General features: G+C 44.4%; 3 protein-coding genes across 8 annotated transcripts in view; 1 reads left to right on the forward strand and 2 right to left on the reverse strand.

Moving 5' to 3' along the window:
* Window positions 1-18,677, reverse strand: part of CLN5 (CLN5 intracellular trafficking protein) — a 27,654-nt gene extending 8,977 nt beyond the window's left edge. Inside the window, exons 1-3 of one of the 2 annotated variants that reach the window (XM_050950713.1) lie at window positions 18,287-18,677; window positions 14,275-14,440; window positions 12,608-12,833 (exon numbers count right to left, since the gene is read on the reverse strand). In XM_050950713.1, coding sequence (XP_050806670.1) covers window positions 12,608-12,833; window positions 14,275-14,440; window positions 18,287-18,402 — 508 coding nt within the window. In that variant the 5' untranslated portion in view covers window positions 18,403-18,677. The remainder of the gene's footprint in view (window positions 1-12,607; window positions 12,834-14,274; window positions 14,441-18,286) is intronic. The other variant, XM_050950704.1, reaches the window with a different exon arrangement.
* Window positions 18,678-26,552: 7,875 nt separating this feature from the next.
* On the forward strand, window positions 26,553-33,818 carry LOC127049773 (glutamine amidotransferase-like class 1 domain-containing protein 3, mitochondrial). 4 transcript variants are annotated; one of them, XM_050951058.1, is made up of 4 exons: window positions 26,553-26,933; window positions 28,487-28,658; window positions 31,498-31,702; window positions 33,523-33,818. In XM_050951058.1, exons 1-4 carry the CDS (start codon window positions 26,568-26,570, stop codon window positions 33,713-33,715), a joined length of 936 nt encoding a protein of 311 aa, XP_050807015.1. In that variant the 5' UTR covers window positions 26,553-26,567; the 3' UTR covers window positions 33,716-33,818. The 4 variants fall into 4 exon arrangements, with proteins under 4 accessions (XP_050807015.1, XP_050807034.1, XP_050807022.1 ...); XM_050951077.1 differs by lacking the exon at window positions 26,553-26,933 and adding an exon at window positions 27,054-27,137; XM_050951065.1 differs by lacking the exon at window positions 26,553-26,933 and adding an exon at window positions 27,135-27,233.
* A 4,759-nt stretch (window positions 33,819-38,577) lies between these two features.
* ACOD1 (aconitate decarboxylase 1) lies at window positions 38,578-57,814 on the reverse strand. 2 transcript variants are annotated; one of them, XM_050949533.1, is made up of 5 exons: window positions 49,707-49,792; window positions 46,717-46,878; window positions 45,254-45,343; window positions 42,510-42,715; window positions 38,578-40,957 (listed from the first exon to the last, which is right to left on the reverse strand). In XM_050949533.1, exons 1-5 carry the CDS (start codon window positions 49,716-49,718, stop codon window positions 40,006-40,008), a joined length of 1,422 nt encoding a protein of 473 aa, XP_050805490.1. In that variant the 5' UTR covers window positions 49,719-49,792; the 3' UTR covers window positions 38,578-40,005. The 2 variants fall into 2 exon arrangements, with proteins under 2 accessions (XP_050805490.1, XP_050805500.1); XM_050949543.1 differs by lacking the exons at window positions 45,254-45,343; window positions 49,707-49,792 and adding an exon at window positions 57,544-57,814.
* Between the last annotated feature and the right edge of the window lie 13,353 nt (window positions 57,815-71,167).

The raw sequence follows: 71,167 nt of genomic DNA on the forward strand, positions 1-71,167 counted from the left end.
GTCTGAATCCACCTGTTTTCTCCTGTTTGTACTTAGATTGGAAGCTCTTTGGGGCAGGAACTGTCTTTTTGTTCTGTGTTTGTACAGCACCGGGGTCCTCCTGAGCCATAACTGGGGCTCCATAGCTGCAATACAAACAACAAAACAACAACCACCACCACTCAATTCTTTTATCACTGTTGGTTGAAATTTTGGAACTGCCGAGGATTCAGGTTCATAATACAGTCATAAATCCTGTATTAACAGCGACCCTGCCATTGTATGCTGCACAGAGAGGAATTTTAATTACACTTCATATTCTTGGGGTGTACTGCAGTGTATATCGTGGGATGGTGTTTCCCTCTCTTCACAAGGCTGGGATTTTTATCGTTAAATAAAAAGGGCTGCCGCAACAAACTTATTAAAAGATTATGCATGAACTGGGCATGCAATTGAAATTATAAAATTATCATCTTTACTTTTTTAATGTTTTAAAACACATGCCCTTACTAGCAACTCTGTGCCCCTTTAAAGTGATGTTCAAATATTACAAAATGTAAATCCCAAAACTGGCAGAAGTTACCCAAAAAATGTTCAAACCTACCCGCTGAAGAAATTCAGCCCACACACATTTCTTACTAAGTTAAAGTGTGAGGGAGTAAAAATGCCATGCAGTATTTTCTGAAGGTCAACACACTCCGTCATCCGAGCAATGAAAAAAGTGATTTCCAGAGCATTGTCCTATCACAGTGAAAATACCAGAAAGCCACAATTGCACAAGAAATTCTGTGGTGTTAGGAGCCCAAAACTGCAGACTCTTGGTAGTGCTGATTTGCTTAGTTTTTGCAAGATTGGGCCCCAAAGTCATCAGGACCAAAACCTACAAGAAGGTCCTACAGAGGTCTGTCCTGGATCTGACACTGTTCAATATTTTCATTAATGATTTGAATGATGGAGCGGAGATTATGCTTATAAAATTTGTGGCTGGCACCAAGGGGGAGGGGTTGTAAACACTTTGGAGGACTGGACTAGAATTCAAAAATGATATTGACAAATTGGTTTGAAATCAATAAGATGGAATTATCTAAAAGACAAGTGCAAAGTACTAAAATTCACAACTCAAAATCACAAATACAAAAATGGGGAATAACTGGTTAGGCAACAATAAGGCAGACAAGGATCTGGAGATTATACTATATCACAATTGACTATAAATCATCAATGGGGCAATTGCAAAAAAAGGTTACGTCATTTGGGGACATATTAACAAGGGTGTCATATACAAGACCCGAAAGGTAATTGTTCCAATCTACTCAGCTCTGGTGGAGCCTCAGCTGGAATACTGCTTCCAGTTTTACGCCGCACACTTTAGATAGATATGTACGAATTAGAGAAAGTCCAAAGAGAGCAACAAAAACGATAAAAGGTTTAGAAAACCTGATCTGTGAGGGAAGGTTGAAAGAACTGGTACTCCTGGGGGAGTTCTGCACAACTGCAGGCAGAAAAATCTGCCCCCCCCCCCCCCGATTCCATTTGCTTCCTTGCAGAAAATGGTTTCTATGGCGAAGCAAAGAGAAGTGGCACCAGTACTCACTCATCCCTCCCTGGCAGCTAGGCAGCTCAGATGCGTCTGTTCTGTCACAGGGGGAAGGGGTGGACTGGGGATGTCCTGGCCACCCAGGGCCATTAGTCTCAACTGGGGGAGGAGGGGGGAGGATCTAGGTCAGATCAAACCCCAAAAACTTTCCCTGGCTGCAGGAAGCTCTGCACTGTGGATGGGTGTGTCTGGGGGTCGGGGTGGGGTGGGGGAGTCTCAGCAGTTGGGGATCCAGATGCACAGGGGCTGGGTGGACAGGGGGCACAGCTCCCTCTACAGTGAGCCCTCCTCCTACCCGTGCACCAAGAAGCCTCCCCCCACCGAGCCCTCTCCGCATCAGGAGCCCCCTGCACCCAGAAACCCTCACTCAGCTCCCCAAACCCCTATCCCGCCAAGCCTCACCCCTGCATCAGGATCCCCTCACACTCGGACTGCCATCCCACTGAACAGCTGCACCCTGACCCCTCCACACCAAGCCCCACTCTCTCTCCCCACACACACTGAGCCCTGACCACCTTCACCTGAATTCCCCTACAGAGTCCCATTCCCCCTGCATTCAGAACCCCGCATTGCTGCCTCCACCCAGATTGCGCCACCCGGAATCCTGGTGCTCTTGAGGGAATTCTGCACCAAATATTTTAAATTCTGCAATGTTCTGCATATGGTGCGGGAAGGAGACTCAGGGTGGGGAGTGAGGGTACAGGAGGGGTGCGTCAGGGGACTCAGGGCAGGGGGCTGAAGTGCAGGAGGGGTGGAGGTGAAGCAGGGGGCTCAGAGCAGGGGGTTGGGGTGCAGCACAAGGCTCAAGGCAGGGGGTTGGGGTGCGTGGTGCACGAGGGGTTTGGGGTGCGGCTCCGGCCTGGAACTGCTTACCTTGAGCGACTCTGGATTGGCAGCAGTGTACAGCAGGGCTAAGGCAGGCTCCCTGCCTGCCCTGGCCCCACGTTGCTCCTGGAAGTGGCCAGCATGTCTGGCAGTGGCTCCTGGGGGTGGGGCTTCACCACACATTGCCCTTGCTTGCAGGTACCACCCCCAAAGCTCCCATTGGCCACAGTTCCCCGTTCCCAGCCAATGGGAGCTGCGGGGGGCAGTGCCTGCGCACAGACTCCTCTGCCCCCACTCTTCCAGAGGCCGCAGGGACGTGGTGTCATCCGCTTCCGGGACCGGCGCAGGGCCAGGGCAGACAGGGAGCGTGGCTTAGCCTCGCTGTGCCACAGGGCTGGCAATCCCACAGGCTGGATTGAAAGCCCTGACAGGCTGGATCCGGACTGCGGGCCGTAGTTTGCCCTCCCCTGCACTAAGTAGTAATGACCATAATACAATTAGATTCAACATCCTAGAAAGGAATTGTCAGGGTTCCTTCCCCACTCTGAACTCTGGGGTACAGATGTGGGGACCCACATGAAAGATCCCCTAAGCTTATTTTTACCAGCTTAGTTTAAAAACTTTCCCAAGGCCCAAACTCCTTCCTAGCCTTAGTATTGCTGCCACCACCAAGTGATTTAAACAAACATTTAGTGAGGCCACTTGGAGCCCTACCTTGCCCAAATATCCCCACAAGCCCGTAAACCCCCTTTTCTAGGGAGGCTTGAGAATATTATCCTCACCAATTGGTACCCTTGCATCTTAAGAACAATGAAAAATCAATCAAGTTTTTAAAAGAAGAATTTTAATTACAGAAAGGGTAAAAGAATCACCTCCATAAAGTCAGGATGGTAAGAACTTTACAGAATAACAAAAGACTCAAGAACACAGAGGATTTCCCCTCTAGGAAAAACCTGTAAGTTATAAAAGAAAGGAAAGATAGAAAATGTGGCAAAAGAACACCTTGGCTTAACCACGAGATCTTGCGTGATCTAAAAAATAAAAAAGAGTCATATAAAAAATAAAATGTGGCAAAAGAACACCTTGGCTTAACCACGAGATCTTGCGTGATCTAAAAAATAAAAAAGAGTCATATAAAAAATAGAAAATAGGACAGATTACAAAGGATTAATATAGGCAAAGAACACAGGAATGCAGAGGCAAGATTAGAAAGGCGAGGGCACAAATGAGCTCAAACTAGCTGTGGGAATAAAGGGAAACAAGAAGACTTTTTATCAATACATTAGAAGCAAGAGGATGACCAGGGACAGGGTAGGCCTACTGCTCAGTGAAGAGGGAGAAACAGTAACAGGAAACTTAGAAATGGCAGAAATGCTTAATGACTTGTTTCGGTCTTCACGGAGAAGTCTGAAGGAATGCCTAACATAGTGAATGCTAATGGGAAGGCGGTAGGTTTAGAAGATAAAATAAAAAAAGAACAAGTTAAAAATCACTTAGAAAAGTTAGATGCCTGCAAGTCACCAGGGCCTGATGAAATGCATCCTAGAATACTCAAGGAGCTAATAGAGGAGGTATCTGAGCCTCTAGCTATTATCTTTGGAAAATCATGGAAGACGGGAGAGATTCCAGAAGACTGGAAAAGGGCAAATATAGCACCCATCTATAAAAAGGGAAATAAAAACAACCCAGGAAACTACAGACCAATTAGTTTAACTTCTGGAAAGATAATGGAGCAAGTAATTAAGGAAATCATCTGCAAACGCTTGGAAGGTGTTAAGGTGATAGGGAATAGCCAAGCATGGATTCGTAAAAAACAAATCGTGTCAAGCCAATCTGATAGCTTTCTTTGATAGGATAGTATCAGAGGGGTAGCCGTGCTAGTCTGGATCTGTAAAAGCAGCAAAGAATCCTGTGGCACCTTATAGGCTAACAGATGTTTTGGAGCATGAGCTTTCGTGGGTGAATACCCACTTCATCAGATGCATGTAGTTGAAATTTCCAGGGGCAGATATATATATGCAAGCAAGCTAGAGATAACAAGGTTAGTTCAATCAGGGAGGATGAGGCCCTGTTCTAGCAGTTGAGGTGAGAAAACCAAGGGAGGAGAAACTGGTTTTGTAGTTGGCAAGCCATTCACAATCTTTGTTTAATCCTGAGCTGACGGTGTCAAATTTGCAGATGAACTGAAACTCAGCAGTTTCTCTTTGAAGTCTGGTCTCGAAGTTTTTTTGCTGCAGGATGGCCACCTTAAGGTCTGCTATAATGTGGCAAGGGAGGCTGAAGTGTTCTCCTACAGGTTTTTGTATATTGCCATTCCTAATATCTGATTTGTGTCCATTTATCCTTTTCCGTAGAGACTGCCCAGTTTGACCATAGACTTTAAGGTCAGAAGGGACCAATGTGATCATCTAGTCTGACCTCCTGCACAAAGCAGGCCACAGAACCCTACCCGTCCACTTCTGTAACAAACCCCTAACCTGTGTCCGAGTTATTGAAGTCTTCAAATTGTGGTTTGAAGACCTCAAACTGCAGAGAATCCACCAGCAAGTGACCCGTGCCCCATGCTGCAGAGGAAGGCGAAAAACCTCCAGGGCCTCTGCCAATCTGCCCCGGAGGAAAATTCCTTCCCGACCCCAAATATGGCGATCAGCTAAACCCTGAGCATGTGGGCAAGACTCACCAGCCAGCACTCAGGAAAGAATTCTCTGCAGTAACTCAGATCCCATCCCATCCAACATCCCATCACAGAACACTGGGCATACTTATCTGCTGATATCAAAAATCAATTGCCAAAATTAAGCTATCCCATCGTACCATCCCTTCCATAAACTTATCAAGCTTAGTCTTAAAGCCAGATATGTCTTTTGCCCCCACTACTCCCCTTGGAAGGCTGTTTCAGAACTTCACTCCTCTAATGGTTAGAAACCTTCGTCTAATTTCAAGTCTAAACTTCCTAGTATCCAGTTTATACCCATTTGTTCTTGTGTCTACATTGGTACTAAGCTTAAATAATTCCTCTCCCTCCCTAATATTAATCCCTCTGATATATTCATAAAGAGCAAGCATATCCCCCCTCAGCCTTCTTTTGGCTAAACTAAACAAGCCAAGCTCTTTGAGTCTCCTTTCATATGACAGGTTCTCCATTCCTCGGAACATCCTAGTAGCCCGTCTCTGAACCTGTTCCAGTTTGAATTCATCCTTCTTAAACATGGGAGACCAGAACTGCACACAGTATTCCAGGTGAGGTCTCACCAGTGCCTTATATAACGGTACTAACACCTCCTTATCTTTGCTGGAAATACCTCGCCTGATACATCCTAAAACCACATAAGCTTTTTTAACGGCCATATCACATTGGCGGCTCATAGTCATCCTGCGATCAACCAATACTCCAAGGTCCTTCTCCTCTGTTGCTTCCAACTGATGCATCCCCAATGTATATCTAAACTTCTTATTATTAATCCCTAAGTGCATGACCTTGCACTTTTCACTATTAAATTTCATCCTATTACTATTACTCCAGTTTACAAGGTCATCCAGATCTTCCTGTATGATATCCCGGTCCTTCTCCGTGCTAGCAATACCCCCCAGCTTTGTGTCATCCGCAAACTTTATTAGCACATTCCCGCTTTTGGTGCCAAGGTCAGTAATTAAAAGGTTAAATAAGATTGGTCCCAAAACCGATCCTTAGGGAATTCCACTAGTAACCTCCTTCCAGCCTGACAGTTCACCCTTCAGTACGACCCGTTGTAGTCTCCCCTTTAACCAGTTCCTTATCCACCTTTCAATTTTCATATTGATCCCCATCTTTTCCAATTTAACTAATAATTCCCCATGTGGAACCGTGTCAAATGCCTTACTGAAATCGAGGTAAATTAGGTCTACCGCATTTCCTTTGTCTAAATAATCTGTCACCTTCTCAAAGAAGGAGATCAGGTTGGTTTGGCACAATCTACCCTTAGTAAAACCATGTTGTAATTTGTCCCAATTACCATTGACCTCAATGTCCTTAACTACTTTCTCCTTCAAAATTTTTTCCAAGACCTTACATACTACTGATGTCAAACTAACAGGCCTATAGTTACTTGGATCACATTTTTTCCCTTTCTTAAAGATAGGAACTATGTTAGCAATTCTCCAGTCGTACGGTACAATCCCTGAGTTTACCGATTCATTAAAAATTCTCGCTAACAGGCTTGCAATTTCATGTGCCAATTCTTTTAATATTCTTGGATGAAGATTGTACATAGCAGAGGGGCATTGCTGGCATATGATGGCATATATTACATTGGTGGACGTGCAGGTGAATGAACCGGTGATGATGTGGTGATGATGTGGCCGATCTGTTTAGGTCCTGTGATGGTGTCGCTGGTGTAGATATGTGGTCAGAGTTGGCATCGAGGTTTGTTGCATGAATTGGTTCCTGAGCTAGAGTTACTATGGTGCGGTGTGCAGTCACTGGTGAGAATATGTTTCAGGTTGGCAGGTTGTCTGTGGGCGAGGACTGGCCTGCCACCCAAGGCCTGTGAAAGTGTGGGATCATTGTCCAGGATGGGTTGTAGATCACTGATGATGCGTTGGAGGGGTTTTAGCTGGGGACTGTATGTGATGGCCAGTGGAGTCCTGTTGGTTTCTTTCTTGGGTTTGTCTTCCAGTAGGAGGCTTCTGGGTACAAGTCTGGCTCTGTTGATCTGTTTCCTTATTTCCTCGTGCGGGTATTGTAGTTTTGAGAATGCTTGGTGGAGATTATGTAGGTGTTGGTCTCTGTCTGAGGGGTTAGAGCAGATGCGGATGTACCTCAGTGCTTGGCTGTAGACAATGGCTCGTGTGATGTGCCCGGAATAGGGTGGTGTTATACCGAAAACCTACCAACCGCTATGCCTACCTTCATGCCTCCAGCTTCCATCCCGGGCATTTCTTTTTTGCTATTACTTACTATTTCTGCAAGACTAGATGCTTAGTTCAGATATACTTAAGAATATGTAATTTCCTTTCCTGGTTTCTTGGCTGGCTCCGAGAGACACAGACCAAAACCTTCCCCCACAGATTTGAAAGTATCTTCTCCCCTTATTGGTCCTTTTGGTCAGGACCCAGGTTATCTGAGCTTCTTAACCCTTTACAGGTAAAAGAGGAATTAACCCTTTATAGGGTAAAGGGGGATTTTATGCTACCCTTAGCTGTATGTTTATGACAGGAATATTTCAATAAAAAGGAGGAGACTGGTCAAAAATGCCCTAAAGTCAAAAGTAAAGGCAGTTAAATCCTTAGATATGGCATAAGGAAACAATAGCAGAGTCTCAGAAAGAATGTATACCTCTGAACAAAAAGGAACAAGGAAAGTAAAAAGGCAACCAGTCTGGCTAAATGGCCAAGTTAGAGAGGTTATTTGAGCCAAATAGATCTTTCCAGATTTGAAATCTAATCCCAATGAAACCAATAAACACACACAAATTACAGCAAGCAGTATGTAAAATGGAAATTAGAGAGGCTCACATGGATTCTGAAAAGCAAACAGCTAAAAAGGTATAAAAGCAAACTGAAATTTTGTAAGTCTATTAGAAGTCAGAAGCCTGCAAAAGAACTGGTGGTCTACTGAGTCAGAGGAGTGAAAGGGAGCAATTAAGGAGGGACACTGCTGAGAGAACAAATGATTCCTTTGTCTCAGTCATCACCATAGAGGATGCCAGGGAGACAGTTACCTCAGACCTGTTCTTTTCTGGTAATACACAGGAGGTACTACCAGACATTGAGGTATCAGAAGACAAGGTGATGGAGCAAACTGATAATTTATAAAGCACCTAGTCACCAGGCCCAGTGTACGTCCAAGAGTGCTGAGGAAACTTAAGTATGAGGTGGCACAGTGGCTACCAAAAATGCACAATCATTAAAAAACAGCTAGTATACTTTGGACAGAAAGTTGATATCTATGTCAGGGGTTGGCAACCTCTGGCACGCGGCTTGCCAGGTAAGTACCCTGGTGGGCTGGGCCAGTTTGTTTACCAGCCGTGTCGGCAGCTTCGACAGACCATGGTTCCCATTGGCCGCGGTTCGCCGTCCCAGGCCAATGGGGGCAGCAGGAAGCCGCGGCCAGCACGTCCCTCGCCCACACTGCTTCCCGCTGCCCCCATTGGCCTGGGACAGCGAACTGTGGCGCATAGGAGTCGCAATCCACCAAACCTGCCGACGCGGCAGGTAAACAAACCGGCCGGACCTGCCAGGGTGCTTACCAGGGTGCAGCCCCCAGCCCTGCTTACCCTGGCGAGCCACGTGCCAGAGATGGCCGAGCCTTGATCTATGTTTTAAGAAGGCTCCAAGGCTGACCCAGGGAATTACACACCAGTAAACCTAACAGCTGTATTTGATTGAAACAATAATTAAAAACCAAATAATAAAACACTTGGAAGATCATGATACAATGAGGCCTAATCACAAGGTTTCTGCAGAGGGAAGTTGTCTCAATAATCTCTTAAAATTCTTTATAGGTCAATAAAGTAGTGGGCAAAGGAGAAAAAACTGACATAAATTGTTGACTTCAACAGCCTTTCAAGAAGGTCCCTAACCAGAACCTACTAAAGAAGCTAATTAGTCCTGGGGTGAGAAGCAAATTAGTGTCATGGATCAAAACTAGTTAGCATACAGAAACAAGTAGACATAAATGGTCAATTTTCATCATGGCACAAGGTTAACAGTGGTGTACCTCAAGGTTCTGTGCTAGGTCCAGTGATGTTTACTACATTAACCATTAGGAAAGGATGCAAGTAGTGAGGTAGAAAATTTGGAGACGTTAGAGAGTTATTTAGGTTAGTCACATCCAGAGATGGCAGTGATACACCAAGATAAATAAATGGAAAGTACAACTGCAGACGAAGGTCAGTATTGGTACATCCAAAGTAATGCACATTGAAAGTGGGGAAACTGAACTACCTCAGGGGTTTCAAACGCAAATGACCACGAGGGCCACATGAGGGCTAGTTCATTGGTCCGAGGGCCGCATCACTGACAGCCCCACTTGCTGCCCCCGGCCCTGACCCCACTCTACCCCTTCCATGAGGCCCCGCCTATTCGCACCCCTTCTCTGCCCCTATTCCAACCCCTTTCCTGAAGTCTCCACCCCAACTCTGCCCCCTCCCTGCCCCCAGATGGTGCATGAGGGGTGTCGTGGGGACTCAAGGCAGGGAGTTGAGGTGCAGCAGGGGGTTGGGGTGCAGGCAGGGGGCTCAGGGTGCAGAAGGGGTGTGGGATGCAGCAGGGGGCTCAGGGCAGGGGGCTGGGGTGTGGAGTGCAGCAGGGGGCTCAGGGCAGGGGGCTGGGGTGCAGCAGGGGGTTGAGGTGCAGGCAGGGGGCTCAAGGCAGGGGAATGGGGTGTGGGATGCAGCAGGGGGTTGGGGTGCAGGCAGGGGGCTCAGGCGAGGGAGTTAGGGTGTGGGATGCAGCAGGGGGCTCAGGGCAGGGGACTGGGGTGCGAGATGCAGCAGGGGGCTCAGGGCAGGGAACTGGGGTGCAGAAGGGGTGTGGGATGCAGCAGCGGGCTCAAGGCATGGGGTTGAGGTGTAGGGTGCAGCAGGGGGCTCAGGGCAGGGAGCTGGCGGGTGGGGTGCAGGAGGGCTTCGGGCTCCATGGTGGCAGCGGTGCACACCGGGGCCAAGGCAGGCTGTCAGCCCCAGCCCCGCTCTGCTCCAGAAAGTAGCTGGAACCATGTCCTTGTAGCCCCTGGGGAAGGAGGGACTCAGGGCTCCGCATGCTGCTTGCCGCACCTCCAGGTACCTCCCCCGAAGCTCCCATTGGCCACAGTTCCCTGTTCCCGGCCAATGGGAGCTGCGGGGGGAGGGGGCGGTGCCTGGAAGCAAGGGCAACACACGGATGAAGCCCTCTGCTCCCCTTCCCCCCCGTCCCCGGCCACAGGGACATGATGCCAGCCACTTCAGGGAGTGGCGTGGGGCTCGAGGGGGGCAATCCTGCGGCTGTAGTTTGCCCACCCCTGGCCTGGAGGTAGGCTGCAGGAAATAGCATCAACGTAGACAGATTCATGAAAACCACTGCTCAATATGCAGCTGTGTTCCAAAAAGCAAATAAGGTTTTAGGATGTGTAAGAAATACTATACCACTATTAAACACTGGTGTATCCTCATTTGGAATATCATATGCAATACTGGTTACCCCACCTAAAACGGGGCATTGCAAAATTGGAGTGGGTTCAGAGGATGCTGACAAGAATGATTATGGGTGAGGAAAAATTATCGTGAAGAGAGATTGAAAAGATTGGGACTGTTTACCTCAGGAAGGAAGGTAGGAGGGGATCTGATACATATGTATAAGATAATAAAAAGTCTAGAGAAGGTTGATCAGGAATTTCATTCTCCATGTCTCACAATACAAGAACAAGGGGACAGTCAATGAAACTGAGAAGTACCAAATTCACAGCTGATGAAATACTTTTGCATACAATGAATAATTAAACTGTGGAACTCATTGCCACAGGATGTCACCAAGATGAAGAATTTAACAAGAATTAAAAGAGGGATTAGGCATTTACAAGGATAACAAGAACATCCAGTGTTATAACAATCAATGCTAAACATTTTTGGAAGGGATATAAAACGGCATGCTTCGGGGCTTAAGCCAATCTCTAATTAAGAAGTAGGAGGCAATCATGGGGGTTAGATTATCCCACATCTCCCTGCTGTAGTTTTTTTTCACCTGCTTCTGAAGCACTTGTTGCTGACCATTGTCAGAGATAGGAAATTGGAGTAGATGGACCATGGACCTGATCCTGTCTGGCAAGTCCTATGCACACCCAATTTGCACATGTACATACGATTATACAAGATACATGGTAACAGAGATTCAAGTCAAAGATGTATGAGTGTCATCAACATGCTGCAGCACTACAACCCAAACCATCTGACTTTCTCCCCAAGCAGATTCACATATGTGCCAGAGAATAGGGAAAATGGAACGGAGTCAAGGATTACCCTTCACAAAAGTCCCTTGGGAAAATGAGCAACCTGCCAAAACGACACTACAGCATCTCCCCAAGAGGAAAGTGCCTCACAAGCGATACTCTAACCACTCCTGCTAGGACCCACAGGAAAGGTCAAAAATACATTATGATCAACAGTACCAGAGGCTACCAACAGATATGAAAGAACTGGTGTGGACGTCTAATCAATATGGAGGAGGCCCATGTATTTAATAAATTAAGGCTCTGTTACATTATATGGGATGCTTTTTATTGAGCAGCATCAGTCAGATGGAATCTGCAGACTCCAAGGTTGAGGTGCCAAACTGATGAAAATGGAAGGGAACTTAGGTAGAATAACACATCACGTTAGCGTTTGAAACACACAGGTCTGTAGTTTTAATCTGATTTTCGCTGCTTAGAAAGAAAAGCAGCCTGTGCCAGAGACTTAGCAAGCCAGGTGTATAGAAGTATTCAGTATATTCATTTTATTTAAAAGGCAGCAGATTCTTGTACGACCTTTGCATGCAATCTGTTTAGTATTTGTTAAGGAGAGTGTTATTTTTATCCTAGCATTTCAGTTTCACATTGAGGAGCTGTGATGAGCCCATAACGTAGACTGAACCAAGAAGCTATTTTGGTGAGCTATACAAAAAGACTAATTATAATAAAAACACCACTTGTCCTGCAATATGTGCTAGATAGGCCTGTTACTGCTACTGGGATTATTTGCAGTTTTATGATACAACAGTTGGGGGAAAAAAAAAAAGAGAGATGAGTGACTGTAGCTGTTCTTGAGAGCATTTCCTTTTATGTCCTACTTATTGGTTCAAGAGCACAACACAATTATCTCAATTTTTCCATTTAAAAATTCATCTGCCACTTCACAGCAGGAGGCTGTGTTCCAGCACAAGTGTATGAAAAGAGGCCAGAATGGTTCAGCTGTTTTGCTATTTTTACACTCAAAAGACTCCACTATTTTTGCAGAAGTGCTCACGTGACATACCAAGCAATTCTCACTTAACAGCATCTTTTTAGCATAGCTTGTTCAAAGGACAGTATTACCATATCACTTCCTATATTAAGAAAATTAGAAGAGTAATATTTCAATTTCAAATTAACAGCTTTAGTCACCCTGCACTGCAAATGACTCACAAAAAGTGAGTGGAAAGATACTGTCTGACATGAATGTGAGCCTGTCTTAATATATTATGGTATTAGTGTCACCACAGGATTCTGAAATCTACCTGATATAGCAGTCACCAGAACCAAGGTCCCATTTTCCTTCCAGTGTACATCATCTATTCCTTCATAAAAGCAGGCAGCTCCCTGATTACACCAGAACGGTGCATCCATGTCAGGCCGGAGATGCGGAAATGTGCAGTTCCCAAGCTGGAAGAGTTCATACCATTCCATTGTGTAATTTTTGCCAGTTAGAGAACTCTTGAAGCCAACAGCATCATGCATAATATTCTGAGGAAAGATCATGAACACAAAGAAAAACAGTTTTATAGTGCCAACTTCACTTTCCATTACTTATCTACTGTACAGTAGTTTAGAAAATAGGGTTCTGTAAAATGGGATGTACCACACTAAATTACACAAATACTGATTCACATCATACTTGTCTGTATCCTGCACTGACTTCCATTTGCAGCTTGTAGTAGTGGTAATTACGAGTTAGCTATTCAATCAGAGTTAGGCATCAAACTTCCTTTTATCTCTGCATATCCCACCTCCAATACCCCAAATTGTGGACCAAACATCAACAAACAAAGATCCTTTTGTGGACCCAATCCTGTACAAAGTAATGTAAACCATTTGAAAACTTCAGTGTTGCCATCTACAAGCATTCGAAAGTCATGAGTCAGGCCCCAAAATCATGGAATTACCTTAAAATTCATGCTGTTAACAATAAGTGTTGGATTCAGTCTATTTGCCTTCTCATTTTTTACTCTCTAGAGCAGTGGCTCTCAAACTGGGGCCACCGCTTGTTCAGGAAAAGCCCCTGGCGGGCCGGGTCGGGTTGTTTACCTGCCATGTCCGCAGGTTCAGCCGATCGCAACTCCCACTGGCCATGGTTCGTCGCTCTAGGCCAATGGGGGCTGCGGAAAGGGCGGTTAACACGTACCTCAGCCTGCACTGCTTCCTGCAGCGGCGAACTGCGGCCAGTGGGAGCCGCAGTCGGCCAAACCTGTGGACGCAAGCAGCGGCCCCAGTTTCAGAACCACTGCTCTAGAGTACACATATTTAAGCTTCCCTCTGCAATCATAACAGCTAGAAATTTACTTTAAAAAAAAGCAGCTGAGATTCTGTTGCATTCACATGATTCCAGGAGCTGAGGCTTTAAGAGAAACACCATATATTGTGAGACTTGTAATAGAAGTCGAAAGAGTTGGCAACACTCTTAGCGAGTGATCCACAGGGCAGACTGCAGATGGTTATTCAGATCAGACAGGTATCCATGTTCATACAAAATTTAATTCAAATCAGACTTTGTTTCTGTGAGATCTTATTTCTTCATTTAAAAAAACAAAGCTGTAGATGTATAAGATTAACAAGATCTTTCCTACAAACTAGCCAGATATTTTGTTATAAAGGACCAATTCAAAGTGTTCTTTGTAAGTGATGTTAAAGTCAATGCAAATAAATATAAGTTAACGCACACACAATACATTTCCAATCCTTGGTATTTAAGGGCAAAAATACCACATTGTGTTCTTTTCCTACTCTGTCCTGAATTACTTCCATAACTCTTGTTTCAAGGTTAGCAGTTTTCTAGCCCACAGCCTCCAATACTCCACACAACTATGCTAAAATATTATAATGAATTAAGTCTTACTGTTGACATTTGCTGCTGAATTTAACTGATTTGAAACTAATACATTTTTGTTAAATGAAAACATCACCCTACCAAATGTCCAAGCAGATCCCCATATTTGAATTCCCACACTGGAGCTTGTAATCGATAGACTTCAATGACATCCTCATTCTTCATTACTGGAATGGGACAGCCAGTAGGACAGAAAGTGTAACGAGCTTGACAATAGGGATCTGTTTTCGGACGGTAATCAAAACGCCTATGTTTAAAAACAAAAGCATGGAAAACTTTCAGTGTAGCTTCAGAAGAAAGGTAACATGCCACAAAAGACACTTATAAGAGCCACTTTTCAGAACAGCCTCTAATGGCCAGATTTTTAGAAGTTCTGAATACCTGGAGCTCCCCTTAAAACCAATGGGAGCTATGAGTGTGCAGCACCTTTAAAAGTCGTAAGACCCCAACCCCAAAAAACACATATACAAATGAGTTCATAGGATTACTCAAGTGCACGTTTGTAGGACTAAGGCGAAAAATTGTATCTTCAATATGTGAGTGCAAATAATAAAATTTAGATGTCTAATATGGGAAACAATGTTAATTGCACTGTAATGTACTTGCACACACTACACTGTGGCCACAAGATTAGAGGTTGGTTTAAGATCTGTTTCAAAATTTGGTCCCAAGGGCTTTTCTACACAGGAAATAGCTATTCTGGAATAACCATTCAGCAATAAATATTCCAGAATAGCACCCCTGCAGACACTATTCTGGAATAAAAGTGACTTTACTCCAAAATAATTACTCTCCTCACAAAGTGGAGTAATTATTCAGAAATGAGATCACTTTTATTCTGAAACAGAGTGTCAATAAAAGGGAGTTATTTTGGAATAGCTATATTATACCTCAATAGCTATTCTGGAATAATGATGCCAGTCAATTTCCCCCATATAAAGACGGCCTAAGAATCTGAAATCCACACATTTCTTCCAGAGATTTTCAGCTCTTCCATTAAACCTCATTCTAGGTAATCACACCTTGTTTTCATAATAACTGACAAACAGACTCTACATCGGGGTCGGCAACCTCTGGCACACGGCTCGCCAGAGTAAGCACCCTGGCGGGCGAGGCTGGTTTGTTTACCTGCTGCGTCAGCAGGTTCGGCCGATCGCGGCTCCCACTGGCTGCGGTTCGCCGCTCCAAGCCAATGGGGGTGGTGGGAAGCGGGCGCAGCACATCCCTCGGCCCATGCCACTTCCCACCACCCCCATTGGCCTGGAGTGGCGATCAGCCCTGCAGACGCGGGAGGTAAACAAACTGGCGCGGCCTGTCAGGGTCCTTACCCTGGCAAGCCACATGCCAGGGGTTGCCGACGTCTGCTCTACATGTATAGTACTATCAATATAGAACATAAAACCATGATTTCTCCACTGCAAAAGTTCTCCAACGACCTTCAAATACTACTCTAACTCATTCACTATATTTCACTTAGGTCCTGTTCCTCCTCACATTAAATTATAAACAACATCCAAATCACACAATTTAAATATCCCTCCCCAGATATTAAATATGCTTATTTCAGTAAAGGTATGAGATGATCAGGCCCCTATATGCTTTATGAGGGTTGGTTTTGCTTCAACTAGTTTGAAATTATAGGGCCTAATTCTGCACCCACTGAAGTCAACGGCAACCCCCACACTGACTTCAGTGGAGGGAGGAACAATCCCACAGTTACTATGTGTTTTGTTTCCGTTCTAGCATTCAGTAATCAGTCTTTGATACTATTTCTGTGTGATGTGCTTTGATACTATTTCTCCAATCCCCCATACACTCACTAGATGTGGGAGGGGGTAGAGTGGGGTGTTAACTATTTTAAGTCCTTCCCCACATAAGTCAGACAAAATTTCTACACATATTACTATCCCTTCTCCCAAAATCCTCCGACAATCACATACACAATTCCATTTGTTTATTAAATGTACAGGCTATGGAGCAGGATTTAAACTTCCTACCAGACATAGAATTTCATCTGTGTTCAGTAGTAAGCTCCAGCTATAGAGGAGAGGAAAGAAATACAGAACTGAATCCTAAATATTCTTCCACTGTAATTTTGATTGCTGAGTTTCTTTGGGGCTTTTGTATTTGTTAACTTAAAATAAAAAAATAATCAACCAGATTAAAATTTGTTCTGTGGACTGCATATAGCTTAATATAATTAAACCAGTGAAACAACTCCTGGCATTAAAGTTAAGCATGTGTGCTTGCAGGACTGGAATCTTATCTACCTTTAATAAAATTAACTAGCTGACATGCATTAGAGAGAGAGAGAGCATGTGTGTGAAAATATTAAACACATTTGGTTCACCAAAAACAGCTGCAGATCTGAAAGGACAACCTAGGAAAAACAAAAAGTGGCTATGCAAAAATATCACCTTCAGCAGATCAGCTCCCTGTGTATATTCAGAATCTTATCTTCTCACTTTATAACACTGAATATTTAATTTAAAGAAAAAAATTCTATGGTACAATTAACTTCTGTTAGCACTGAAGATTCCATACAACCATAGAACAGTGAGCAGGACTCTATATCAGTTCATGCATCAATACCGATTGTTAACTAAGTTACAATTACAAAATATTTTGACCTGATTTTCTGAGGCCTCAGTCACCTGCAGCTCCTGCTTACAACAATAAGAATTAAATTATAAGTATCACTAAAAGTTAGGGCCCTTATTACTGTTTGTGGCCAAGATCCACCAGTTAGAAAGAACACAGTTTGATTTTCAGATTCCAGGTCAAGTCTACAGGACCTATTCTCTTACTTGTAAATTGAGAATTTGATAGGATGCCATGACAAACAAGGAATTACTCTGAATGACTTAAAAAAGAAGTCTCAAACTTTTAAATTTTTTATTTAATTTTTTAAAAAGGTTAAGTTGCAGCCAGTAGGGAATCATTAGTACAGATTTATAGTTTCTCTGGAAATCTGAGTTTTAAATGGAAAGCATGTCAGGTGCTTTAACTATATCACTATTAACACTTCATTATGTACAACAATGAAATGCGAGGATGGGACTCTACCAAACTAAAATAGGTATCAGAAAAAAGGTGTCTCACTTAAACAGTCCGTTGGCAAACTAGATTTATTAATGTACTAGAACTAGTAAAAAATTACTAAAATGGTTCAAGGAGTCCTGACACAGACGCTCCAATTTTTAGGGCACTTAAACAACACCCTTAGAAGATGGAAAATCACTGTAGAAAAGAAATCAATGGTGACCTCAACATCTTTCAGCACTCTGCAGTTTTCAGGCTTGCTCTTGACTCATTACAAAATTCCTCAATCTAGACTGCAATTTTGAAAGCAAAAACCAAAAAAGCATCTTAATTAGTTACACAATATTTCACAAAACTTTTTGCCAACTCAAAGCAGTGAAGCCCAATGACTTCCTGGAGTTATGAAACCTGTTTTCAGAGACTGCCTCTGGTTTTTTGTATTTGTTTAAGAATCTACCTTTTACAGGCAGAAAAAAGGAAGCAATTGCAGTTTCTATGCTTAAATAGTTCAGAGATGGCTTGATTTATAATGTGCTGTACATAAGAATGGCCACACCGGATCAGACCAATGGTCCATCTAGCCAACTAGCTCATTCCCTCTGAAGCATTTGACACCAGCCACTGTCAGAGGACAGGATGCTGGGCTAGATGGACCATTGGTCTGACTCAGTATGGCCATTCTTAAGTTTTTTAAGGCTTTGACCAAAACTGCAACTTGCAAAATATTACTCACTTGTATAGTCCCAACTGATACAAGTCAGCCCTTTGATTTCAAAAAGAGCGACTTGGCCAAACAGAGACTTCTCCTGGGATTAGCCATTTCTGCAATCAAATCCAGGGGGTCACTGTAGTGCTGCAGGCTGACACTCAACCTACGCCTTTTTAACCATGTGATCCCCCTGAACAAGGAAGCTTTAAATTGTCTGGTTTACACACACTCACCCAAAGAGGAGAGGGAAAGAGGCTCTGACTTAAGTGTCTAAAACCCCAAAGTGGGAGTGATACACACACAGTGAGCCAGCCTTGCTTCCTGGGCAGACCACCAACTCACCTGTAGGGCACAGGCCACGTGCGCTGCTGCTGGGGCTGGGATCCTGCAAGGGAGGCAGGCATCCCAACCACTAGCAGCAGCAACAGCAGCAGCTCCCGGTGGCAACCGACCCTCATCCCTCGGCGCAGCCCCCGCCGGGAAGCCCTGGCCGCGGCTCCAGACGCCCGACCGCAGCGAGCGGTCCCGGGTGGGGATGAAGCAGCTGACTGGAGTCTGCCGGTCACATGGGCGCCGGGACTCAGCCCTGGCAAGGGCGGGGGAACGCTACTGCCTCGATTTTCCTTTCGCTTTCGGGCTCCTTTCCTTCCTCCGGCCTCAGGCTGCGCCTCCCCGCCGCCCTCTACTCGTCTGCACCACGTGGCCGGCTCAGGGAGTCGCGGGGAGGGGCTGTGGTTTGGGGACTGGAGAGAGCAGACTGAGCAGAGCGGGGGGTGGCGGTGGCACCGTGCCCTTGCCAGCTTGGTCAGTCTTTGGGCCTCCAGGCTGGTGGTGCGGTGCACCAGCCGGGGGGAGGGGGGTCCGGTTGTGGTATGGCTGTACCTGGCGTCGGCCGGGCGCCAATTAATTATTATTATTTATTTTGTATTTTAGTAAAAGCTCAGCTGTGTGTGGCTCCCTCCTTCTTGGTGTTGGGGTGCATCTCTGGTGGTGGTGCACGTGCACCAGTGGGGGCTGCGGGGGGGGGACAGTTGGCGGGGTGTGGGGGAGGGGGCAATGAAAGGTGTCGCCTGAGGGGGACCTCAGAGTGTGGGGGGGGGCCGGGGAGGGGATATGGAGGCAGAATGAGGAGGAGGCGTCCTGCCCCCCCCCCAGGCAATGTAATGAGGAAAATCCCAGGGAAGGGGCTAAAGGATCCTGTTTCGGGGGGTGGAGTCTGAAATGGGGGGGGCAGAATCTTGGTCTAATGAAGGCTGTAGGTGGGGTATCTACATTTTGAGGCAATGTGGGGGGGCTGGGGGATGGACAGTGCAGAGCACTGAGGGGATTACCTGTGGGGGTCTGGCTGGGCATTGGGGGGGTTATGGTGGCCCTGGCCGGGGTGGTGGGCTGTTAAGAGTCCAGTCAGCGGTGCTGCAGTGCGGAGGCAAGCTAGTCCCTACCGGTCCTGGCTCCACGCTGCGCCCTGGAAGCTGCCAGCAGCAGGTCCAGCTCCTATGCAGGAGGCCACAGGGCTCTGCATGCTGCCCCCGCCCTGAGCACTGGCTCCACACTCCCATTGGCCAGGAACCGTGGTGGTGCCTAGGGGGAGAGCAGCGCACAGAGTGGCCTGTGCCCCTCCGCCTAGGAGCTGGACCGGCCGGCTGCTTCCAGGCACAGCATGGAGTCAGGACAAGCAGGAAGCCTGCCTTAGCCCCCCTGCTGCGCCACTGACTGGGAGCCACCGGAGGTAAGCCTGCACTCCTGCCCCAGTCCTGAGCCCCTTCAAACCCAGAGCACCCGCCCACACCCTGAAACCTTCCCCACCCCCCAGCCTGGAGCCCCCTCTTAAACCCCAAACCCTTTGTCCCTGGCTCTACCCCAGAGCCTGTACCCCCAGACAGAGCCCTCACCACCCCTACAACAGCCTGGATCTCCTTCCCACACCCTGAAGCCCTCATTTCTGGCCCCACCCTGGAGCCTGCACCCTCAGATAGAGCCCTCAGTTGGGGGGACATGGGGGTCTGGCTAGGAAAGTGGGGTGGAGGAGGCACATGGGGCCCTGGCTGGAGCAGTTGGGGGATGTGGGGGACGTTGGTTGGAGGAGGCCCTGGCTGGGGCAGTTGGGGTGAAGGCGCATGGGGCTCAATAGCAAATGAAGTGTCTGGCGCGTCTCACCCCTTCTCATATGAGGGGGGGGGTGTTAATTGGGGGTTAATCCAAAATAGCAAGCAGCGCAGAATAACAGGGAGCAGGGTTGGCCGGTACTAGATTTTGCCCTCCATTAAATAGCTAAAAATTCACTTTGAAATGTGCATATCAGCGAAGCAGCAGCAGCACAGAGCCAATGTAGGGCTGCAGAGCAATAGTGATTCCCTCTCTCATGCAAAAGGCTGAGGATAGTTTCCTGGTTGGAAGATGCCAGGAGCTCAAATGCACCTGCAGGCTTGCTCCGCCCCAGTACTTCCAGCTCCAGCTGCTTGGCTCAGGCTCCTAACTTGCCTGGGGCTGCTCACAGGAGGCAGGCTCTGAACCGGCATCAGGAAGAGGCACCCGCAGAGACAAGGCGATGCTGCACCTGGCACAGATCACATGCAAACAGCTTGTTGACCCTCATCGGCGACGCCCCTGGCCTACCGCCCCAGTCCGAGCCAGGCAGACAAGTGTCTACACTGGCAATTTACAGTGCTGCAACTTTCTTGCTCAGGGGTGTGGAAAAAAATACACCCCTAAGCGCAGCAAGTTTCAGTGCTGTAAAGTGCCAGTGTGGGCCATGCTCCCAGCGCTGGTAGCTACGCCTCTCATGGAGGTGGGTTTTTTTGAGCACAATGCCGCGACTACACAAGCCACATTAAAGCGCTGCCATGGCAGCACTTTAACGTTGCTAGTGTAGACACGCCCTCATCAGGATTAAGTGCTCATCGGTGGTGGGGCACTATATGAACTGGCATTGATGGTGAAAAAATAAAAACAGACATGCATTCCCTGTACCCCCAGCTGCCTCAGCCAGGGCTCCTGTGCACACCTCCCCCATGCCAACTGCCCCAGCCAGAGCCCCCATATGCTTCATCCCCAGCTGCCCACCATATGCTTCCCCCATCCCCAACTGCTCAAACCAGGGCCCCTGTATGTGCCTTCCCCTCAACTGTCCCAGCCAGGGCCCCTGTGAGTACCTCCCCTACGCCAACTGCCCCAGCCAGGGCCCCCGTGCGCCTCCCCTCCCAATTGCCCTAGCCAGGGCCCCTGTTGCCACCCCCCATCCACTGCTCCAGCCAGGGCCTCCATGCACTTCCCCCAACCCCAACTGCCCCAGCCTGGGATCCCATGTGTTTCCCCCATCCCCACTGTCCCAGGCAAGGCCCCTGTGCACCCCACCCCCAACTGCCCCAGCCAGGGCCCCATGTGCTTCCTCCATCCCACTTCACCAGCCAGACTTCCATGCCCCAAAAACTGCCCCAGTCAGGGCCCCCAACTGCCCCTGCAACATAACCTTGTCGCTAAAAGCTGCGTAGTGTAGACAAGTCCACAGTGACTCTAGCTTTGCCCATTCTAGAGTCTGCAGAAATGGCTGGGTGAACTGCAGGCCTCATGAGCCTGAGTCCAGTGGCCAGGCCATTTCAGTCCTTGGCTTCTTTAGTAGAACTGTCAATTGGTGCTGCTTGCAGTGGTGTTGTAAAATGGACCCTATGAGGTCTATGAGGACCCACAAGGCCACCACCAAATCTCTTCACATAGACCACCAAAGAGCCATCAGATGGTGACAATTTAGAGTGGCTACTAATTTGGGCTAAATTTAAATCAGCAAATTATAGGTGAAAGGGTCTGTATCCTATAACTGGTACCCAGATTGATCTTCTGCCTCTATAAAATGTTCAGATTTCAGAAGGCTGTCATCATGGCACATTGATTTTATTTATAGTTTTATACAGACATATTTAGGTTGATACCAGTTTAACTGTTAGTGTTTTAATATTATGTTTTTAATCTTTATATCTGTATGTGTTTTATTGTGGAGCTCCTGTTTTCCTATAAATAAACTATTCTTTTATTCAGATTTGTTTCCTACCTTGCATTTAGTACTGTAATATTGAATGTTAACTCCTTTGTCCAGAAAGGCATGTATTTTTACTGAATGTACTAATTCCTAGCTTTTGTATAGCACTTTTCATCTGTAGATCTCAATGTGCTTTACAAAGGAAGGTGTAAGCATCATCACCCCATTTTGCAGATGGGTAAACTGAGACACAGAGGTGAAGTGACATGCCCAAGCTCATACAATGGGTCATTGGCAGAGCTAGAAATAAGAAAACCAAAAAAAACTAGGCTCCTGATTGAGTCCATTGCTTTATCTACTAGGCCATACTGCCCTACAGTAAGTGAGCATGGATTGTCTACAAATCAAAATAATAACCAAGTGTAACATTAAAATTAAGTAAAGACATGGCTCCTGAAGGTGTTCTTAAAAAACAACTGTAAGATGGCAAGACTACTGCACATCTTACCCAGCAGCAGGACTGTTGCACAGAATGCATTGAAGTCAGGTCCAACACAACATTGACAATTACGTGCTCTCCCTTTTCATGTATGTACTTTACACAATATTTTAATCCAAGAACTACAACGTTAATGAATTCTGGAATAAATGTCCATGGCTATTCCTGAGTCTGCAGTGAACTCTAGTTAATTAGTCTGAACCTAACTGAGTGCCCCATGCAACTCCCCTTGACTTAAATGGAGTGGAATCAGGTCCTCTGTCAGCAGACAAGCAATGCAGAAGACCTGGAAGCAGCTGTGGAGATCAGCTTCTGGAAGCTAGTTAGACTGCTCTTTTGATCTCAGACTCTGGAAGTGTCTATACAATTTAAAAAATTTTGTTGAAGAAATTCTAATTGATGCTCTGTGACTTATCAATACAGACCAGCACCTTTCCCATTTCTGCATGACAGAGGGCCAGAGGCTATAAGGAATAAAAAGAAAAAAAGAGGAAAGATAGAACTTCTGCAGCAACTGATCTTTAGGTGAGGTGTGACTGTATAAAGCTGGAGGGGGAAAAATGCATTACTAATCACAGAGAAGAGACTCTTGATAAGGAAGCAACAGCTGCTATGTTATTAAAACCGCCTTTGCAAAAACATCTCTGCATGGTACTTATGTTCAAGCACACATCTGTCAGCATATAAACAGACAATATGCCATCCAATCAGAAAGTTATGAGTGTAGCTGGATCGCAGCTGATGAATCTGCTATCCAGTAGTTTGACTGCTCCCATCATCTTATACTGAAACAGTGACCTATTTAGAGATAGTTCCGTGGGAGTTGATTCAAAGCTCAGTTGGATTCATTTTGGAAAATACCACAACAGCTTCTACAGCTATATAAAAGCAGATCTAAGATTCCATGAACCATGCAGATTACAAAACATTGTCACTTATAATACTGAAGTAATATAGCAGAGGAAATAAGATGTGCTTGTTTGCATTTGGTGCTTGTTATTACTGTTCCCCAAGTGAGTAATTTAATGAAGGATGAGACTTCAAGTAGCCAGATAAAAGAAATTAGAGCACTTGTGACAGGCTCTCACTGGAAATAAATAGTCCAAAACTAGAAGAATGGTTCCAAAACATATGTGAGGTGGTTGTTATAGAAAAACTATTGCAGTGGTTACATACCCAGCAAAATAGAGGACAAATAGATGCTTAGATATGTGTTTACCATTTATTCAGTACTAAAAGTACATTTTCCTTCAAAAAAAGAGAGCACAATTGTCCAACTTTTGTTAATATTAACCTTTGATAGACATGCCTGATTTGATACATACTGATATTGAGTGGAGTCAATAGTTTCACTTGGTTTAATAGAATCAGCAGAAACAACACATCATGCATGGGGTAAAGAGGCTCACTTTGTAATATGGTTACACCCCATTAAATAGATTAGATGATTATATTACCAAATCATGTTTCTTGAAACAAAAAGATAAGAGTCGCTCTTGTGATTATTATTGTTTCGTTTCTGATAGTTACATGGCAATGATTTATAAAACCTGTTATTACTTCCTAAATAAATAAATAGTTTGTAAAGAAATGAAAGAACATGGAAAGCATAGAAAGCACGTTGTCAAAAGAAGGCTCCATGTTTGCATGCTCAGGGCTCACAATTTTAGGTTAAAACAAAATTTCACTGTTCTTCACTATAATACACATTCTGCATTTTCCCAGTCTCTCACCTTTTCTATGGTGTCTGCACTTCATGCCAGAGTCTTGACAGCTTCTTGCTGCTGATCCAAAATCCTAGCACTTTGCTGTGGGCTAAGGTTTCAGTACCTAGCCTCTAAATGTGCATACAGTTCGGGGTGACCCTATTTTACTGAACTATGGAATTCAGTATTTGCATATGCATATCCAGCTGGTGTTTGCAAAGCCCACTCTACAGACAACTTTTGCCTTAGTGAGGGCACAGTCTGACAGCTTCTCCTCCTGTACCTATGTGTTATGTCTGCACAGTGCTTCATATCTAGAAGGATGTCTGACAGGGGCAGGTTGGGGCATTGCTCTAGCAGGGCAGAGTTAAGGTTATGGCATGGGGTTGTTGTGTAATTCCTGGTTTTGAGAGGTTTAAATTTGTTTTACCTTGTAGCTGTATCTCAGAAATAACCTCTAATTTGGGCCACTATCCCTACCCCAGACCTCAAGATGCATCACAATTTTCAAGACAATCCAAATAATAATATGGATTTTACAGCACCTAGGAAAACTGGCTAAAAATTGTTAAAAGTACTCAGCCTTAACTCTGCTGGTGCTACCACTCCACTGTATTGAGAAGTTTGGACAAGGAATGCAGAATAAATAAGGATGGAAGTGTTTCTCATATAGAACCAAAGGAACAGGTATTCCGGAGCTATTCAGTCCTAGTTGCCAGTGACATTTTATATTAACTCAAACTGAACTGAAATTAGGAATCTATGTTTTTGGTGATGGAGCCACACTGGAAAACACTTGAGTATGCACATATTATAGTAATGTAAACTGCTCATGCTAATCAAAATACAAATCCTTTAGCCTTTTGTGTATATTGTGATAAGCCAAACAAAGAAAGAAAAGAAAAAAAATGAGGTATATTTACAGTGCATGAATCATGCACATTATTATATACATAGTTTTATTCAATATTATATGAACATGGTCAAGAGGATTAGAACGGTTTGAGCAAGTGTGTTGATTTACCATGAAGAGTATGTCTGCCAAAGAAAGATGATTTAATTTATAGGCAAATTCCCTACTCAATACATAGTAGGGGTTGGCAACCTCTGGCACACGGCTCGCCAGGGTAAGCATCCTGGCAGGCCGGTCCAGTTTGTTTACCTGCCGCGTCAGCAGGTTTGGCCGATCACGGCTCCCATCGGCTGCAGTTCACGGTCCCAGGCCAACAGGGGTGGCGGGAAGCCGCGGCCAGCACATCCCTCGCCCGCGCCGCTTCCCCCTGCGCCCATTGGCCTGGGATGGTGAACTGCGGCCAGTGGGAGCTGCGATTGACTGAACCTGCCGATGTGACAGGTAAAAAAACTGGCCTGGCCCACCAGGGTACTTACCCTGGCGAGCTGCATGCCAGAGGTTGCCGACCCCTGATATATAGGCTACAAAAAGAACCCATAAATTGACAATACTGATAAATCCTTTTATGCGTTTTATTACCTCCTTCCAGTCATACATTTAAGTTGATTCAGGTAATAGTTTATCATACTGATAGAGTTATTCTATAAGTGTGAACATAAATGTAATGGAAAAGAGCATAATTTATTTTTTTCTTACAAAAAGCTAGATTCATTCTCTATTCTCACTCATCACAGCAGGTGGAAGAATCATATCGTAAGAATTATTTGTTGCCATGTGTAGAATGGAAATTTCATTTGTCTACGAAGTCTGTAATTAAAGGTATAATATTTCAATCCGCCGGCATAATCTTAATGAAAAGTGATGTCATGTCAGACACCAGCACCATGGCGGCTTGGGGTTAAAGACTATAAACTAGGTTGCATTCTGCCTTAATTCTAATTTTGTAACCAGGAAAAGAACTTTGGGAGCAGATTTGTAAAGGATTTCTCATTTACAAAACTCACTCTTTCACATGCAAAACCCATTTGTGGTGTAGCAGATCAGGCATTCAGGTACCTGATTTATAACTGGAAAGATCTAGTTTTGCACATATAGGCCCTAATCCTGTAAAGTTTCCTGTAGTCCTTAATTTTAAGCACTGTGTAGTCTCATTGAAATCAGTATGAGCATAAATCTCTGCAGGATCAGGGCCATAATATGAACATGGATTGTATGTGCATGGAAACTGGAAGCCCTTTGAAAAATTTTGGCTTATGCATGTTTACTGAGGGAACAGGTTTGCGTAGCATGAGACAGAGCCCATACAGCGCCCAGAACACTGTTAAGGGCCACCTGTTGAGCACCGCATGACAGGTAGATGATAAGCTCTCTAGGGTAGGGGACCAGCTTCTTTGCTATTTTTCTGCGCAGCACTTGGCAGGATGGGGCCCTGCTCTCTGGCGTTGCTCGCTGCTTGAGGAATACAAACGATAATGTGATTATAATCAGAAGCGGATGAAGCACTTTACAGGCATATTCCCGTTAGGGACACTATGGTCAGACACGATGGTAGGTCCTTTCGTATTGACTTGACTCCAAATCAACAAATCCCCTCTCCCTGCCCGTCCCCTCAACCCCCGAGGCTCCGATTGGAGGGGGCGCTGCAGCGCTCAACAAAAGGGCCGCTGGGCAGCAGCGCTTGTACACGGCGGCGTATAGGGGCCCTGCTGCTCGCATTGCGGGGCGTGTCCTCCCAAGCTTCCGGCGCCCGAAGCGGAGCAGGCGGCCGGGCAGCTGTGACCGAGCGAGGCATGGGGAAGCGGGTGGCCCTGGTGCTGGCCGGCTGCGGGGTGTTCGATGGCAGCGAGGTGCACGAGGCCTCGGCCGCCCTGGTTCACCTCAGCAGGGGCGGGGCGCAGGTGAGAGCGGAGCCGCGCTGCACGGGGCAGCCCCCGACGCTGGAGCAGCCCCTTGGCGGGGCCTGATCCCCACGGCAGCCCTGGGGCAGTGGCTGCTGCTGCTTCAGCGCGGGTGGGACCTTTCGTGTCTCAGTCCAAAGTAACCGCTGGCTGGGGCCTTTGGCGCGGGGACCCTTCCCTGCACGCTGCAGACACTCAGCTGTGGTGAGTCAGGGGGCTGCAGTGAAAGTCACCCTGCCTGCCACCTTCTCTAATAGCCTCCTTCACAGCCCAGGGACAGAAAGAGAGTGAAAAGTAGAGGTGGGCCTGCGTTTAAAAACTCTGATCCAAATACCTGCTTCCCCCCGCCCCCCCAACTTTGGATCTAGAACTAGATCCAGATCCAATTTTTGCTGCTAGCCTGTGTTTTTGGTTAAGTCAGATTTATTGGGACACATTTGAACCTGATCCAGATTTTGTGCCTGGGCCCCACCACTGTAGTCAGATAGTAGAGACTGGTCCCATCTCAGTTGTGCATAACAGATGATAAAGTGCCTGGCCTAGGCAACAGCACTGGGAGTCCATCACAATCCGGGGCCTGGGTACAGATTTGAGACTTACTGATGGACTAAAAAATAGATATTTGCCACGGTTGTACAAAATGCAATAATTGCAATTGATGAAAGGTGTAAATAGAAGTGTGAAAAGCATGTTCCATAGCAGTTCTGTAACAGTTATATAAAAATATCAACTATGCCACTTTTTTTGAGGCTTCATGGTTTTTCATGTTGACTTCTAAAGGCTTGTTGAAGAAATGTGTTTTTTTTAAAACCATTTTGTTCTTTCTCTTTAATCTTTCAACAAAAAGAGAGGTTGCTGGATGAAAATACAATTCCCATGACAGTGAGGTATGACTGTGAGGTAGAAAGCACATTTTCAGACAGAGAAAAGCAGAAAAATATCAGGCAATAAAATTGCTCATTTTAGAAATATTTTTCAAAGCTTTCTCTAATAGAGGGATTGGCAACCTTCGGCGCACAGCCCATCAGGGTAATCTGTGGGCAGGCCATGAGACATTTTGTTTACGTTGACTGTCTGCAGGCACGGCCCCCTGCAGTTCCGAGTGGCTGTGGTTCGCTGTTCCTGGCCAGTGGAAGCTGCAGGAAGTGGTGTTGCTATGTCAGCAAAGTGCACCTATAATTTCAACAAAGTGAGACAGGCACCTAAGCTGCTTCTGGGAAAGGATTCCCAACTTTGGATCACAAACAGAGAGAGACAGCTCCCTAAAGCCCAGAGTTAGGTACCTAACTCTGAAAGGGTTGGGGCTTTGGACACACCCCTGTCCTTGGCATCACCCATTGACTATTTTAGGTGTTTTCCCCACCTAGCATGCTGGCTTTTGTGGTCCAATTCTCAGACACCCCTCTCTCCCTATCCAATATTCTTGGGTAAGTGTTTCTAGTTTGTTAATGAAGTTATTGAATTGCTAACTGTGGCTTTGCAGCTATATTATGTTTTCCTAGTCTTAATTTGTTTCTGTATACAACCTATTTTGTTCTGTATCTGTATTTTAGGTAAGGATATTTGCACCCAACATAGAGCAGATGCATGTAGTGGATCATTTCAGAGGAAGTCCAACAGAAGAGAAGAGAAATGTGTTAGTTGAAAGTGCCAGGCTAGCAAGAGGCAACATTGAAGATCTGGCTGAACTGAAAGTTGGTGAATTTGATGCACTCATTTTTCCAGGTGAGTTTTCTCTTTAAAAATAATCAGAAAATGCCGCACCTCCATACACTGTAATTACAAGTAACTATTTTAACTTTCTGTAGCTAATTTTTTTACAAAACCCTTTAAATAAAGGACATTCTGGAGCTGTCCAACTTGAGAATCTTTCTTATAAACATGAATTTTGAAGAGGGTCTTAAAATACTTTTAAATAAAAGTTGCTTAACAATGAGGGCTATATGGAGTGAGTATTGTTATCGCAATGTATAGGTGCCAGGATGCTGGGTTTAATGTTGGCATACATGTCACATTGTTCCTTCCTTCTCCCTAAAAGTCTTGTAAACCACCTATTCCCTACCTACAGACAAGAGTAGAGGAAGAGCAAAGCAGTGATAGAACTTGCCATTATACATCACTTGCTGTATTCTAGTGACTAAAATGGTTGCCAGAGTGTCTGTGATTGCAAGCTGGATGACATTCCCTGTCTGACATTTTGTTGAAATTATAGCTCCACTTTGCTGACATAGCAACACTTAGCACTTGTATAACTTCTTTCATTCATTAATCTTAAGGTGCTTTACAAATATGGGTAATTATCATTTTACAGTTGGGGAAATCAAACCACACAAACACTGTGACTTGCTCAAGATCACTTTCCAGAATCATGTCTACAAAATTTAAAGTATTAGCTCTTCAATTGGCCATTAGCAGCATTTATTTTTAAATCGTGATAGTGGTTTCTGCAGTAGAGGGAGCACAAGTATAATACCGTACAGGAAAAGCTGTTTTAGCTGGCACTTCACCAAGAAGAAAGCTCTATAAAGCGGCATTTCTGATCTTCATTGAAATTCTGGTTTATAGTCCAGTTGGCACTGGGCCAGCAGGGGGTTGGGGTGCAGCAGGGGGTGCAGCCCTGGGAAATGGGTTTATTAATACAGTAGAAGCTGTTTTGTCTGGCATGTTGGGAGAATGGGGGATGCCGGTAAGTGAAAAATGCTGATGAACTAAGCGGGAAGAAGTTTGGGTGCAGGAGGGAGTGAGGGCTGGGGCGCAAGCTCTGGGAGGGGGCTCAGGGCAGCGGGTTGGGGTGTGGGAGGGGGTGCCGGATCCTGGGGCACTCACCTTTGGGTGGCTCCGAGCTAGATCCGCACGCTGCCTCCGTCCCGCCTTGAGTGCTAGCTCCGCAGCTCCCATTGGCTGGGAACCGTGGCCATTGGGAGCTGCGGGGGCAGCACCTGCAGGCAGAGGCAGTGCACAGAACCGCCTGCCACGCCTCTGCGTAGGTGAGTGAACCACAGATCCTGCACCCCAACTTGCTGCCCTGAACCCCCTCCCAGAGCTTGTGCCCCAGCTCTGCACTCCCTTCTGCACCCAAACTCCCTCCTTCTTAGTTCACTGGCATGTTTCACTTACCGGCACCCCCTATTCCCCCAACATGCCAGACAAAACCACTTCTACTGTATTAATAAACCCATTTCCCAGGGCTGCACCCCAACCCCCTGCTGGCCCAGTGCCAACTGGACTATAAACCAGAATTTATAGTTAAATTAAACCCATTTCCCAGGGCTGTGGTGAGTTGGTAACATCATCACTGCTGCAGGTGCATAGGCAAGTTAACAAATTCCATATGAAGTTATTGCTCCATTAGAAACCTGGTGGAGGGGGCTGAGAAGAATGTAAACAATTGAAACTTAAGATTAAAATCTTATTTTGGAACTTCCAAAATTAATATTCAAAACAGTAAGTAATGGGAATAGGCTGAAAGCAAGAAATTAAAATATTGTCCCTTAAAATAGTTCTTGCAGCACTATCCTCATTTATTATAGGAATGCCAGTGGTTGTGTGCATTCCACAAGGAATCAAATATCACTGGCTGATTACACTTGGTAATAACTTCGATAAGTTAAACGAGTGTAAATCCAGCAAATGAAATTGCAGTAAAATTTAATCTGTTTCTACCAAGAAATGAGGATTAAGTGCAGACACAGGGTTGCTTATTATAGCACATCTCCAAAGATGCAGTCTTTTTTTTTTTTTAATAGCAAATTGCTTTATAATTCACAAGAGAGACAGCCAAAAGCTCCTAGTACTGCAGTGTCTTTAAAAAAGTGAGACATACTGGGTTATCTCAATAAAAACTATAAAGGCCAAAAAGAGTTCAAAGAAAAACATTTTTTATAATTGTTGAACTAAAACTTCCAAAAGAAATTACTCTGAGGGAGAAAATATTGGCTTCATCAATCTCCATTTCCTTCATCTGGAATGTCTAGAAGACTCATGCTGCTCATACCAAAGAAAAGCAGCAGGGAATGGGACAGAGGATTCCTGCTTCATAAAGGAGCCTAACCCACAGCAAGAATGCTTAATCATATTTATAAGCTGAATGAAAGCTTGATTTCCCCCTACACTCTTCAGCTACATAAGTATTGCCCAATTTTTGGTTTAATGTATCATCACTTTTGTTTTTTAGATCCTTCTTGTGTGTTGGTAGATGCAGATCAAGTGATAAAACCTAGTGGTGAGAGGCCTCTGTTGGGTGGGTCTGAAGATTAAATTGTTCTCTCATGTCCTGAACAGGGTTGAGCCTCCTGCCTGGGACGTGGGAATGCTTGCATGTCTGCAGCCTATACTGTCCAGGATTTCAATTGTTAATGTAAATCCATCATGCTTTGCACGCTGAATGGTTACAGCCCACTAACGTAAAAAAATGTAGATAGACTATGATTAAAAACTCTTTGGTTTAAAAAAAAAAAGGGGGGCGGGGTACAGTGTCCTTCTGGTGCTGTAGCAGCTAGCTAATTACTCTTCAGACTGCCTTAAATGTGAAGGTATGCCCTTTTCCTCCCCCCCCCCACCCCAGGTGGATTTGGTGTAGCAAAGAATCTGTGTTCCTGGGCAGTGGATGGAAAGAACTGTACTGTCAATGAGCTTGTGAAGTCCACTCTTCAGGCTTTCCATAGTGCGAAGAAACCCATTGGCTTGTGCTGTATATCCCCAGTGCTGGCAGCTAAAGTCTTCCCAGGTTGTGAAGTCACAGTTGGCCAAGATAAAAATGTAGATGGAAGGTAAGAAAGGGTTAAAGACACTTTATTTTGTTATGTGCACCAAAAAATCACAGGCCTACGATGTCAGCATTGCCCAGAGAATGCACTATTCACATCCTTTCTGATTATGCTGTCCATTTCATAATAGCGGTAGAAAATGCACATTTGGAGCAAGAGGGCTGAATTTGTGAGGCTGGTTGGCTTGTTATGCACTGGGGGGAGTGAGGGGGAGAGGGGGAATAGTAATTTACCCCAACAAAGAAATACACTGGCCCAGTGCTTGTCTGCTAACAACATCCATAGTTGCGTTATACTGGGGGTTTTTTTGGTTGTTTTTTTGGTTTTTTTGTTGTTTCTTTTAAATTCTGTCTAGGGGATATATGCTTCAGAGCACAATCAGGTTACTAGGTGCCTATGGTAAGACAGCAGCTTCCCCTCTTGGCATGGTATTCCAGAATTGTCCAGTTCATATTGGTCCTTTGTGTCTTCACTAAAGCGCCTGCTACTGGGTCACTGCTGGATTAGATGACCATTGGTCTGATTCGGTATGGTGGTTCTGTGTTTCAGGATGTTAAACTTGGCTGCTGGCAGACCATCCAAATGATAGCACTAATCTTAGGCCCATGTCATGCCTTTACCATTCTCCTTGCTCCCATTGTTTTAATGGAATTGCTCTTTCTGGCTGGATGGTTTTAAGGCATGGGCAGGTAGCAGCTGAGAAGGAAACCTAGCAGGAGTTAATGCTGCTTCAGGTAATGTTAACTATGGATAGGATATCTGAATGGAATTCTATAGAGCCAGCCATGACTACTGATGGGCAAACCAGCTGTTTCACCCCTCTCCTTAGAACAGAATCAGTTCCCTGCAGATGTGGTGGAAGGTCTTCTAGACTAGAAGAGCCCAGAAGAAGATCTAAAGTTGCTGGGAGCCTGACGTTTCCTCCAGGCCCCTCAGGAGAACTTACTTCTGAGTGCTAAACGTTGTTATGATTGGCATCTCCTCATAAATTTATCAAAAGATTGTTAGTTTTGCCGTTATTCAGATCATGGATTTGTACTGTAGATGGTAAAACTTCTTGATTCGGCAATATATCAGATCAGTGGCAAATAGGGTGTGGGGAGGGAGGGAGTACTTTTCTGTGCTGAAGTCTCTGTAAATCTCAAATCTAACTGTCCAAGATCCCTTCATGTCATCACTAAACCTAAGATTTTTATCATGGATATTTTTAGTAAAAGTCATGGACAGGTCACGGGCAATAAAGGAAAAATTAATGGAAGCAGTGACCTGTCCATGACTTTTTTTACTAAAAATATCTTTGACGAAATGGGGATCTGCAGCTCCCCACACTGCAATGGAGCCACTGTGTGGTGGCTAGGAGCTCTGGGGGCCCCCACCATGGCTCGAGTGTCAGAGTTCCATGGTCCCCTGCCACCCATGACTGGGAGCTGCTGGGCCCTCCACCGTTTGCAGCAGCAGGGGGCTGCAGGGTACTCCTGCTGTCTGCAGCTCCAGGGGTACCCCTGGGGCAGCCAGGAGCTACAGTGCACTCCCACCAACTGCAGCGGCTTGGAGCTCTTGGAGCCGCCAGGCAACACAGGTACCCTGCAGTTCCCTGCCCCTCCCCTTGTCTTCTGCCCCCCCACCCCCTACCCGGCAGTGGGGGACCCTGCAGCTCCCAAACGCCGCAGGCTGAAGTCTTGCTGGAAGTCACGGATTCCATGACCTCCACGACTAAATTGTAGCCTTGGTCATCATTGCTAGAAGTTGTTTGACTGTTTCTGTAACTCTCACTATTAGGGTTGCCAAAATCGTATGACTGTTTTTCTGTTTAATCTTAACAGGTTTCCTGATGCTGAAACAGCATCTGCTATAGTAGAACTTGGATGCAAGCACATTTGTAAAGATGTTGCTGAATCCCACGTGGATGCCACCAACAAAATAGTCACTACTTGTGCTTTCATGTGCAAAGCTCCACTGCATGAGATCTTTGATGGAATAGGAACAATGGTGGCAGAAGTCCTGAAACTCAGCTGAGGGTACTCTGACATCTGCTATTCCCCTGCAATGACGTGACTACCAGTAAATATAAAACATTTACCTGTACTTAACTATATTAATAAAATAATGCAGTTAGTGAGCTTCAGTCTGTTTTTTAAGTTCTACATCACACCACCATCTCTACAACTTTTATCACTTTTTTTTTTCTCCCTTTTATTTGAAATATAGGGAGCATCTCTTGAGTTTTGTTGAGAGTCTAAATATGCTCAGACTTGGGTAGGAATCCTCCTTGCCTAAATGGGTTTTTGTAAACCCCAAGTATAATGTGACAGCAGAAAAGATGAGTGAATTACTCATCTAAGTTGAAAGTGTGACAGACAGATTTAAATCAAGAAGAATTAAATCAGTATAGTAAAAACAGGGAAATAATCTGGGATTTGTATTCCTGTGACTCTTTAAACAAGCCAGAGCTAATATTTGTTACACCAGTTAGACCAGCAGTTCTCAAACTGTGGGTTGGGACTCTGAAGTGGGTCACAACTCCATTTTAATAGGATCGCCAAGTCTGGCATTAGACTTGCTGGGGCCCAGGGCCGAAGCCTGAGCCTCACCTCCCAGTGCCAGGACCAAAGCCAGAGAGCTTCAACCCTGAGTCGCAGGGCTGAGATTACAGGCCCCATGCCTGGGGCAGAAGCCCTTGGGCTTCAGCTTTGGGCCCCCCCCAACCCGGGAGGTGGGGCTTTGGGCCCCCTGCCTGGGACGGTGGGCTGGGCAGGCTCAGATCTTGGTCCCACCTCCTGGGGTTGTATAGTAATTGTTGTCAGAAGGGGGTGGCGTGCAATGAAGTTTGAGAGCCCCTGAGCTAGACAAACTAGCTTCATGTGTCGATGGTGTGTTTGCAATTTAACACCATTTATTTTGTTGAAAGTCATCTATTTTTTTTTTTTTATAGTCAAGTTACATTGTCTCTGCAGCTTTTAAATGAAATAGTGAAGGATTCAGTTAGGAAGAATTCAGTTATAATATGTTTTCACATACAAATTGCAATGGCAAGGCTTACTCAACCAAGTGGATTATAAAAACTCAAAACCATCTGTTTTCATCTAAGACGTGGGGGCAGAAGTTAGCATTTCTTATCAGCACAATCCTTCAGGAGATGTTAACTTCAGTAGGCGTTGAGGGCATTAAAAACTTGACAGGATTGGGTTCCATGGCCGCAATCCACAAAGGTACTTGAGTGCCTCAGTCTCATGTTTAGGTTCTGGTGCAATCCACAAAACTGCTGTCAAACCCTCTCAGTGCCTAATTTCCTCTAGCACCCAAGCTTTTTGGTGAAAGTTCCCTTGACACCTAAGTTTCAGTCTCTGAGCATGCACGCTAACTAATTCTAGGTGTTTGGACTCCTATCTCTGGCCTAAGCCCTAGAGCAACCCACTAATTGGGGAAGATTGGCAGATGATGCCTATCTCGTGGGTGGGGCCAAGCCAGGTGTGATGAGAGGCCACCTACCAGATCAGCACCTTTCACAATCTGGCTGGAGGAGATGGCAGTGCCCACCTTTATACCTTTTAACCCAGTGGTTAAAATACTTGCCTGGGATATGGGAGACAAAAATTCAATTTCCCCCTGTACCTGACAGGAAGAAAGTATTTGAACAGGGTCTCCTAACTCACAGGAGAGTGCTCTAATCACTGAGCTAGTCTGATGTTGCTCTCCTTCAATCTCATGTTAAAGCTGTTTTGGATAAATAATGAAAGAGTGATTGGACAAGGAGAGGTGGGCAACCCAGGGTCCAGTCCCCATGTGAGTGCCCTAACCACCCCTCTCTCTGCTCCAATGACTTTTCCTCTGTGGATAAATACAATAAAAGTCATTGGGCCACAGAGAAAGAGGCAGAATGACTTTGTAGCCTGGAGGTAGGGGTACCCAGCTGGGCCATGGGAGAGCCAGGATCTAGGCCCTCTGCTGCAATTATACATTATTCACAGAGGAACAGCTTCACTAAGAGATTGAAGGAGGCTTGTGAAAAGTATTGCAACCACATGCAGTATCTTTGGGGGAAGGTGGTTGTATATTGTAATACTGTGGGCCAGGGATTATTTGAGTGTTTTACTCTCTGGGAGGAGGGTTACTGCAGCTCCCTCAGGGACAGAAAGAGTGTGGTGGAGGGGGAGATTAAGGCAAATCACTCACATTGTAGACACCCCAGAAGGTAGTACCTCCCAGTAGAGGTTCACAGATACTTGTTCAAGCTAGGTTCCCAGAGACTAGAATTTGAAGAAAGGGCTTTTTCCTTAAAAAGGCCCTGCTTAAGCATACTCAGAACCTTCTTTCTGATCCAGCAAATGGACAGGACCTTCCATCCAAGAGTCCCAACCTTTGCAGAAGGGTTGGAAGGCCAAAAGCTTTCCAACCACTCATAAGACAGACTGGTAACCTCTAGTAAGCTTTTAGCATGTGTATAGAAACTTCTGTTTAATAATTTTTTCTGTAATGCTTCTCCCTTAAGAACAAAGGTGCTTGCGTAGAAGGAGCAGCGTGGTCACCTGTAACTGGCTGGTACCACCCTGTTCATAGCCCTCAGAGAAAACAACACACAGGCACTGGCTGTTAAACAGAGTGGCTTGCTGGGCACATCATGGTATGAGGTAGGGAGCTGTACAGCCTTAAAACCATGACCAGGCTGGAGAGAGGTGACAGCTGGAGCTGGAAACCTTATGTGGGTGCCTGCCAGAGACAGAGGGGTCACACAGGTGCAGTTACCCTGAAGCTGTAACAGTAGCACCACAGCAGACTATCTGGCACCTTGGATGCTTAGAGCACTGTACTGGAAAGTGGGATACCTGTGTTCAAATCCTTGCTCCCCATGGCAGAGAGGGGGCAGTTGAACTAGGCTGTCCCACATCCCAGATTAGCTCTCTAACTACTGAGTTATAAGGTGAGAGATGCTACTGCTGCTTCCTCCAGCAAAGCAGGCAACTCTCTCATTCCTTCAAGAAACTGCTTAGGCACCAAAGCCACCCTATTCCAGAGACAGGTTCCTGGAATGGGTTACTAAGCAGAGATAGATGCTTCCCTCTGAGAGAGAGGAGGGGCTTAGGTTATACCTCTCATTGCCATCTTGCCTAGTTTAGGCAGCTCCTGGCTTAGTGTGCTGGCTTTTAAGGCTTGTGTTCTAAGGTTCCCCTCTCGAGTCATTGTACAGGGAGCCCAGGTGCCCAGCTTGGGCTTTGTGGATCACCGTGGTGTTCCTGTGATTCTTTTTCTAGGTGCCTAAAAGGTGCCACAACACTCAGTGTTGAAATGCCTAAGTCCTTTTGTGGATCCAGGCTTATTTAACTAGTGATGTGCGCTGCCCTTTGTATGGTGCCCTGCAGAAGTCACTCATCTAGCTGAGCTGACTGTAGATACACTGAAGCTAGTCATTCTTTCAGTACAGTAAGTGATTAGATTCTAATTTGGTGGTAGCTATGCTGAAAGGCCTCTACTTAAACACAGGCTTTAATTCCAAAAGGCATAACATCGTGAGTAATCAGTGCAGGCTGGATATGAAAGTGGTTGAGGGGTGGAAGAGATCTGCCCCTATGAAGAAATAGCTCATATACAAATGTAAGCAGAGTCAGGGTGGGCTCTGCCCTGACATCTGGTTAATTGTGGGGAGTGTGGAAGGGAATTTCAGGTATTTGCATTGGCACACCCACCTCGCCTAGAGTGGTCCGCGGCAGCCTGGGATGGTTGTTTTGACAGCTCTGGGATTCCCAGTTTCTTTGTTGTTGGGGCAGGAGGAGTGGAGTTTTGTAGCCCTGGTTGTGTGGATGAGGAACTGTGGGACCGCTTTGTGACAGAGATGTCTCACCATCAGGTCGGTGGCGCTTGCTAGACAAGGGACATGGGCACCAACTCCCAGTGAATGGAGAGAGGTTGGGGATTGGTGTGTGTACCTGATGGTATGGGTGCCCTTTGAGGGCGTGGAACACCAATTACATATCCTTCTCTCTCCACTGTTGAAGAGCAGAGCTAATTTTGAATCCATTAGGAGTCCATCTAGATGCTGCTGAGCTGAATTCATGTTGGGCCAATGGTGCACTAGCACCTGGGCTCCCCTACCACAAACTGAAATCACTAAGAGCTGAAATCACTAAAAGAGCTAAGCTTACTGAGCTGAGATCACTGAGTGCTGTGTTAACTAGTGGGAGAGCCTGAAGACCTGTCGCTAAGCAGCTGGCAGAGCAGAGCAGTTTGCAGCACGTAGGAGCAGCCCACGGAACAGTGAGCGGAGTGGTTTGCGGGAGCGGCTCACGGGTTGGCTGGAGGAGCGGCATAGCTGGTGGAGTGGAATGGAGCTGGTTGCGGTGAAGGCTGCAGCAGAACTCCACGGAGAGACGGAGCAGTTGGCCCCTGGCCCATTTAAGGTGCCCCTTAACACCTTGTGTACCCCCCCCATTTCCACCCAGGCTGTGGGGGGAGGGGAGAGAAACTCTGCAGATAAACTTTTGAACCCTGGGGTGGCACTGACCAGAAACAGACTTTTGGGTTGTTGGACTTTAGGGTGATTGGACTTAAGACCCTAAGGGGGAAAGGACATTGCCAAATGTACTTGGATGTGGGTTTTTTGCTTATGGTTTGTGTTATAATTCTGTTTGTGGTGTTTCTCCAACATGATGCTGCATTGTTTCCCTCCTTTATTAAAAGGATTTTGCTACACTCGGACTCCGTGCTTGTGAGTGGGGAATTATCGCCTCCTAAAGGCGCCCGGGGGGGGGCTGGTATGTAATTGTCCCAGGTCACTGGGTGGGGGCTCGAGCCGGTTTTGCATTGTGTTATTGAAACGGAACCCCTGGATACTGAACCCGGCCCTTGTTGCTGCCAACTCAGAGGGGCAGAAGGGTTACACAAAATTGAAACATCACAGAAAATATTATATTTAGTAAAAGCATACAAATAGTTACAGCTTTTAAAAGTTGTATTACTACAGACATATTAACATCCACATCTTTTCAAGATGTAACAGTAAAGTGAAGAGCGTATCAAATATTCCTCCTAAACTAGGCTGATTTTAAAATGTAGATACCTAAATATGCAATCTAGACTCAAATGCTATTACAGGTGCCTAAATATGGCTCTAAATGCCTATTTTTAGATTCTCAAATATGCAAATTAGTCCCTTAAAGCGGAAAATAAATGGTGCACATGACTTCCACAGTAAAGCACAAGCTCCATTAAGCATACGAACCAAGATATTATCCATCAGCCTGCATTGTCACGATTACTGACTTAAAATATACATTTCTATACGGGAGAAAGACAAATCTGATTTGATAGACTTCAGTGTAAAATGTGCAAGGATGTATAGGTAGCAGTGTTGTTAATTTAAAAATATTTAAATCTTGATTGTGTCCTTTTAAAAGTGAAAACCCCCTCTAAAACTTTCCCGTTAAGTCCCTGTCAATGATGCAAGTCTTGTGTAATGACAAGGGAAGCATCCTAAGGATACATTCCTTAACAAGTCTGGTCAGCTACACTGTGGCTGGAGAAATGTGACTTGACTGATGTTAGGGAAAGTATAGAGAAAGCAACCTCAGAGTTACAAAGAGCCAGTGCCACATAACTACGAAACAAGAGTGTAATTTTCGGCTACAGTAAGAAACAGATTGTCAAGAGTGAGTCCTTATGTTTTTAGAGCAGCCAAATATGGAAACTAAAGGGGTATCTTATTGTTTACCTTTGATGTAATTGTCAACCTGGCTTATACAAGACCAGGTTTGATGGGGAAATTGTGATGTTTCTTGGAGAACACCAAGCAAAACAACTTTGGTGTTTTGGGGTTTTGTTTTTTTTTGCATAGATGGAATTTTTATATATTTGAGCTATAAATTGCTTATTCTCTACCTGACCTTCTGTCAACTGCTGCCTTCCCAGAAGCAGTGACTGCCCTATCCCTCCAAAATTCAGGTCTGCACTACCAAATCCTCTAATAGAAGCAAGATATTCAGAAAGAGGCTTTTGTTTCTGGCACCAGGATAGCAGAGAACTTGGTAGCAGGAATCCTACAGCAGCAGTGGTACTTTGTGGAGCCTGCAGACAACACTTTTCTACTAATGGTATAAGGATAATCAAGGGGGACACTGCTAGCACAGGATCTTCCTTCTGCCTGGGGCAAGACACAGCTACAGCAAAACACAATCTTTGTAACTAGAGCCACAATACTGGACTTAAAATGCTGCTTATGTTACAGGAGTGCAATATGATAGGAGTTCACTATTCCTGATTTGTTTTAAGCGCATAGAAGTAACTGAGGATATATGTCAATAAATGTCAATTATTTTTCAAGGTAAGCACATTTTTGAAAGTACTTTGGTTGACTGTGTCCCTTTTAGAAATGCACTTAACACAAAACAGTCTTCTACTTTTTCTAAATTATCCACAGTCTCTATAATGCCTTCTGTAGCTTCCACTGAGAGCACACTGGAAGCATTGGAGTGAAACTTTTTCTTCAGATCTTCTGTACTCAAGGGTTTCCTCCAATGTCCATAGAATGTATCACAGCGTTCACTAAACACCTTGCCATCCTGAAGAGTGACATTAACCTCACAATAAAGGTTATCAAAGCTAGGCTTGTTATCGGCAGGATGCTCTAGCTTGGTTTTGCTGAGCAGCTCCTTTAACTCTGGCCTAGAAATGTTCTGATCGCTGAATGACTGAATGGAGATACTGCCATCCAGCAGAGCAGTGCATGCAGCAAACTGGAAAGAATGCCGGGCTTCATGTTCAGAGTTAGGGAAAGGTCTGTTCACGTATCTAACATCTGGGACTTTGACAACAATTCTCTTAATTCTACTAAAGGGAACTGAGTCATCACTCTCCACAAGGTACTTCCTCAGGGAAGAGGCTGCATCTGCCACCCAGTGTGTTCCAAGATGAGCAGGAAAGCGCTTGATGGCCACATCTTGTTGATCCAAGAGCCAGGAATAAGATTGTAAAGTTGGCAGAAACCGGGGGTTATAGTCTGTATAAAAGGCACCCAACCCTGACTCCATGTCCAAGATCTGTTTGTTTCCTTGAAGGCCCAGTGACGTTAAGCAAGTTGCTTCCAGGCCATGCCTAGCTGCATTGCCAATGTGGAGGGGTTTGGTTTGTGTTGCTGCATTAGCCATTGGGGCACCTGCATAAGAAGCAGCAACAGCCAAAGCTGCTTTACATTTAAACTGATCAAGTGCTAACAATTTAGCAGTAGCTGCTGCACTCCCTATGGTACCAACCACAGATGGTGGATGAAACCTGAGAAAACAAAAAACAGCTCTTCATTACCAGATTTCAGAGGGAGAGACATGAATTTTAGGAAATGACTCCTAAGCACCTCACCCAACTCCTACTACCATCAGTAAGAGTTGGATCAGACCATAAATCAACATATATTTAAAAGCTCAGGGTCCAGTCCAGAAGTCTAACTCCAGAGAAGCTCTATTTTGCCTAGATGTTGAACGAAAATGCTGTGTATTATTATTAATGCAGAGGCAAAGCTCTTCAGAACCTTCAAACACTGTGGAAGGAGTACAGTTCTGTTGTGGGGTGGAAGAACACAAAGTCATTAGGGCAGACTTAATGGCTTTGGACTAGATTCACCAAGGTACTGAGGTAGCTAGCTGCCTCTTTAGGCATCTAACCAAAATTGAGGACCACTGGCATTCTCAAAAAAAACTCTGCTCAGATGCCAACTTACCTTGCAGGCATCTAAATTTCCACTGGCAGGCATGTGAAAAGCCAACTAAGTCCTGACACCACCAACAGCTAATTAGCTGCATGGAGCCTTAGTGCAAGCAGAAGCCCCAAGGGCCTGAAGCAGACTTCTCAAACCAGGTCTGTCCCCCCATACAATCTTGCCAATGGGGTCCAATTCTGTAGGCATTCTCAGAACACGCCTACAGGCTTGTATCTCTCACGAAAAAGTGTGTCCATCTATGTCCAGAATATCAATAGCCCAGTGCACAGGGCAACACCTAAGTACCTGCGTGAATGTGGCCCTTTGTGACTGCTTTATCATACACCACTAACTCTCCTACTCCATGTGTAGTGAGCAGCAAGAGAACTCTAAGGCTGTGGTAGCAACAGCAAAGCATACATCCTCATGGAAGGGAATTTTTTGTTCCTGAACTGCTTTGAGGCCATCTTCAGTCTATAGCATGTTTACTCTGGGATTATACTGAGCCCAAGGTTTGTCCTAGGGAGAGATGAATCCTCATTTGTGGGAGCAAGCGATGGTCTTCTGTTTGCATATTAAGACCTGATCAGATGCATTCCCATGTCCGATTAAAACTGACAGACTGAGATTTTTCCCTCTAGCATCGTTCTTTTTTCACTATTTTAAATCAATATAAAAGCTAATGCAGTCTTTTCAAATGTCACACTGACTGCACAGCAAATAGTGCCCCCACACTAAAAAGACAATGCCATTTATTGTGCTTCTAAAAGGCAAAAATTACAATAGAGTGTTTTTGTTTTGTTTTTAAAGATTGGCTTCAGTTCTTGTTTTTTGAATTTCTGGTTGGAACTGCATAGAAAATGAGATTAGCCATGCAACTTTCATGACTTTGAAACCTGAAGTGGAAAAGATGATAGTGACCAGTTGGCTCTAGCTATGAAATAAATTAGTTTATTAAGACTTTGACAAAAGTGTCACAAAAAGGCAGTTCGGGAGAGGTTTTTGATAGAGTAATTGGAGATTGGAAGTGAGCATTGTTTTCACCTCTTAATCTTAATTATATTAAAAAAATAAATACATACAGCATCTCCATTTAATCCAAATACTATATATCAAATATCCTTTACGTACCTTTTTGGAACATAGCTGGCTTCGTTGGAAAAGCACATCAATCTGCCTTGTACTTCAATCCCTACATTGAAAGCTAAGAGCAGGTCAAGGCCAGAGAATTTTTGCTTTTGAGGAAGGACTTCTGACAGAGCAAGCAGAGCAGGAAGCACAGCCCCAGATGGGTGTGTGGCTGGATGCCATGTATCATCAAAATCCATTGAGTGAACCTTGTGGGAAAGAGAGAGGCCTTGATTTGTAATCAGAGAGTCACTGTCTGCCTGACAAGATCAACTAATCCCAAATGAAAAGATTTTAACTAAATATAAATAAACATTGAAGAATTTAATTTTCTTTCAGGACAATTTATTTTTACTTATGCTTTCTTTTTATTGAGCTATGCACAAAAGTGATAATGAAAAATTAGAATATTATAATTATACTTTGTGGAGAAGGGGGCTTGATTTCACCAGCTTTAAAGCAATATAACTCTAAAGGTTTGTCTACTCTAGAAAGCTTTGCCGGTTTAAATATACAAGTATAATTTAAGCAGAAAAAAAAATCTTTGTGAAGGCATAGTTATAAATTACTTATACTGGCATAGCTTATTTTGGTTCAGGAAGTGAAATAAGCTATGTTGGTATAAGGATGGGATCCACATATACCAGTATGAGCTCTAGTGTGCAAGCAGTTATATCTATAAAAACTCACAACCCTAACTGACATAGCTATGCTGGTAAAATGTTTCTAGTGTAGGTCAGCCCTAAGTGACAACAGAAGTAGGCTTATGAATGCAGACATGTAATATAAATATTACATACCAAAATATTATTTCCGTTTCAAAACATTTGAAAGTTAGGAAACGTCAGATTTACAGTTGCCTGTGTAATCCTATTTCTGTCCCTTTGTGAGTTCATTCTGTGCACTGAAGGAGGCAGAGTTCTGGTAGGAGAATAGTATGTGACCATGCACTGGAAGACTGTATCATTTTTATGAACAAAGGCTAGAATTAAAATGGCATGGGCAACTGTAAATCTGGCATCTCCTAGCTCACAAATGCTTAGCTTTGCATTCAAACAATGTAGCTTTTTCTGTGTAATTGCTTAGGTTTTGGGAAAAGGAAAAGGTGAAAAAAAAAAAAAACCTGTTATGTGTAACTGTAGCAACCTCCCCAACTTGTATCATCAGTGGGATTTCAGCTCCTCACAACAGATTTCAACCACTTGAGCAACAGCTGGTACCAGGAGAAGGCTGTTATCCCAGAGTTAGGATGGGCCACTGGCCCCGTAGGGTCATGTGCTGCATCCATGAGGGCATTTGGGGCTGGGGAGGGTCCAGCACAGTCTGGCCTGGTTCCTCAACCCCACTCCAGCTGCCCTGGTAGCTCACAGGTGTTCCCAGGTACAGTTTGTGCTGTTGCTGCTGCTTGCATGAGTCCTGTACTTTAGAATGTTTGTGTTGTCAGTTGTTATTCTGGCAGGCTGCCAAAGTTTTCCCTCAGGAACTTCCACACATGGAAAGGATGTTTTTAATATTTTATATCTCAGCAAAACCTGGATGGAATTTAAGGGACAAAAGACACTTTTCTTGCTTGCGGGCTGTTACCTTGCCACATTCCAAAGGCCTGCTGCAGACAAAGGCTGTATTAGCCCATCTCAAGAAAGGTGGCAAGAATCTTTTATAATGGAATATGTCAGGCAGTCCAAATACAGGGGTCACTACCAATGCCCCCTATCATTATGGTAACACAGAGAGCCTGTCAGGTCCTTGTTGTGTTACATGCTGCACAAACAGAAGTAGACACTGTTCCTGCCCTGAAGAGTTTTGAGGTCAGCTATGAAAACATCTTGTCCTAATGGGAGCTGAAGGTTATGCCTTATGCTACTGGTAAAGCAATTTTCCTTTGATGTTCAGTGAGGTCCTATGTTTGACCTATGACCTTGATGAATGAAGGAATTATCATATATAGGATTTGGATGTTCTGAACGTATTAACTGTCAGACTTGAGTACTTTCTAGATCAGTAGGGGTGCTAAGTGTTATTTCAAAAATAATTTTTCCTCCATTTCAAATGAGAGGTCTGATTTGACTTATGACCTCATTGTCACACTAGTTTGGGCATTCCTAATATACCATTTCCCCAGACTGGCATCTTCACTAGCTTTGCATAATTCAAAATAGGTCTAATTCAAATCTGGTATAAGTAGAATGCCATTAACTTCAGACTGGGTCTGAATTTGGGCTAAATTTCTGAGGAGCCAATCATTACTTACCGATAAAATGAAGTATGTACAAAATATATATTTTTCTCAACGTGTGTGACTAAAGATTAGAATATTTTCTTGTATATATTTGTGCTTGCTATGATACTGTGTGTGTATATAATGTATTTCTATATTATTGCCTGCTATGTGTGAAATCTGGATCTCATTGAAATCAATGGGAGCTAGATTTTTTGTGTGTGACATGTAAGTACAGTGCCTAGCACAATGGGGTCCTCACCTTTGATTATGGCCCCTACATACTACCACAATACAAGTGTCATAAGATGGACACTGAAGTATCCTATTTCACCCTTAAAAATTGGTCCCTGGAATAAAGTTGAGGCACATTGGTAGGACAGTCTAGGGGAGTTTTACAGTGGCTGTAAATCTGGCATCAGCCACAAGGATGAAGTAAATTAACAAATGTAGTGAAAATAAATGTAAAATATCACTGCATATAGCATATAAAAGCAGATGTAGAATAGAGAAAGAAGATGTTTCTTACAGCTACTCCGTTCACAAAAGCGGCATACAGAGGAGGAAGTCTGAAATCCGAGTGACCCCAAACCGTGCTGGATGCATCTGAATGGTAGATCTGGGAGTAATTTGATATAAAATTACTGCAAAATACTGAACTCAAGCATAAGACAATACATTGTGCCTCACTTTTACTGTTTTCATTATTTACAAGGCAATTATCTTTACCAGCTGTTGAGATTAAATCCAGGGAATAATCAGAATAACCAAAGGGTGCAGAAACATAGGGCCAGATTTTGATCACAGTAACACTAGGGTACACGCAGAATAATTTCCTTGAAGATTAGAGGTTTTTTTGGTAATGGCGTTAGTTTTAGTAATGTAGTTAATCTGCATCCATACTGTTGTAACTAACATCAGAATCTGACCTTTTGGGACTGAATTTGCACCCTCCCATGGGAGAGAAAAGCCCCAAGAACATTGCCTCATTGTTACTCCACTACAGTGTTCAATCAGGAGATGTGGTGAGAAAGTTTGCTGTCCTGCAAACTAAACAGTGGGACCCACCCTTCTACCTTGTAGATCTCAAGGGATCAGCAGGAGGGCAGGGCCATCAGTATGTAAATTCTGTGCCTCCATAGTGTCTCTAGTCCTTGATATCTCCATCAAGCTCCACTGCCCACAACTCCCATGGTCTTTCCCCATCCCCTTGAAAGACATTCCCCCATGCAAAGAGTCTCTGGGAAAAATGAGAGACTCAGGCTTTTCCTTGCAATCTCTCCTGGATGCTGGGGTGAACAATGTGTGGCCTCCTGCTTCTGGACAACTTGCACCACCCTTGGCCCATCAAGTCCCTGTCCCTCCTCCTACATGGATCCCTGAACCACCAGAGAGACCTCCATGGGATTCAAGGAAAGGACAAAGTGCCAGAGAGGCAGCTAAGCGCCAGTCAGCTTGAAGGTCCTTTCTGCACACAAACTTCTGGAACATAATCCTAACCCACCATGGTCTTCTAAAATAAAATAGGTCCAAACCACCTCTCATTTATGCTAGGAAGTGAAGTGCAGTGTTTCCCTTGTGTAAGTGTAAGGAGATTGGAGGGGAACCAGAGCCAAAGTTTCTATACAGCAGAATATTATGTAATAGAAATGACTTTACCAATGTTGTGTATTTAATATTCCTGTATACTGTGCATTATAACATTTTAGAACAGTCTTCTTAATATTGTTTGTTTTGCTATCTCAGATGTGAGAGAAAGGACCTGGTAGGTTATCTAGTCTATGCTCTGCTTGCTGTGCAGGGATTTACCACATAGCATACTTTCTAGGGCTTTGTCCAGCATAAGTTTAAGTAACTCAAGCAATGGAACTTCTCTACCACCATCTAATAGAGCTCACCACTGGGAATTTTTCCTTAATATCTTTAATTTACTTTTTCCTCAATTTTCTTTTAGCCACAACTTTTCTATAATGTGAAGTTCAAGCATCTTACTTTACTGTATTGTATAACTTTGTGGAAGACCTCTGTGCTGGTACCCAGCAGCCCCACTCCCAGAGTATCCAGGATCATCCGTTTGCTTCTCTGAATGACTAGATCTGTCAGGTGACTCGCATTCAAACCATGGATAACATTAGCAAAATTTTCAGTGACAGTCTGGGGAAAAAAATAGAGGTCTTAATTTAAAAGAAAACATTAAACATCTCCAACATTTTATTTCTACTAAATTGTTTTGCTTTTATTCTTTCAAGTCTAAAATATGGCACTTTTAATGTTCTGGCTTTACTCACCAGTAATTTATATTGCCTCCATCACTGTGTAGATGACGGACTTACACAAATTACATAAAGTCAACCAAAGGTTTAAGTTAGCTGAGCTTTGATTCACTTCCCCTCTTTTCCAGTGAGCATATGGGAATGTGTTTATTTCTCTTTCTCCATCTCCTTCCAACACCCACTCTTGCTTCCTTCTTTCGCTCATTGTCAAACTTCAGTGTATGTTTGCAGTGTTGTTGTAGGCATGCATGTCCCAGGATAATAGAGACAAAGTTGGAGGAGGTAATATCTTTTATTAGATCAGCTTCTGTTTGTGAAAGTTTTGCAGAGCTCTGTGGAGCTCAAACGCTCATCTCTTCCACCAACAGAAGTTGGCCAAATAAAAGATATTACTTCATCCGCCTTGTCCCTTTCAAATCCTTTAGTTAGTTATTTTTATTAGGTGATGGGTTTTATTGTGAGGAAGTTATGGAGAAGAAATAGAAACGTAATCCTTGAGGAGATGAGGCCCCTGCTTTCATTCTCAGTGCGCCATAGTCGTTAAGAGAACCAGTTGTGATGGCCACAGTGATTCATGCAAAGTCTGGATCTGTCAAACTAGAACATAGTTGCTTGGCTAGCTTTAGATGGAAGAATTTTCTAGTAGTTGTTGGTCTTTGTACATCTAAGAACAGAGAGTCTGTAAGCCTGTGTGCCATCTTTAGGGCAGACCTTTCAGTTGAGGGTGAGATTATGATGTTGGCTGGTTCCCCCCCTGCCACCATCCCAGAAATTGGTTCAGTTCTCCCCTGTGCCCAAGCAAAGCTCAAGTGCAGGACAAACTGTCAGGGACTGACAGGGATCTGATGTCAGCATCCTGATTTTGCTCTGTCCTACCTTGGCATAACTTTAGGCTGCAGGGGGAGTAACTTTAACAGAGAATCAGGTGCAACAGTACCTCACTCCAGCATATCTCCTCACCTGACCCCTTTGACCTACACCTTACCTGCCCTCAGCCAACAACACCTGTCCTGCCCACAACATGGCCCCTCCTCCATTTATGCCAGACAATGCAGCTTTGGTGGAGGAAGTGTCATTAGTGGGTGGTGGACCCTGTGCAGGAGACAGCAAAGCCCCCTCTGCCTGCTTTATACCAGCTGGAGGTTCTCCCTACACCTAGTGAATTCTCCAGAGGGTTTCTCTGGGGTGTCTAAGTTCACTTTGCACTGCATAAGCAGAGTGGAGCTTCCAGTCCATCATCTCTATCTTGCCCAGGTTTAATTTGAGTCTTAATTCAGGTGTTAATCTGGTTCTAGCACTGGGAGAGGTAGGAGTTGTTTGCATTTCCTTCAACATCCCAAGCAGAGATTGGCTTAATCCAGTTATTGTTGGGACTGAAATCAGTGACACTTCACAATCTCCCCCCAGTGTTAACTTGAATTGGGGTGAGGATAGAACCTTGCGTGATTCAAGAGGTCTTGGCATGGAGGTGCAGCTGCCATCAAGAGCCACTTGATCAAAAGCATCTCAATGCTATTTCAGTACTTCAGACAGACATTCTCACATTACGATGTACACTTTTCATAGCAGGATCAATAGTTCTGAAAAAATGCACTTTATCGGAGGGACAGATACTCTTCATAGTTCTTCTTATACCCAGCTGCTTACACTGCCACAGATAGAGTGCAATGGAAGCTAGTGCACACATGGCCACCTGAATTAGAATTTACAATGCTGGCTGCAGTATAGACAGACCCTAAGTCACTCGGACATTGTAATGCTGAGCAGAGCAACATCTCAATACCTTTAAAAATCTGGGCCTTAGTCTCTGTGCTTCAGTTCCCCATCTGTAAGTTGGGATGAACAGCACTTCCTTACCTCACAAGGGTGTTGTGACGATAAATGCATTAAAGACAGTGAGGTGCTCAGATACTCTGGCAACAGGAGCTATAACTACCAGATAGATGTGAAACTAGTTTGGTGGCATCAGTCCAGATCTTGGAGGCCAGTTGTCTGTATCACAGGAACCATCATGACAGTTGGTAGGAACTGAGCCCCTGTTGGTCGGTCTTAGTAGAAAAGGCCAGTGATAAAATGCACAGACACTTTTCAACCCTTGAGGTGTTCTTTCCAGAAAAGGAATGATATTGTGAGGGTGTTGTGGATGGGCTTCCATTGCTACTGTCTGTGGTGACCTGATGTTTTGAGAATAAATAGCATACTTCATTCGCTGGGGCTGGTACCTTCCCCAACCTGGTATCTTCCCCAAGAGTTATGGTCACTAAAAATACTTTTAAAAGGAAAGGTGAAATATAATGCTGCAAAAAATAGTTCTGATTTGAGTTCCTTGTTTTCCAAGATGGGTCTAATTCACAGCACAATGATTAAATCATTCAGTTGAGCAGAATTCCCCAATACACCAACAAAGCAAAATCCCCCAACAGCCGCAGCTCCCTGATTACTCCTCTTACCCATGGTCTTTTCAGAAATCCAGGTCTTGGAATAACAGGATTCACTCTGGCTAATATATTGATGGAACAAAGACGGAGAAAATCACAAAGATTTGATACACAAGTGTATTCCATCTTTTCTTTTCTTTGTTAAAGAACATAAGAACCCAAAAGCAGATGAACTACAGGCCCCACAACAGCCTACTGAAGAATGTACAGTAAAGATACAAAAGGTTAAAATGAAGACACAGACTTAAAATGCAGAAAAACAAAGCAATACCTTTGCCCACATGTTGCAATGGATGACAACTAGTCCCTGGAGTGAAGCTATCAAAGGAATGGCAATGGGAAAGCTAGTAGGAAGCTCTCTCTCTATATAAGCAGCTCTGGGCTTCTGTACTTGTCACTATGACCCAGCCACTTCCTTCTCTACCCAGAAATTCCCCCCTTTCATAACCTCCAGCCTTCCTTGACTAACTTCCTCCACACTATAAATTGCTGAGACTCCTGGTTACAGCACTGTGTGGGGCAAGTTCATTCTTCATGTGCAAATTGGCATATGTTACATTGTTATATGGGCATAAGAGTATAAATTGTGGTAATTTACGCTTGGAGCCCATGGCAGATGTCAGTTAATGTGTGTCGGCCTTATCCTGATCTCACTTCCACCAGCATAAATCATGAGTAACAACTTGAAAGTAGTGCAGTTACATTACTGTCAAACATGTGAGAGGAGAATCAGGTCCTGTGTGTGGTACAGTCATAACTTACATAATCTTGCAATGTTTTGTCCTGCTATATTCCTCTGTCTTTGTACTTTTTGTAACTTGGTACTGTGAGCTTTGTGCAATTAGAAGCTCAACCAGAATGTTGGATTAAGACAGCTGTTTGCATTTAAACTACCCTTTTGCAGATTGAGTCATCACAGTGAGTGCAGTGGGGATGGGTATTACTCCCTTGCACCCAAGTGGGCTGCTGCACCCCAGACAAGGATTCCTCTCCCCAAGTAAGGGCAGGCATTGTTCATTCCATAGATTCATAGAGGTATAGGATTGGAAGGGACCTCAGTAGGTCCTCTAGTCCAGTCCCCTGCATTTAAGGCATTTAAGTATTAACTAGACCATTCCTGACATCACCCCTTTCATAGGTTCAACCTGGGTAAGGATCTCCAAGTTTCTACAGGAGTCCTGCTAATCAAGGCTGTTCAGAAGATGGCTTGAATAAAGGCATCTCTTGGCTGCCCTGGCCAAACCAACCAGTCTTGCTGACTTTCTAGGCTGCACTGACTGGTTCAATACCAGTGAAAGAGGATGGCTGCTGGCACCTTGTCCTCCTGCAAATCTTGTCCAGTGGCTTCCAGCCATTAGGGATCCACCACTTGACTGCAACATTTATTTACTGCAGTATTCATTATAATGTCTGTGTGTGGCATTTATTTACTGCAGTATTCGTTATAATGTCCAGTGTTATTACACTTTATGAAGCAGAAGTTTTCAGACCATCCTTTCTTCAAGTGGAGTCAGAAAATCTGAACCACAGTGGAATACAATTTGTTTTATATGGGGTACTTGATATGATGTGGCATTGCAAGTTAAAAAGGTTTTATAAAGTAATTAAGGTGAACACCCCAGGACACTTTTTATTACATTACAAATGTATAATGCTGAGCTATAATGGTATTATAAATTACTAGAAATCATTAAAAAAGCAACAATACTGAATGGTGACACTTAATTGAAACAAATATGGTTACAAATAATTTCTGAACAAAACGAAGACCAGACTCTTTCATAAACAAAACCCTTATTTCTACTAATTAAAAGTATAGGAAATTTAAAGTGAAGTCTTGACTGATATATATATGAACCATTGCTGGGCTCATTCATGTAGGACTGATGAATATATTTGTGATGGTCCATGCCCCTAGGGTCAGGGCAGCATGGCATAACAGCCAGAGTCTGTAAAGCAGCCCTTTGGTGCAGGCAGTGTGGCCTGGTGGCCAGAGTCTATAAAGTTGGGGTGTCCACCAAGTGGTGTGGTGGCCCTGATAGGGGGGCCCAGACCCACCCAGCTCCTCTGGGCCCCAACCTAGGACCCTAACAGTGGCATAACAACTTGCCACTGTCTCAGCAGGGGGTCCTACTGAAATACACTGAGTTTTCCCAGGTGGGAGGTGTAGTAAGAGGAGGCCCTAAGATATAAACCTTGGTATCAGAGGCCTAGTATGAGGCCTAAGGCCTGAACTAAAGTAATGGTCAAGACTTTGCTAACATAAAGCAAAGTGAAGCTGTGAGCCAGAGGCAGGCCCTGCTCACAGAAGCTGGCAAGGAAAGGGCTGATGCTGCAAGAAGATACATACCTAAAAGGTACTGAACACTAGATATCAGAACATTCACATACTTGTACATTCCACACAGATAATAAGGAACAGACTAACCCATCCCAATGATGGGGGCAAAAGGGTAATATGATGGATAGAGTTGTTTTGTTCCAACCAGCATGTACAAGGTGAGAGGCGGCACCTTACTTCGTAGTGGGGTTGCACCTCAAATACGTCAGGAGTGATGTGTAACTTGTTTGTACCTGTGTATAAGAATGCATCCTTGGGGCGGTGTCTTTGTCCGGCCGAGGGAGCAGTGGAAAGTCCCACCACTGACTGAGCCAAGTCCATTGCCAAGAGGCACTTTCTCGTAGTATGCCCTGAGTTGGACTAAGAAATCCACAGGGAACTGCAGTTGTGTCCATAAGGCAATAAACCTGGCCGACGTGCCTTCATACCTTACTAGACTCTGTGGTCATTGGGGGTTCTCTTCGGGTCTGCTGCATCAGCTATCTGCGCAGAGCTGGGGCAGCACACAGAGGGAACACACGCATGCAGCCGAGTGATACCAACAAGGAGAGAGCGGAGCACCACACCGGTAGCATCTGACAACATTTCTAACAGGAGGTACCACTCCATCACCCTCCCTGGGCCACTTCTTACCAGAGTCTGCGTTAGGGTCTCCCATGAGATGTTGAGTTTTCTGTGGTCAGCAGGGCCGGTCGCCTCTGATGGCTCCTCCAGTCACCAGGGTGAAGGTGGCCCCACAGCAGCTCTTATTCCCAGTGCAGTCAAGGGATGTGGCTGATCCTCCACAGGCACTTCCCAGACAAGTCCTTCCCCTGAGGCCTCCAGCTCAGAATGAGCTGGGCTCCCTCCTTTTATACTGCTAGAGCATTTGGAGCATGCCCAGTCTCGCCAGGGAGGTGGGACTTCCACTGTCAATAATATGGGCTTAACCCTGTCTGGGCCAGTGCGGAGTAAGCAGACCCCATCACAATATTCTTAGAAAAGTGTAGCAAGTTTTGCTTGGAGTCCTAACTTATGCATCATGTGCAAGGTCAGTTGAAAATCTGGGACTGCTTTTTTCTAAGTAACAGCAGTGTGTTTGATGAAGGAATATAGTTTGTTAGTATTTTTTTTAGGGCTCCAAACGATTAAAAAATTAATCGCAATTAATCACAGTTTTAATTACACCATTAAAAATATTTTCACTGTAAAAAAATGTAAACAAAATATAGTGCAATCTACAAGTCGAAGCATGAAGGGGCATATGAATGTTTAGCATATCTGGCATGTAAATACCTTGCAACGCTGGCTACAACAGTGCCATGCGAACGCCTATCCTCACTTTCAGGTGACAATGTAAATAAGAAGCAGGCCGCATTATCTCCTGTAAATGTAAACAAACTTGTTTGTCTTAGCAATTGGCGGAACAAAAAGTAGGACTGAGTGGACTTGTAGGCTCTGAAGTTTTACACTGTTTTGTTTTTCAGTGCAGTTATATATATAAAAAAATTCTACATTTGTATGTTGCACTTTCATGATAAAGAAATTGCATTACAGTACTTGTATTAGGTGAATTGAAAATACTCTCTCTTTTGTTTATCTTTATTACAGTGTTTATTACATTATTTTTGTAATAAATAATATAAAGTGAGCACTGTTCACTTTTTGTTCTGTATTGCAATTGTAATCAATGTATTTGAAAATGTAGAAAACATCTAAAATATTTATAATACATTTTAATTGATATTCTAGTACTGTTTAACAGTGCGATAAAAACTGATGAATTGTGATTAATTTTTTAATTGAGTTAATTTGTTTTCTGTTAATTGTTTGAGATAACTGTGATTGACAGCCTTTTTTCCTCTCCTATACAAAGAACAACATGACTTTCTTTTGACTAAAAGGGAAACAACAAAACAAAAGAATGAATACATGTAAAGTCACAACAGTGTATGTCCCCTCTGTAATGCAGTGCATCACTTCTGCCCTATAAAATGACAGCTGCCTCTGTAGACTAAATAAAAGCCAGAACAATTATCAGCTAAACACACCAGAGTACACCTCAGTCATCCATACCGTCCCATGGGCAGCGGCAGCTCCAGGCACCAGTGCTCCAAGCGTGTGCCTGGGGCGGCAAACTGCAGGGGGTGCTCTGCTGGTCCCTGTGAGGGCGGCATTCAGGCTGCCTTTGGCAGCCTGCCTGTGGGAGGTCCGCCAGTCCCGTGGATTCGGTGGTAATTCGGTGGTGGGTACGCCGAATCCACGGGACCGGCAGACCTCCCGCAGGTGCGCCGCCAAATCCGCAGGACCAGGGACCTCCTGCAGGCGCGCCGCCAAAGGCAGCCTGCCTGCCATGCTTGGGGTGGCAAAAAAGCTAAAGCCACCCCTGCCCATGGGCCACTGAATGTGATGAGGAGTCCTTACAATCCTAACATTGTACCTTGCAAATCACATCACCCTACTTCATCTAACTGGACCAGTCTCATTTTCAAAAATTAACAAAAATTATCAAGCCGAATAGTAACAAAGAAATTCTGTCAGCTATTCATGGTGGCAGAAGACTGAAAAAGGGGGTGTTATGAGGATTAAATTAACACAATCCACACTTTTCTTCCTCTTTCAATTCCCACTTTCCTGCCAGGAATATCCAATAAAATGTAAGAGCTTGAATTAAATAAAAAGGTCATTAACCTTAAATGTGTGTCGTTCTTTTCCTTTTGGCATTTTTAATCCCCATGCTCTTATCTCATTTTCATTCTTTCCATCTGGGATAGAGTCTGATCTAAGTGAAATTCTAGCTTCCACTATGGCCCCTTTCTGGCCCTGTGCCAGCACAAAGGGTGTTGACTAACAATAAAAGCCTCACAGCCACATGCGGGAGAATTTCCCCAGTGCAGTCACTGGGCAGTTCTCCTCATGACTCCAGTGCAAGGGCATGCCATGGTCATGAAGGGAATTCTTCATACTGAACTCGGATGACTAGTCCATAGGAAGCCCTGGGCAGGAGAAGACCATAAAGTAGAGCAACTCCTGACTGTTCTCATTTATGCTAGGGAAGTGGTGTGCAAACTTTTCCAGTCATGTCCCCCATTATCATTGATACAATTTGTCATGCCCATCCCCTCTGGGACTGGGATCCCACAGGACCTGCTGCCAAAATAGTGGGAGTAGGGTAAAAATTTCAACAACGTGGGACCGGGTATTGCGGGGCAGGATGGGAGCAGGATTAAAAAAATATGATCCTCCCATACTGCAAACAACACGAATGCCCTGGCCAGCAGCCACTGTTCTCCAGCTGCCCAGCTCTGAAGGCAGTAGTGCCGAAGTAAGGGTGGCAAGGGGCACTAGTAAGTGCTGTGAAACATACAAATATCAATTTTGTTTTTTAAAAGGGACAAGGTCTGATATTTCTTCATGGCCTCCCCCCCTCAAGAAACCCTTGCCCCCACGCCCCCTGAGGGCATGCCCCCATTTGTTCACAGCTGTGCTAGGGAACAAAGCCCCAAACTGGGATGGTGTAAGAGTGTCAGCCACCATTGCCCCACTTCCCGGTGATCTGCATCTTCTGTGCGGTGTCTCTAGGCAGCACAGCACAGAATCCCAGCCTGTGGGTGTATACTAAGTGTAACTCTATAGACTCTCAGAATGATTTTACAAAGGAAGGTAAGTATCATAATCTGCAGCCTATAAAGCAATATTACTGCACAATACTTTCAAACATCTGTCATTTCAGGCAAAGGGTGAAATTTTTCCCTGTGCAGAGGCTTGTACAAGGCCTATACACCACTTAAGCTCTCGAAATAGGGTTTAAATGGGACTTAAGTGGAGCATAAGCCTTGTGCTAGCCCTCTGGCACAGGGTAAACTTTTTCACTGGTCTCCAGTCACACTGATTTCTGATATAACTTACCTTCCTTCTGTAAGATCACTGGTAGGATACATTGTTGAACACTTTGAAAATAATGACTTCAGTGGAGTTATACCAGGAACAGATTTAGCCATTTATGTGAAATTAAGTGGCACTGTGCTATACAAAAGTAAATTACTTGCAGACTGACAAAGGCAATCTGACATAAAGGAAACAGTTCTGAGTTTTGATTGAAAATTGCTAACAAGTGAACAAACAAGTGATTTAAACTGCACTAGTTTAATTTCAGCTTTCAACAGCTATACATGAGTCACATGCTAATTATAGACTAGGGATCTGCAACTTTTGGCATGCAGCCCATCAGGCCGCGGTATGCCATTCCAGGCCAATGGAGGCTGCGAGAAGCGTCATGAGCCAAGGGATGTGCTGGCCTCTGCTTCCCACAAACAAACCAAACATCCTAGCCCTGTTACCTGGGGTTCTTTCAACCCAAAGCTCTTGATAACTTTTACTCTGTGCGAGGAGGTGTCAGGAAATAAATCAGGGGAGACACGACCGTCCGACCGATAGATGGCTGGCACAAACAGGACAACACAAGAGTTCTTTCACTTAAAGCTAAACTTTACTAGTCTCAAGCACTTACACACATCCGCAACAAGTTAGTAAAACACCCCCAACCCTTGATAATTACCAAAGCTGAGTGTGGCTTTAGAGTGACACAACAACCGCCCATCTGCCACTGGGGAACAGAAGATGCATCCAGAGGGAGAGACCAGACCTGAAGAGTCCCCAAATGTGTCCCCTTATTTATACATTAGTAATAGAATGACATGTCCCTTAAAGAAACCTTATTAAGTAAGCAGTTTCAATGATCAAGCAAGAGGCTCCTTCTGATTATTCAATAATCAGATGTGAGTTTTTCCAGAACTTGCAGCCTTGAGACCTCAACAGACATTCCTGGGGCGTATCCTACTCTTTTAAAACGCATGTATCAGCAACTTCAACACAATTCTTATCAGAAAGGACGCGGGGTCAAGCTGCCCTTTTGGTGACACCCAAACACCCTCTCCCCTCCTGCCTTGGTCAAGCTGAGATTGCTGAATGGCCAATTTACAGCTTGCTGACTAGGCCATCTTTAACAATAAGCCATAGTGGTTCAAGCACTTAGCTGGTTTGCCAAAGTCTCCCCGTACAGCCCGAGATTGGATTCCCCTGACGGAGTGTGTGCGAAAAGTTGCCGATCCCTGTTATAGACAGAGACTTTGGGCTGCCCATGTCCCATAGTTGCTTGTCTCCTACTGACATATATTTTTCTTAAGCTACTTACTCTTCATTTTACCACTGCTGACTTAGGGCTGAACAATGCTAACAGTTACAAAATGTACAGTCAGTGGGAATTGCATGTAGATAATAGAGGGCAGAATCTGGCCCCTGAATCTTATGCTGTAACAGGGTCCTCTGCCCACCCCTCTTCCTGGGGCCCACTGTCTGCCCCAATAAAGCACAGAGAGGCTTCTCCTTCTGCAGCACCTGTGGCTTTATTTACACCATGTTCTCCCACCACCAGTGATATACTATATACAGCTTGCAGGCCTGACAATCTCCTCTCCTACACAGAGTCTACCCTCAGCCTGGAGACTGACCTTCCCCTGGTCATTCCCCCTTCTTCTGGCTGCCAGCCAGCCTTTATAGCCCTTCAACCCCTCAAGCCCACAGGTGCAGCCAGTTCTAAAGGCCAGGCACCAGATTTCTGCCCAGCCCCAATCTCTTTCCCCTGATTAGGTGCCCTTGCACCAGCACCCTTATTTTACACAAGTCAATTTTGCTTTGCCCCAGGACACCTACCTATAGGGTGACCAGATGATAACTCCAAAATATTGGAATCGCTGCAGGGCGAGTGCCTTTTAATTGTTACACTCACCTGGCATGTCAGTGTCTTGGATAGCATTTGGTGGCAGGTCCTTCAGTTGCTGATGGTCTTCAGTGGCATTTTGGCAGCAGCTAATAAATCTTGCTGCCAAAGAAAGAAGTACTCACTGCTTTGTGAGGACATTTTAGCCATGGTGTAGGGGTAGGAATGTTGCCACGCTTAGGCCTTCTCCTCCTGTACAGTCTCTGTGAATGATCTAAAATAGTTGTATTAGTCTATAGTTAACAAACTTACAGCTATAAATCCTTGGATTCTTTAATTCATATCACAGACAGGCCTTCCATTTTCACAGTAGTACAAGGAGAAACTGCTGAGTTAGCCTACTCAAGCAGACAACCGCAGAAGGGAATAGCAAAAGAGGCACCCCCACTGATTACACCACAAAGGACCACCTGACGTTTAACTTTTGAAATCATGTAAAATGCTGAAGGGAAAATTCCTCTGCTTGTAGCTCTGTTACTCACTCAGTTGCGAAACTGAAGATAACTGAAACAAAATCTACAAGTTATTTGCAAAATCTGAATTTCCCATTTCCAACTTCTTCAAAACAAATATCAGAATCACCAGGCCCTATACCAGTAAGTGTTTACTGAGGTCAGTGCAATAAATCCAGGACATGTTCTTCTCCTTCCTCTTTAGAAATAGCACATATGTATAAAGAGGTAATCTTTCAAAAAGGATTTAAATTTACAACTAGCACTAACTATGAGATAGCGAGTGCTAATTTACAGATGGGAACTAGATGTGGCTGTAACATTCTGTGCATAGCATCTTGCCCAAAGGGGACTGAGCAATAATCTCAGCAGATTTAAGACGGTATCATGAACTGGATACCTGGTTCTCACTTAGGAATAGAGGAGTGTTTGAGGTGAGCCAAAGAGTGCATTGTTGGACTAACAAGAGAACCCATTTAATGCTGTTTATGGAACAGTATGACTTGCCTTGAGAGAACAATGACTGATAACAAAAGGTGACACCACAATTCCATGAAATTCCAACCCAACCCTGTGAAAATCTTACCTAGTTAAACTGTTGCACCTGATCATAATAAATTACTTCCCCAGTTTCAGCTATGTATATGGCCTTTTCTTGATCTTCTCTAAAGAAGGTGCAGATAATTAATGTTAATTAGGCCTAACTCTCTTTGAATCAAGTCCTAACTCTTTGTTAGTCTTAAGAAATACACTGACTAGTATCAATAGTAGGTACATTGCTGAAGTCAGTCTTTTAACATATGCTCTAGGTTCTGGTCCACTGAGGACAACAACAGTTATTGAACATAAACATTTTCTCAATGAGATGCCAGAAGCAGCTCCATGTACAATATACAGCCTAACACCATAAAAGCATTACAGGCACTGTACATTGCGGTCTGTCCAGGGACACTCAAGTAATTTGAGAAAAATAAAATTTGTTGCTGTAACCGTGTCTTTGTGGGTCACAGCTGAGAACACCAAACAGGACAAACTGTGAGAAATAGGGCAGCTACATCCCAAAATTGGCAGTTATTTTTCAATAAGATATACCAAGCCAGCAATAAAAGTAAACTTCTGTCTCACCACACTGGCTAACAAGAAGTCATAAAAGCAGTTTCCTTAGGCATTCCAGTCCTTGTATCACCCCCCCAAAACAATGGATTTAAAGGTGAATGGTTCTTTACAATGAGTCTCATCAAATAAAAGGTTCTCCTGATCCCAAAGGACCAGCCACACACCCAGCTCAATACACAACTCAGATCTTACCTCAAAATCATGCTCTTGGTAATCCTTTAGTATCTAAAACCTAAAGGTTTATTCATAAAAAGAAAGGAAGAGAGGTGAGAGCTAAAAGTGGTTAAAGGAATCAAATATATAAAGTAATTGCAAAATTCTTGGTTTAGGCTTGTAGCAGTGATGGAATAAACTGCTGGCTTAAGTCAAATCTCTGGCGGCTTCCAAAACATTGGAAGATCCTCAGTCCATTGGTTAGAATGCTCCCATTAGTATAAGTTCATAGGAAAAGTTCAGGAAAAAGGCTGGAGCAGGATAGAGGCAAAATGGAGGAGTTTCCAGGGCCTTTTATCTCTTCTGCCATGTGGAGGGAAACCCATTGTTCTTACTATGGAAAAGTCCAGTAACAAGATGGTGGTTGGAGTCACATGGACAAGTCACATATCCGTGCATTTTGCCTAGTCACAGCAGGAAATTCCATTAGGTGTAATAGGCATCTCCCATGGTTCATTGTCAGTTAAATGTTCTTTTGATGGGCCACTCAATTTGAATAGTCCCTCCAATATGTACTGGCTAACTACCTTGTGGGCGTTACCCCAGGAGCAAACATTTGAAATCCAGTTATAGAGCCAATACTTATAACTTCAAATACAAAAATGATACATGCATACAAATAGCAGAATTATATTCAGCGAGTCATAATCTTTCCACAGACACCTCACTAGACAACCTTTGTACAAGATTTGTTGCAAATATAGAGGAGTGGTTGCAACAATGATCTGTGGTAATATTTCAATCAGATAACATCACAGTTGCATTCTGGAACTATATATGGTATGATGGTATGAGGCAATGTACATGACTAAGGGTACGTCTACACTATGGGATTATTCTGATTTTACATAAACCGGTTTTGTAAAACAGATTGTATAAAGTCGAGTGCACATGGCCACACTAAGCACATTAATTCGGCGGTGTGCATCCATGTACTGAGGCTAGCATCGATTTCCGGAGCATTGCACTGTGGGTAGCTATCCCGTAGCTATCCCATAGTTCCCGCAGTCTCCCCCGCCCATTGGAATTCTGGTTTGCGATCCCAATGCAAAAACAGTGTCGAGGGTGATTCTGGGTAAATGTCGTCACTCAATCCTTCCTCCGTGAAAGCAATGGCAGACAATCATTTCATGCCCTTTTTCCCTGGATTGCCCTGGCAGACGCCATAGCATGGCAACCATGGAGCCCGTTTTGCCTTTTGTATACCCTGAAACACTCGGGAAAATGTTTTTGACCCTTCAGGCATTGGGAGCTCAGCCAAGAATGCAAATGCTTTTCGGAGACTGCAGGGACTGTGGGATAGCTGGAGTCCTCAGTTCCCCCTCCCTCCCTCCATGAGCATCCATTTGATTCTTTGGCTTTCCGTTACGCTTGTCACACACCACTGTGCTGTGGCCTCTATCATAGCTTGCAAATTTTTTCAAATGCTTTGTCATTTCGTCTTCTGTAACATAGCTCTGATAGAACAGATTTGTCTCCCCATATAGCGATCAGATCCAGTAGCTCTTTTTGGATTTGGGACTGCATCGCCACCCGTGCTGATCAGAGCTCCACGCTGGGCAAACAGGAAATGAAATTCAAAAATTCGCGGGGCTTTTCCTGTCTATCTGGCAGGTGCATCCGAGTTCAGATTGCTTTCCAGAGCGGTCACAATGATGCACTGTGGGATACTGCCTGGAGGCCAATACCGTCGATTTACGGCCACACTAACCCTAATCCGACATGGCAATACCGATTTCAGTGCTACTCCTCTCGTCGGGGAGGAGTACAGAAATCAGTTTAAAGAGCCCTTTATATCGATATAAAGGGCCTCGTTGTGTGGACGGTTGCAGGGTTAAATTGGTTTAACGCTGCTAAATTCAGTTTAAACGCGTAGTGTAGACCAGGCCTAAGGTACTAATATCAGAGGCCTATATGTTATCAGTCTATGGATGAGTATAAAAGTGCCCCAGGCAATATTTGCTTTATTTTCAGGCCGTTTTGCAACAAGATTGACAGTGTGAGAAATATGGTTTAATAACATGACATGTCTTGGCTGTTATTAGGAATAGACTAAAGAATTAGTGTTGCATATAATAATTCACACTATGGAAAGTCTTAGTCACACTAAGTATTAATTTCTGAAGAGAAAACATTCATTAGACAAATATTTGCATAATGAAGAAATAACTGCTAAAATTAGAAGGAAGGTTACATTTGATTCAAATACAGTAGAGCCCCATTTATCCAAGCCTCCATTATCTGGCTTTGTATTAATCGAAGGAGCGCACACACAGGATTAAAACTTTGTTCCCCTTTTATATTTACCGTGTGCATGAATGTTACTTCTAGAAAAGAGTATCAGATTTTTAAAATGCAGAAATGATAAACTCAAGCAACTCAGGTAATATTGGTGTTGTTGCAGTTTAAAATGATTAGCCCTGCTGATCATTATGTTTTGCATTAATTGTTAATAAGATTCAGGAGAAGATACAATAGAAATATGGTATCTGCTTTCTTGAGAGCTTGATTTAAGCCACAAAAGCAGGAGAGTTGGAATGTTTTGGTTCATTCTAGAACTCCATCAACAGAAATACCACTGCAGGATATTGAGTAACAACCCTCAGTCCATGAACCATGCAACAGGGATATTACAATTGTTAAAGTCACTCTGATGAGTTGATCATATCTGTGAGAGGCAGAGCATGTCTGCACTAGAAACTTAAGTTGACCTATGTTAGGTCAACTTACAGCCACCGCAGTAACTACCCTCCTGGGGTCAGTGGTGTTCATCGTCACCAGGAGTATTTTCACCCACTGAAGAGGGGCAGTGTAGCTCCTCATTTGGTCCCCACTGGTAGCCCAGCTGCCACCCTTGGTTCCCTGTGGGGAGCTTTGTGCCTGGAGTCCTGGTGGCTCCTGGGCTCTGGTGGGGAGCCAGAATCTTCCAGGCAGCAGTCAGGCTCCCTGCAGGGAGCCTGGGCAGCAGCTATACTCCAAGCAGGGTGGGTACAGCCCGGCTTCAAGTAGGGTGGGTGCAGCCCAGCTAGAAGCTGGGTGCCTGGGAGGCACCTTAGCTCTATCTGTAGCCCCTCGACCTGTGCCAATGACAGCCCGGCTTTCTTGTTAATTTCATGGCTCCAGCAGGTAGGCCAGGTTCTCTGCTCTCTGATCACTAATGATCAGATTCTGATGCCAGCAGCACTTGTGTCCTCACATTGCTTCCCGCCATATCTGTATGCATGCATTGCCTGATCATTGTACTCCGCCAGATCACTAGAAGAGTATTCTCGCTCAAGCAGCTCACATTGCAGGAGATGCTTCCTATTTTGAAGCTCTCTGCTGGATTCATGCATACTGGGGCCCATGATGTAACCCCACTTGATTGTCATGGCACTAAACTGGCCAACTCCAGCGTGGAATAGATTAAGGCAATGCCATATAGTCCAGGGTGATCTGACCAAGAGGGTAGGTGTTCAACTCATGGAAGCCAGAGTGTACAGGCTACAGGGTTGCTCTCTACTCATTTGCCAAAACTGAATCCTTGTCTGTTTGGGTGAGAACATTAGAGGTTTAACAGTGGCCAGAAAACTTTGACGTGACTTCAGTTGACTCAGCATCGGTGTTACATCATATAGCGGATATCTTGGATTTGTGCATTGCCTTATGTGCTCTACTCTACTAGCAATGTCCTGACATATATCAGGTAGAACAGTGCCTACAAAGATGCAGAGGCTGTAGACTTAAGGAAGCCTGTAATATATCAGTGGGCTGTGTTAAGTACAGGGTCAAGCTTCTGGAACCTAAATACTTCAGGGGTCTTAAAGCTTCATCCCTGTAGCTGGTTGCATAGTAATATTTGTGTTACACTGTCAGCCTAGAAAGAGTTCAGTTTAGATTTAGGGCTGCCTCTGTGCTTGTCATTGGCTACACTACCAAATAATGTCAGTGTAGTTGCATGGTAAAGCTGAAGGGAAGTTGAAGAAAATCACGTTCTGCACCTTTGATTGAGGTATGTTTCAAATTTTTACTTTGTCTTAAATTAAACTGAAACCTTGTAATTAGATGAGCACATGAGCAGGGACACAGGAAAGATCACAATATTAGATCATGAGTGAGTCCCATATTTTAGCTAGCTTTTCAGGATGGCACACACCCATTTACATGCCTATCCTGTGACCACAGTTATTGCACCTGCATGCATAACCACAGTAACTGCATACACAAAGTGGGCATGCAGATGTCTGCAAAATTACACAAGAACAATTGTGGAGCTATGGATGCTTATGCTCTCTCCTGGATTATTCATGTTCATACAGTTGAATACATAACAAGTTTTAAGCATTCCTCAATGCAAATTCTCCCCCATTTTACAACAAAACATTGCACTTCTATAGTGCCTTCCATTTGAGAATCTCAGAACATTTAATTAAGTGGTAGAATGTTCCTGTAAAATAGATGTAGATTAACCCCATTAAATAGATGGGGAAACTGAGGTGCAGAGTGGTTAACTGGCTTCCTCAGTGCCACAGAGAAAACTGGTATCATAATAGGTATATAATCCAGATCTCCTGACTTTCAGTCTTGAGCTCTAACCAATGAACCAATGACACAAGAAGCAATGGGCTTAAACTGTAGTAAGGGAGATTTAGGTTGGACATTAGGAAAAAGTTCCTAACTGTCAGGGTAGTTAAACACTGGAATAAATTGCCTAGGGAGGTTGTGGAATCTCCATCTCTGGAGATATTTAAGAGTAGGTTAGATAAATGTCTATCAGGGATGGTCTAGACAGTATTTGGTCCTGCCATGAGGGCAGGGGACTGGACTCAATGACCTTTCGAGGTCCATTCCAGTCCTAGAGTCTATTAATCTATGAATCTATGACTCTTCCCCTCTTCTAAAATTTGCCAATTATGAATGTCCTGGAAGAAATGCTATGCCACATCATTATCCTGTGACAAATAGCTACTTCCCTAATCCTAAGAAAATAAGACAGCAGCTATATGGAAGACAACATAAGTGCCTACTCCATGGGTGCTTTGCAGCTGGAGCACCCACAGAAAAATTTGGTGGGTGCTGAGCACCCACCAGCAGCTCCCTGTGGCCCCACCCTGCCCTCCTGCTCCAGCTCACCTCTGCCTCTGCCTCCTCCTTGAGCACACCCCTGCATCCTGCTTCTCCCCCGTCCCTCCCAGCGCTTGCATTGTGACACAGCTGATTCGTGGGGTAGGGAGAGAGGGGGAGGAGGGGGAACACCGTGCATTGGGGGAAGAGGCAGGGCCGGGTGGGGATTTGGGGAAGGGATTCAATAGGAGAAGGGAAGGGGTGGAATTAGGGTAGGGACTTTGGGTATGGGGTTGGAATGAGGGTGGGACCAGGGGCGGGGATGGGATGAAGTTGGGGCAGGGCCAGAGGCAGGGAAAGGGACAAGGGGCACAGGCACCCACTGGCACTGAGAAAGTTGGTGCCTATGGAAGACAAGATAAAAAAATCTAGAACTCCTAGAACAAATCAGGGCCTACTCTGCTAAGCTGCCTACTTCTTAACAGCAACTGAATCTGTTAGCGGTTATTAGTTTTTTTATTAATATCAGTATCCAAATCTCCTCCAGCTAAAGAAAAAAATATTTTAGGCCAGGACAAAAAGAGACAGTAGTAGATTTCCCTCATTAAACTGTGAATTGGACTTCTGAACAAATGTTTCATAAGCTACACGGTATACATAAGAGCTTGATTAAGATGGATTGGTTTCAATTTAATATTAAAAAGTAATAAGGTACTGCAAAGTCAAGAAGGAGACCTGAGAAACAAGGCAAGACTATAAGAAATCAGGAGAGAACATCATTAGTGCCATTTTCAGTCACTGGCTCACAGATTTTGCCCAGTTTTCACCTGCCTTTAATTGGTAACAGTTTGTAAACTTCTACAAAGGAAAAGTTTGTTTATCCACACAGCATCATGGTTCTGAGAAATTTAGTTTTAGAAGTGGTGAGAACTTTATAAAAATTGGAGGCCCTCAACTGAGATGTTTTTGCTATTTAAAGAGTTCTCAGGCCAGAGAGAGAGAGAATGTTACTCTATAGACTGTGACTAGGGCACTCACCAAGGAAGTGGGAGACTCAGAGTCAAGTCTCTTTAGTCCAGTTATTTGTTCATTATTTATCCATAGTAGAATAGCTTCAACAGGAGAGTGCAAGGAAGACTTACAATATCCCATTGGTTAAAGCATGCTTCTGAGAGGTGGGAAGTCACTGTTCAAATCCTTTCCCTCTCCCAGGCAAAGGGTGGGAATTGAACCTAGGTCTCCTGCATCTTGAGGGAGTGTACTAGCCACCAGGCTGGAAGCCCTAAGATGGGCCCAATTACCTCTTCCTCTCAGTGCTGTTTCAGGTCCAGTGAGGCTAACTCATTTTCGCAAGAAACACTGTAGGCACCTAATCTGCCTGACTCCTGGCAACGGATTCCTGGCTGGGGATCAAGTAGAGATAGGCACCTCCCTGTGCCTGAATTTAGGCATCTATCTCTATGGTTCAGGGGGATGGACAGGGCACAGGGACTGCAAGGAGCAGCAGAGTGTGTGAAAGGTGGATGGGAAGAGTGAGCAGGAGCAGGAGACAGATTTAGGGGTGCAGGGAGCTATGGGGTGCAGGAGGGAGGCTAAGTGGGCATAGAGGACAGTGATGGGGTAGGTGGGAGATGGAGGGAGTGGATGGCATCTCCCCCAGCCTAAGGGTAGTGGTGGGAATGGGGTGTTTCCTCTAGGATGATCAGATGTCCTGGTTTTATAGGGACAGTCCTGATTTTGGGGGCTTTTTCTTAAATAGGCACCTATTACCCAGCACCCCCGTCCTGATTTTTCACACTTACTATCTAGTCACCCTAGTTCCCTCTCAGCAGCCAGGGAGAAGGCAATGTTGCAGTGCAAGAAATGATCTTGTGTCACAGGATTTTGGTGCCTGTAGGAGGAGTTGTAACAAGACACTGAAAAAAAGATGCATATTCTAGGATTTAAAGTTATCTCTTTACATAATCAGCCATTTTAAAAAAATCACATTGTTGAATGGATTAACCATTAGTGGCAGTTTCCCTGTTGAAGTCAGCAGGGATTGACTCAGGCCCTAATTTTGCTATTTAACCAATATTTGTGAAAGGCAGCTTTAGCCTTCTATCCACAGGCTCACTTTCATAACCTGCTTCATACACTGAAACACTTTCTGAATTAGCTAGTGTTTAAACAGAGCTCTGAGAAAACAAAGGTCATGCTTTCCAGTGTCATTAATATAGTATACAGATCACTGATTTTCACTTCAGATGCGCATGCACACGTGCATGTGCGCACACATACACACACACACACACCTCTTATCCAGAAATGACATGCTATAAAACCAGTGGAACAGACTTGGAAAACATTGACGTTAATTTAGCTTTTTCATTCAGTAAGTGCCATTATCACTATCGTAGAATCATAGAATATCAGGGTTGGAAGTGACCTCAGGAGGTCATCTAGTCCAACCCCCTGCTCAAAGCAGGACCAATCCCCAACTAAATCATCCCAGCCAGGGCTTTGTCAAGCCTGACCTTATAAACCTCTAAGGAAGGAGATTCCACCACCTCCCTAGGTAACACATTCCAATGCTTCACCACCCTCCTTAGTGAAAAAGTTTTTCCTAATATTCAAGCTAAACCTCCCCCACTGCAACTTGAGACCATTACTCCTTGTTCTGTCATCTGGTACCACTGAGAACTGTCTAATCCATCCTCTTTGGAACCCCATTTCAGGTAGTTGAATGCAGCTATCAAATCCCTTCTTATTCTTCTCTTCTGCAAACTAAACAATCCCAGTTCCCTCAGCCTCTCCTCATAGTCATGTGCTCCAGCCCCCTAATCATTTTTGTAAAAGCAGCAAAGAATCCTGTGGCACCTTATAGACTAACAGACGTTTTGGAGCATGGGCTTTCGTGGGTGAATACCCACTTCCTCAGATGCATGGTATTCACCCACGAAAGCTCATGCTCCAAAACGTCTGTTAGTCTATAAGGTGCCACAAGATTCTTTGCTGCTTTTACAGATCCAGACTAACACGGCTACCCTCTGATACTAATCATTTTTGTTGCCCTCCACTGGACTCTTTCCAATTTTTCCACATCCTCCTTGTAGTGTGGGGCCCAAAACTGGACACACTACTCCAGATGAGGCCTCACCAATGTCAAATAGACGGGAAAGAACACGTCCCTCGATCTGCTGGCAATGCCCCTACTTATACAGTTCAAAATGCCATTAGTGTTCTTGGCAACAAGGGCACACTGTCGACTCACATCCAGCTTCTCATTCACTGTAATCCCCAGGTCCTTTTCTGCAGAACTGCTTCCTAGCCATTCGGTCCCTAGTCTGTAACAGTGAATGGGATTCTTCCGTCCTAAGTGCAGGACTCTGCACTTGTTCTTGTTGAACCTCATCAGGTTTCTTTTGGCCCAAACCTCTAATTTGTCCAGGTCCTTCTGTATCCTATCCCTACCCTCCAGCGTATCTACCACTCCTCCTAGTTTAGCTATCTTCTTAAACAACCAAACTTTGTACAACTCCCCTGTGGGAAAATCCTAGGGTGAAATGCTGGCCCTACTGAAATAAATGGCAAACTTCAGTGATGCCAGGCTTTTACTATATAGCATATGTAGTAGATGCATTACCAACAGTGATTTATAGACATGTAATAGAAGTCTATACACATTAATTTAAAATTCATATATTTAATAAATTATACCCTTTCTATAGATTTTTTTAAAAAACACTCTATAGAATTCTACAGCAGGGATAAACTTCCTTATTTAATTCTGTTGCTTTTAGGGATGCTGTGATTCAATCTATGCTGATAAATGTGTTGTAACATATGTGTGTTGGACTGATTCCTGAGTTAATTCTTACCTCCCCAAAGACTCCAGGAGGGATCTTCACCTTAAGGCAAGGGATGTGAGTTTGGAACTAACCAGTTGCCAGAGAGGAGAACCAGCAGCATGATTAATGCTGTTCAAGGTCCTAATTTTTTAAGTAAAGAAAAGCACAATTAAAAATAAAATTAATAAGAGTTTTATAATATTTTCCCTTTTTAAAAGTTAAAGGATCCCTTTCTTACTCTCATCCAAATAATAAAAACATACAAAAACATTACTTAGTGGAGCAAAAACATACCATAGGTATCACTGATTAAAAGCATTTATATAGTTCATTTATATACCCTCCGAATTTGGAGGATATGTTGACAGCTACTCCAGGAAATCTTTACACTACTTGTGGGCAGAAGTACCTATGATTGCTGGAACTTTAGCTATCTAGCATATTTCATGAAATGGCTTCTCTGAGCTGTGATAGTTCAGTGCTTTGACACTTGGGAACAGAGACAACACTGCCACCTACTGTCCTCAAGAAGCATCGGTCTCCCTCTTACCAGGAGACTCGCAAGTTAAACAATCTCCAGCACAGACAGTAGGAGTCCCTTATCAGACTTTAATGATTATAATAAATATCAACTATGCCCATTGCCAAACATCCTGGGACAAATTATACATCAGGACAGTCCCTTATAACATTTCAAAAGTAAAATAGTCAACTTCCCTGTCTCTTATTTTGTCATTTAGAAATGCACCTAGACATTAACATTTTTTGCTGGTGCAATGTGTTGTCTTTAAGGGGCAGTGCACTCTCAACCCTATCAATGGGTTTTGAGTATGTTCAACACCTCCCAGGACTGAGGCTCATGGTTTATACTGCTAAAACTATCCCCAAAGGAAGATTTGATGGACAGTGCCAGAAAAATGTAATTTTGCCAGAAAGGAAGAAAGTACAGAAGAAAATCAAGATCATGTTATAGTAGGTGAACAAGCAGTGCAGCTTGTGCCTTAAGAATCTGCAAGCCTGGTTGTATCATAAGTCAGGGTGAGAAATTGCTAATTCGTATCCAACCTTTCTAGTATTTAGGCTTAGTTTGTGTTTTTGTTTATTTACTAGGTAATCTGCTTTGACCTGTTTGCTATCACTTATAATCACTTAAAATCTATTTTTTTGTAGTTAATAAACTTGTTTTTGCTTTATCTAAACCAGTGTGCCTTTTAGTGAAGTATCTGGGGAAAAATCTCAGCTTGGTTAACACAAGCGTATGGTGTATATCCTTCCCATATCGAGGGGAGGGTGAACTTTATGCGCTTACATTGTACAGATCCCTGTGCAATGCAAGATGGTACAATTTTGGGTTTATACTCAAGCAAGAGTGCAGGGTGGAGGAACTGGGAAATTGGTCATTGTCTCCTGCCTGTCTTTGAGTAAGGCACTCAGGTAGTTCAGTTTGGGTGTGTAGTGTCGCCAAGTGTTGTGATGGGTGACCACAGGACCTAAAGAGGCTGTGAGTCATTTACAGAGCAGTGTAGGAAAGGCCAGCCCAGCTGGAAGGTTTGAGTGGTTCCTATGGCTCCCAAACTGCACCCCAGGGGTGACAACCTGTCACAGGATACATACACCCCATGATCAGGTGACACTAGTAACCTTTCATGCTAGTCAAAAATATAATAAAAAACCTAACAATGTGACTCTCTTAATATAGCTAAAATTACTAGGCCTTGCCCATCTCTCAAAATGCACATGAAACAAAACAACCCCCCCCCCCCCCCCCAGGGGCGGCTCCAGGCCCCAGCACGCCAAGTGCATGCTTGGGGCGGCATGCCGCGGGGGGCATTCTGCCAGTTGCCAGGAGGGCGGCAGACGGCTCCAGTGGACCTCCCGCAGGCGTATCTGCAGAGGGTCCACTGGTCCCGCGGCTTCGGTGGACTTCCCGCAGGCGTGCCAGTGGAGGGTCCACTGGTCCTGCAGCTTCAGTGGACCTCCTGCAGGCGTGCCTGCAGAGGGTTCGCTGGTCCTGCGGCTTCGGTGGAGCCATGAGACCAGTGGACCCTCCGCAGGCATGCCTGCAGGAGGTCCACCGAAGCCGCAGGACCACCGAAGCCGCAGGACCAGTGGACCCTCTGCAGGCACGCCTGTGGGAGGTCCACCGGAGCCACGGGACTGGCGACTGGTAGAGTGCCACCCTGCAGCATGCCGCCGTGCTTCAGGTGGCAAAATATCTAGAGCCGCCCCTGTCCCTGCCCCCCTGCTCCCCCCCAAAAACCAGAAACCCCGAAAGCACTGAATATGTGATGAAGTGGTAATAGGAAATGCGACTATGAAATTCAGACTTGCAGCATAGAGATGGAGGGATGGAAGTTAACACACCAGTCATGCTTGTTAAATTACTGAATGTTCGTGTGCAGCACTAGTAGGCAGAATGTATCAAGCACTCTCATGTGTTTAGGAATATGTTATTCTCTCACTCTCCAGTAGAACAGCTTGAAGGACCACTGACAGACTAACAAACAGAAGACCCTCTTTTAGCTTAAGTGACAGAAGCATATGCTTTAGGAGCAGAAATTAATTAATTACACTCTCATGCTATGCAAGAGTTTAACAGTAACTATGGCATCTCTGCATTACACAATCAAAGATTCAGAATATCAAACTGTTTAGTGGATTTAGCTACGTAGCTCCCATTAATTTCGGTGGGAGTTGTGGGCCAAATCCCGTAGTTGACTTTGAAAATTTCAAATTAAGTTCATTACAGTGGCATGCTACTCTTTATAGCATCAGGTATTGGTGTCTGGGGACAACAGAAAGGCTGAATATTGAACTGTACAATAAAAGTTTGAATCCTGCAGGAAAACCCAAGATAAGGAACACAAACAGAAGTGCCAGAAAGGAACTACACAGAAGTGTTAATTTAAGTTGGTGATCTATATGGTTTAAACACTAAATATGCTTATTGACATTACTCAGCTTTGGGTAAGTGAGTCA

The sequence above is a fragment of the Gopherus flavomarginatus genome, chromosome 1 (assembly GCF_025201925.1).
Source record: "Gopherus flavomarginatus isolate rGopFla2 chromosome 1, rGopFla2.mat.asm, whole genome shotgun sequence".
NCBI classification, from domain to species: domain Eukaryota; kingdom Metazoa; phylum Chordata; order Testudines; family Testudinidae; genus Gopherus; species Gopherus flavomarginatus.

What these genes read in the sequence shown, in the direction of transcription:
- ACOD1 (XM_050949533.1), bottom strand. An exon ending in AAGTTATACAATACAGTAAA is followed by an intron (nt 45,344 to 46,716) that starts GTAAGATGCTTG and finishes AATTACTCCCAG; the next exon opens with ATCTACCATTCAGATGCATC. An exon ending in CTTTTGTGAACGGAGTAGCT is followed by an intron (nt 42,716 to 45,253) that starts GTAAGAAACATC and finishes CTTTCCCACAAG; the next exon opens with GTTCACTCAATGGATTTTGA.
- LOC127049773 (XM_050951058.1), top strand. Translation starts at nt 26,568, where the DNA reads ATGGTCAGACACGATGGTAGGTCCTTTCGTATTGACTTGACTCCAAAT. An exon ending in TGATGCACTCATTTTTCCAG is followed by an intron (nt 28,659 to 31,497) that starts GTGAGTTTTCTC and finishes CCCCCACCCCAG; the next exon opens with GTGGATTTGGTGTAGCAAAG. An exon ending in GATAAAAATGTAGATGGAAG is followed by an intron (nt 31,703 to 33,522) that starts GTAAGAAAGGGT and finishes TAATCTTAACAG; the next exon opens with GTTTCCTGATGCTGAAACAG.